This window comes from Cibotium barometz, chromosome 42, assembly GCF_041138505.1.
Source record: "Cibotium barometz isolate CiBa-2024 chromosome 42, ASM4113850v1, whole genome shotgun sequence".
Taxonomy (NCBI): domain Eukaryota; kingdom Viridiplantae; phylum Streptophyta; class Polypodiopsida; order Cyatheales; family Cibotiaceae; genus Cibotium; species Cibotium barometz.
Window position 1 is genome coordinate 34,039,286 of NC_141087.1, and position 72,089 is coordinate 34,111,374.

The window sequence follows — 72,089 nt, forward strand, 5'->3', positions numbered from 1 at the left end:
AAGTAGCACTCTATGTGTGTGTGTGTGTGTGTGTGCGTGAGAGAGAGAGAGAAAGAGAGAGAGAGAGAGAGAGAGAGAGAGAGAGAGAGATTTTGCTATAGATTTTTTGGCACTCCCATGTGTGTGTGTGTGTGTGTGTGTGAGAGAGAGAGAGAGAGAGAGAGAGAGAGATTTTGCTATAGATTTTTTGGCACTCCCATCTATGTGTGTGTGTGTGTGCGTGCACAGTAATTTCAAACCCATTAAATCACACCACAAAAACTAAGACATGGAATAGATTCATAATTTAGTGAGCTATAATTGTATCAATATATCAATTTAAAGTGAGGGTTGTACATGTGATAAATTGGTGAAGCAAAGAACATGATATAGTGGTTCATATAGTTGTTTACAAAGTGTAGATTCCGATCATCGTGTTGGGTACTTCAACTTGAGGGAGATCAAGCTATACTTGCATCAATCACACAAAAACACAAGTTAGTCTTTGCGTTATGGATGTGTAACCACCACCTCTAGATAATGTAAAGCTGGATTCTAAACACTCTCCCTCAAGCTCAAAAGGATCAATTCGATCTGTAAGGTTCCCCCCTCCCAAAAATAGGGAAAACACTTAAGATAGTCCACTAAGTCTTATCTTAGTAATATAAACTCTAATTGAAGCAGGATGCAGTACCACACCCTAACATGGTGCCCTACGCGCGGCGAGAGCACGCAAAGCATCGACGAGATGATGCTGGAGCTTCGGGATCTATTGTCAGAGATGAGTGGGAAAGGGATGACAATAGCCCTGCACCCCACGAAGTTGTGGAAGAGGAAGTGTTTGATGATATGGTGCGGAATCTTTTTAAGGATGATCCCAAAGGTATGGACGACGATGATATGGAACAAGAGCATCTTTACAAGGCTTCATCGACACCGATTTTTGAAGGGTGCACATTCTCTATTTTACGTGCTTCACTTGAACTACTCAATATACAAACAATTTGTGGATGGAGCAATTCAAGTCTTGACGCATTATTGAAGTAAGCATTCTAACTTGCAAATTTGAATTAGTGGTTTAAGGTTTAGGATTTAGGACTAATTAATGATATTGGATGCAGGCTATTATCAAGCATGCTTCCGAAGGGAAATAGACTACCCACCTCAAGAGACATAGCGAGGTGCTATGTGACATCGCTTGGAGGATTGGATTATGATCGCATACATGCATGCGTCAATGATTGCATTATCTTTCGTGGGACGCATTTAAGGAGGCTCGACATTGTCCCACTTGTGGTGAAGCAAGGTATAGAACAGATGTGAAGAGTTTTGATATACCTCATAAAGTCTTGCGACACTTTCCTATAATTCCTCGCATCAAACACATGTTCAAGTGCAAATCCATAGCAGAGCTCATGTCATGGCATTCCTCACATCGATTGGATGATGGCATGTGGAGAATTCCCACAGACACTCCTGCTTGGAAGCATATTGAAGATGAGTGGCCCAGCTTTAAAACAGAGCCCAGAAACTTGAGACTTGGCCTAGGTATGGATGGAGTGAATCCATTTGGTTTCAAAAGCACCGCATACAGCGTGTGGCCAGTTGTGTTGGTGAATTACAACCTTCCACCATCAATGGCGATCAAGAAGGGACATCTTATGTTATCCCTTCTAATTCCAGGGAAACATAAAGTCAAGCATATGGATGTTTATCTCGAACCGTTGATTGATGAGTTGGAGGAACTATGGAGAGGTGTTACGGTGGTGGACATTAGTAGGCCTCCCTCCTCTCGACACTTCGACTTAAAAGCAGTGTTGATGTGGACAATGCATGACTTTCCAGGATTTAGCGATTGTTCTGGTAAGAATTCTAATTACCTCCCTACTCTAATACTATTGGCTATATTAATTATAAATATTGACTTTATTATTCTAACTTTTATTTATATTTTAACAGGTTTGAAAACATCGGGTAAACATGCATGTCCTGTTTGTGGCCCTTCGTTAGTACATGAGTATGCTGACGATTTGTGTAAGACCATATTCGATAATCATCATCGATTTCTCCCCTCAGATCATCCTAAATATGTTGCTAGTAAGAGTAACATTCCTCCACAAACACTTCGTGCAAAAGATTGGAAGCGTATTTGGGAGTCTACAAATATTCTTCCTCCAGATGGCATAAACAGGTATAGTAATGTTTTTCAATCTTGTTTTGTGTAGTCTCTAATTGGATTAAAGGTCACATAGAGCAATCCCTTGTGTAGGTACTCCATTTTTTTTCGGCTACCATATTGGACCCATCTTAAGATCAACCATCTTCTTGATCCCATGCACATCGTCAAGAATGTGGGATCTGGTATTTGGGAACATGTTATTGGTAAACGAGACAATGTTAGCGTACGTGAGGACTTGCGGGTCGCAGGACGTATGCGTCAAGCTTGGCCACCACGAGAGAAGGATGGGCACGTTCATCTTCCGCCTGTACCATGGATTATATCAAAGAAAGAGGAGAAGCAGGTAAAGCAAGCCATCACCACTTTGCGTACTCCCACTGGATGCATGAGATCATTGAAGGGAGCCTTTACAACCACTAAGAAAAGAGGCATTGAGCAACTATATGGGTTGAAGTCCCACGATTGGCACAAGGTGCTCCAAGTAAGTGTTTTCCAAGTCTTGTACGTCGAAATTAAATTTTGTAATGCCATAAACCATACATACATGTGCTCTTATGTGCGCAGTTCATACTACCTACTAGCATCGACCATTGTGCAAATAAGAGTTTGAAAAAATATATTTATAAGATGGGTGAGCTTGTGAGGTATGTAAAACCCATGTCAGATCACCCTTCATTATACCTTGCAAAATGAACGTGCATGAGGTATAACGTACTATTTATTTATTTTTCCGATATGTTAGTTCCAAAGCAATTGATCCAGCCACGTTGGATGATGCACGTGTTATGGTGGAAGTGGAGGTGGTTTGTTTGGTAGAGGAGGAGACTTTTTCGCGAACCATTCTCACAAGTCAACTACATCTCATTGTGCATTTAGTGGATGAAATCGCTTCATGTGGCACTATGCATGCACGTTGGATGTTCTTCCTAGAGCGCTTCATGAAGACTTTAAAAGACGTTGTGAGGCAAAGTGCAAGGCCTGAAGGAAGCATGGCCGAGGGTTGGTTGATACAAGAGTCTCTTGTATATATTTTAGAATTTCTTGGTCAGGTGGACAGCTCTTTGCCACGGAGTATAATTGTAAACTATAAACATGCTTTAAGTTACTATAGTTAACCTACATATTTAAATATAGCTTTAATCCTATTTAAATAAGCGCTTCACGGCCCATCGCTTCATGTAGCCCATCGCTCGCCTCTCTCTCCCATCCGTCCAGTCAAGGGGCCATTCCCACACGTGCCACTTCTACAAACACTAGGGTCTTTTCACATTACAATTAAAAAAAGACCTAACGAGGCTTGAAAAAGGTAAGTTGAAGAAGTTATAAATATCTATGCCAAATAATGATCAAAACTAGGGCAATGTTCAGTCTCAATACCTGTTAACCTGAGGCTCTTGATCATCAATTAATACACACATAAGCATAAATTTGTTGGTGGTTCTAGATTTAGAAGGTGAGATGGGGCCACGTATCAACTTGACCCATGCCCAACACATGACCTCAAAAACATCATATTCGACACAAGCCTCACCTTATTGTTATAATTATTCCTATGCTTTACAAGGATTATCACAACCCTTTTTTGCAACCCGTGAGTTGGAATAAGTGTCTATAGGCATGGTGAGTTGGAATAAGTGCCTACGAGCATAAATCCCAAAAAAAAAATAACCCTCGCCTTCTTAAACTTATCTAGTTTCAATTGGAGCTCCAGGTTCACTAAATCAATTATAGAAATCACCTTTAATAAAAAATTACCATTACGATTTTTCCATAAGCCTATATGATGCATGCTTAACAAGGCTCAAATTGATAACTTGAGGTTCACCAAGTAGAAATCACTATAATATCTTGCTCTTTTTTCCAAGTTCTCTCAGTTCTCTCAATAACTGATAGAAATAGCTTTAATTTTTTGAAACTCATACAACATCTAGTCCCGCCGAGCTATGTCGGTCCGCTATGCGCGCACACGTGTGTATGGATGCATAAGGAGCATAGATGAGTCTAGTAGGATTAGGCGTCAAGAGCCGGGGACCTCAATATTGATTTTGCACAGCCATTGCATGTTCAGAAGATAAAACAAGGTGATTTGTCAAGATAAATTCATAATAATTGATCTTCATAATTTAAGTAAATCCAAGAGCAAAAAAAGAATTATATGAAATTATCTTTGCTCTTGATTTTTTATTTCAAAATTGTGTACATGATGGGATGGCCTAATCCCAAATGTATGGAGAAATGAAGAGATCTTTGGAAACTTTAAGATCTAGAAAATTACCAAAATTTTGTAACTTCAAATTTGGTATATGTTACCAAATTGAATGCTAATTTTATGTACCAATGCTAATTTTATGAAAATCTCGAATTTAGACTTATCCTCAACCTTATCGTGGCGAACGTATCTGGACGGCGCTCTCTCTCTGCGGACGGCTCTCTCTCTGCGGGTTCAGTTCTGGGCGGCTCTCTCTCTCTCTCTACGGGGCGCACGTTCGTGGGCGGCTCTCCCTCCATCAACACAAGCTACACGGCTATAGGGGCGCACGTTTGTCTGTTTACTGCTCTTACCTAGCGTGGCCTGCTTCTCTCTGGGCGGCTTTCTCTCTGCAGCATTTGCTGCGTGGCCTGCTTCTCTCTAGGCGGCTCTCTCTCTGCAGCCACTCGCCCCTTCAGCAGCTCCACCTTATTGTTGTGTCTGTTTGCTGCTCTTACCTAGCAGCTACTCGCAGATATTTACCTCCAAATCAAAGGATGCCTAGCATTATGTACACCTGCCAGTGGGGTTATAATTTATCTAAGCTTATCCGTCCCTCCACAGCCATGCAATCTGGATTCTAGCAGGTATATGGGCGTCTCTTAAACTCTAATTTTTTTATTTTCTCTTCTGAATCAGACGATAAAAAAGATAGAGCATGTTACAGTAGTAGTTTCATTAGCAAGAGCATTGTAGGTCATAAAGGGCAATAAACAGGCCCTGGCCATAAATCTCTCATGCTTGGTTTTCTTTAGGTGTCTCTTATTGCTGTGAGCAGGCCCACTCTCCTACGCAGCATATACAAGACATTGCATAGTTGCAGGCCACATCTTCTACAGCAATAAGAGAGAGCAGCCAGCATATACTTGGATTTTCTCTTCTGAATCAGGTTTTTTCTCTTCAACCATAATTTCCTGAGTTTTTGAATTCTTGCATGCTTTTATTTTCTACTCTATGTCAATGTGTATGATCTGATTTTTAATTGACATGTTTAAAACTTTAAATCTAATCATAGATAATGATTTAATATGCATTGAGACAAAAATATGTGTACCTTGTTGTATCTTTGAATTTGATAATAGATGCAATGATGTCCAAGTGCTAGTTGTCAATGACAAGATGGGAAAGTAGGTTTGTATTACATAAATGACATGGACATCAAGGAAAACTTGAAAAATAGCAAGACCATTTTAAAGTCTTTAAGGGCGGGATAATTTGAATTTAAAATTGGGTGGGATAATTTGAATTTAAAATTGGGCGGGATAATTTGAATGCTCTACCACATGCTAGAGCATTCTAGCTCTACCACATGGTAGAGCTGGAAAAATGCATTCTAGCTCTACCACATGGTAGAGCTGGAGTTGAAATGACTTAAACTAGTGCAAGATTACTTGAAATGAAAAACCATCCATCTAGTATCGTACCTCTATTCATAGCATAGCTTCTCCCCTCTCTCCTTGCTTGAAATTGTACTTTCCTGCTCTTACACTCTAAGCATGAGATCTATGCAAGAGAGCTCTCATAATAATGCAAGATGTAGCTCCTAATGCTCTTACTCTCTAAGCATGAGACTATGCATGAGAACTCTTTTACTTTTTACATGAGATCTATCCATGGGAGCTCTTATAATAATGCAAGATATAGCTCTATGTATGAGAGCTCTTATAATAATTAATGCAAGATCTAACTCTATGCATGGGATCTCTATGTATGAGAGCTCTTAATGCAAGACTTAGCTCTATGCATGAGAGCTCTTTCACTCTATACATGAGATCCATCCATGGGAGCTCTTATAATAATGCAAGATATTATAGCTCTATGCATGAGATGTATGTAAGAGAGCTCTCATAATAATGCAAGATCTAACTCTATGAGATGTATGTAAGAGAGCTCTCATAATAATGCAAGATCTAACTCTATGCATGTGAGATCAATGTATGAGAGCTTTGAATGCAAGACCTAGCTCTATGCATGAGAGCTCTTTCACTCTATACATGAGATCTATCCATGGGAACTCTTATAATAATGCAAGATATAGCTCTATGCATGCGAGCTCTATGTATGAGAGATCTTAATGTAATACCTATCTCTATGAATGAACGCTCTAATGCAAGACCAACCTCTATGCATGGGAGCTCTATGTATGAGAGCTCTTAATGTAAAACCTAGCTCTTTGCATGAGAGCTCTAGTGCAAGACCAAAATCTCTATATGCATGATATGAGAGATCTATGCATATGAGAGCTATTAATGCATGAGAGATCTTACAATGCAAGAGGGATCTCATGCATGAGACCTCTTAGAATACAAGAGATCTCGATGCATAAGATCTCATGTATGATAACTCTATATGCATGAGAGCTCATCGATATGCATAAGAGCTCTCATGCATGAGATATATATGCATGATAGCCCTCTATGCATGATAGCCCTCTATGCATGAGATATATATGCATGACAGCCCTCTATGCATAGGAGCTCTCACAATGACTCGCACTTGATAATAGCTGATCTATATGCATTAGAGCTCTCTTTGCATGGGATTTGCGATCTATATGCATGGGAGCTCTCACAATGAATCACACACAATGTTAGCTCTATATTTATGAGATCTATATGCATGGATCTCTCATGGAAGAGATCCACGCTTGAGAGCTTTATGTAAGATCTCTCACAATGCATGAAAACTCTCTATGCATGAGAGCTCTCACACCTTGCGTAGATATATCCTAGATCTATATGCATGAGAGCCCTCTATGTATAATCGATAACACATGCATCACAGTAAATAAAAGTATGTAAATAATTCTCTATTGTGTTATTCTCTTGACCTCACGTCCTGACTATGCTTTGGTGTTAGGTCCTCACCACCTACCGAGTTGTGGTAAGCTCTAAACCCAATGCTCTCTTTTTTATGTTGCAACCCATCAGGGTGCTATGGGAGTTTTTTATAAGAGCATTAGATATCTCATGGCTGCAAGAGATCTCTATGCATAAGATCTCTTATTTTCATTTATTTGCATTGAGTGTACGAGCTCTCTTGCGCTGCATGATATCTCTATATGCATGTGAGTTCCCTATCCATGAGAGCTCGCATTTATTAAGAGCTCTTTTTGCATGAGAGCTCTCATTTGCATCTTTTTTGAGAACCCGCATTCGGACAGTTAGAAGTTGAGGATCCGGGACCCCATCAGAGAACGGACCACACGGACTTGTGCTAGGGAAGTTGCTCTATGTCCACATTGGGCATAGCAATCACTTCTCCCAATGCGTCAAAGTTGGGTCCCAGCGCCATTCAACACACTTGTTTATCTCATTGGTTCTCGTCATGGTCTTTTCTTGGAGTAATTGGTTTTGTTGATTTGCATGGTACACAGCTATTCTAGCTCTACCACATGGTAGAGCTAGACCTCAAATGCAATTCTAGCTCCACCACATGGTAGAGCTAGACCTCAAAGCAATCTACGATGTGGTCTAGGTTGGATACAGCTCTACCACGTGGTAGAGCTAGATCAAATGCAATTCTAGCTTTTTGGTTCTTGTCATGTGAAGTAGAACTCATCTTGGAGTAATTGATTTTGTTGATTTGCATGGTACACAGCTAGATCGATGCATTCTAGCTCCACCACATGGTAGAGCTAGATCGGATGCAATTGTAGCTCCTTGGTTCTCGTCATGTGAAGTAGGTCTCTTCTTAGAGTAATTGGTTTTGTTGATCTGCATGGTACACAGCTAGTTCCGGGTTGCTTGCCACACATTTTTTCATGCATGATTCGAATTTCATGCCTCTTCGGTGCCGTTTATGCCACGATTGGAAATTTTTGCCATTTGGCACGCTCGTTCATCTTTTTCGAGAACCCGGATTCGAACAATAAGAAGTTGAGGATCGCGGACCCCATTAGAGAACGAACCACACGGACTTATGCTAGGGAAGTTGCTATATGTCCACATCACTCCGTGCATGGGTTTGGGCATCGCAATCACTTCTCCCATCGCGTCAAGGTCCCTGGCGAAGATAGTGCAAAATCGCCATAACAGAGTTTCGGATCCGAAATGAGTCCGAATCGCATCTGAACACAACAACAAAGATCCGGGTTGCTTGCCACACATTTGTCCATGCATGATTCGATTTTCATGCCTCTTCGGCACCGTTTGGTCTACGGTTGGAAATTTTTGCCATTTGGCACGCTCGTGCATCTTTTTCGAGAACCCGAATTGGGACAGTTGGAAGTTGAGGATCTGGGACCCCATCAGAGAACAGACGACACGGACTTGTACTAGGGAAGTAGCTCTATGTCCACATCACTCCGTGTACGGATTTGGGCATCGCAATCAGTTCTCCCAGCGCGTCAAAGTTGGGTCCCGACGAAGATAGTGCAAAATCGCCATAACAGAGTTTCGGGTCCGAAATGAGTATGAATCGCATCTAACACAACAAGAAAGATTCGGGTTGCTTGCCAAACGTTTGTCCATGCATGATTCGAATTTCATGTCTCTCGGCGTCGTTTGGGCCACGGTTGGAAATTTCCACCATTTGGCACCCTCGTGTATCTTTTTCAAGAACCCGGATTCGGACAGTTAGAAGTTGAGGATCCGGGACCCCATCAGAGAACGGACCACACGGACTTGTGCTAGGGAAGTTGCTCTATGTCCACATCACTCCGTGCTTGGATTTGGGCATCGCAATCAGTTCTCCCAGCGCGTCAAAGTTGGGTCCCGACGAAGATAGTGCAAAATCGCCATAACAGAGTTTCGGATCCGAAATGAGTCCCAATCGCATCTAAACACAACAAGAAAGATCCGGGTTTCTTGCCACACATTTGTCCATGCATGATTCCATTTTCATGCCTCTTTAGCGCCGTTTGGGCCACGGTTGGAAATTTCCGCCATTAGGCACGCTTGTGCATCTTTTTCGAGAACCCGGATTCGGACAGTTAGAAGTTGAGGATTCCGGACCCCATCAGAGAACGGACCACACGGACTTGTGCTAGGAAAGTTGCTCTCTATGTCCACATTACTCCGTGCATGCATTTGGAGATCGCCAATCACTTCTCGCAGCGCGTCAAAGTTGGGTCCCGGCGAAGATAGTGCAAAATTGCCATAACAGAGTTTCGGATCCGAAAAGAGCCCGAATCGCATCTGAACACATCAAGAATGATCCGAGTTGGTTAACACACATTTTTCCATGCATGATTCGATTTTCATTCCTCTTTGGCGCCGTTTGGGCCACATGGTAGAGCTAGATCTGATGCAATTGTAGCTCCTTAGTTCTCGTCATGTGCAGTAGGTCTCTTCTTAGAGTAATTGGTTTTGTTGATCTGCATGGTACACAGCTAGGTCCAGGTTTCTTGCCACACATTTTTCCATGCATGATTTCATTTTCATGCCTCTTCGGCGCCGTTTGGGCCACGGTTGGAAATTTTTGCCATTTGGCACGCTCATGCATCTTTTTCGAGAACCCGGATTCGGACAGTTAGAAGTTGAGGATCAGGGACCCCATCAGAGAACGGACCACACGGACTTGTGCTAGGGAATTTGCTCTATGTCCACATCACTCCGTGCATGGATTTGTGCATTGCAATCACTTCTCCTAGTGCGTCAAAGTTGGGTCCCGTGCAAAATCGCCATAACAGAGTTTCGGATCCGAAATGAGTCTGAATCGCATCTGAACACAACAAGAAAGATCCGGGTTGGTTGCCACACATTTTTCCATGCATGATTCGAATTTCATGCCTCTTCGGCGTCGTTCGGGCCAGGGTTAGAAATTTCTGCCATTTGGCATGCTCGTTCATCTTTTTCGAGAACCCAGATTCGAACAGTTAGAAGTTGAGGATCCGGGACCCCATCAGAGAACGGACCACACGAACTTGTGCAAGGAAAGTTGCTCTATGTCCACATCACTTCGTGCATGGATTTGTGCATCGCAATCACTTCTCCCAGCGCGTCAAAGTTGGGTCCCGGCAAAGATAGTGCAAAATCGCCATAATAGAGTTTCGGATCCGAAATGAGTCCGAATCGCATCTGAATACAACAAGAAAGATCCGGTTTGGTTGCCACACATTTTTCCATGCATGATTTGAATTTCATGCCTCTTTGACGTCGTTTGGGCCAGGGTTGGAAATTTTCACCATTTCGCACGCTCGTTCATCTTTTTCGAGAACCCGGATTCGAACAGTTAGAAGTTGAGGATCCGGGATCCCATCAGAGAACGGACCACACGGACTTGTGCTAGGGAAGTTGCTCTATGTCCACATCACTCCGTGCTTGGATTTGGGCATCACAATCAGTTCTCCCAGCGCGTCAAAGTTGGGTCCCGACGAAGATAGTGCAAAATCGCCATAACAGAGTTTCGGATCCGAAATGAGTCCCAATCGCATCTGAACACAACAAGAAAGATCCGGGTTGCTTGCCACACATTTGTCCATGCATGATTCCATTTTCATGCCTCTTTAGCGCCGTTTGGGCCACGGTTGGAAATTTCCGCCATTAGGCACGCTCGTGCATCTTTTTCGAGAACCCAGATTCAGACAGTTAGAAGTTGAGGATTCGGGACCCCATCAGAGAACGGACCACACGGACTTGTGCTAGGAAAGTTGCTCTCTATGTCCACATTACTCCGTGCATGCATTTGGAGATCGCCAATCACTTCTCGCAGCGCGTCAAAGTTGGGTCCCGGCGAAGATAGTGCAAAATTGCCATAACAGAGTTTCGGATCCGAAAAGAGTCCGAATCGCATCTGAACACATCAAGAATGATCCGAGTTGGTTGCCACACATTTGTCCATGCATGATTCGATTTTCATTCCTCTTCGGCGCCGTTTGGGCCCCTGTTGGAAATTTTTGCCATTTGGCACGCTCGTGCATCTTTTTCGAGAACCCGAATTCGGACAGTTAGAAGTTGAGGATCCGGGACTTCATCAGAGAACGGACCACACGGACTTCTGCTCGGGAAGTTGCTCTATGTCCACATCACTCCGTGCACGAATTTGGGCATCGCAATCACTTCTCCCAGCGCATCAAAGTTGGGTCCCAGCGCCATTCAACACACTTGTTTATCTCCTTGGTTCTCGTCATGGTCTCTTCTTGGAGTAATTGGTTTTGTTGATTTGCATGGTACATAGCTAGATCAATGCATTCTAGCTCTACCACATGGAAGAGCTAGACCTCAAAAGCAATTCTAGCTCCACCACATGGTAGAGCTAGACCTCAAAGCAATCTAGCTCTACGATGTAGTCTAGGTTGGATACAGCTCTACCACGTGGTAGAGCTAGATCAAATGCAATTCTAGCTTCTTGGTTCTTGTCATGTGAAGTAGATCTCATCTTGGAGTAATTGATTTTGTTGATCTCCATGATACACAGCTAGATCGATGCATTCTAGCTCCACCACATGGTAGAGCTAGATCTGATGCAATTGTAGCTCCTCATGTGAAGTAGGTCTCTTCTTGGAGTAATTGGTTTTGTTGATGTGTATGGAACACAGCTAGATCGATGCATTCTTGCTCTACCACATGGTAGATCTAGCCCTCAAAGCTTTCTACCACGTGGTAGAGCTAGATCAAATGCAATTCTAGCTCCTTGGTTCTTGTTGTGTGAAGTAGGTCTCTTCTTGGAGTAATTGGTTTTGTCTTTGCGTTATGGATGTGTAACCACCACCTCTAGATAATGTAAAGCTGGATTCTAAACACTCTCCCTCAAGCTCAAAAGGATCAATTCGATCTGTAAGGTTCCCCCCTTCCAAAAATAGGGAAAACACTTAAGATAGTCCACTAAGTCTTATCTTAGAGAAAATTTCCTACTCATCGACACCTTGACCATACAGAGATTCAAGGATACGATTCATAGGTAAGACCTAGTTCTATCCCGCAGGGGGAGCGTGGTCTTCTAAAAATAAAATCACCCATAGGGCAATTGATCATAATTTTGGCAACTACTAGTCTTGATTCCTAGAGACAACGCTTTTTTCCTAGAGACAACGCTTTTTTCCTCATCCATGCAAGGCTACTGGAGCTTCTTTTTCCTGAGAGCCTTCGTGAATATGTCGGCCACCTGCTCATTTGAAGAGTCACATACTCCAAATGAATCTCACCACTTAACACCTTCTCTTGTATGAAGTAATAGTGCACCTCTGTGCTTCGTCCTCATATGATAAACTGGGTTCTTGCACTACAAGAGAATGAGAACATAGACGTGCAAACTAGAGAGAGATGGAAGTGAGAGAGGGGCTATGGGCAAATTTGCAATTTGGCGAGGTTTACGCGACTATTTACGCGCGGCTATATGCACGTCTATACTTGCATTTATAGACGCATCTATAGGTGCGTCTATAAGCATGTATATTGATAGAGATGCACTTATAGATGCACATATAGATGCGCTCTGTAAAAATAAAAAAATGCATAATCCCACCCGTGCGTCAACGTCGCAACTATTTTCACTTCCCTCCCCTCTGCTCCCTGTGTGCTGTATCTCTTCCTCATGATGGCTGCACCTCACCCTTTGTCCTCTCCTCACAAAGAAGTGAGAGAGGGGCTATGGGCGAATTTGCAATTTGGCGAGGTTTACGCGACTATTTACGCGCGGTTATATGCACGTCTAACTTGCATTTATAGACACATATATAGGTGCGTCTATAAGCATGTATATTGATAGAGATGCACTTATAGATGCACATATAGATGCGCTCTGTAAAAATAAAAAAATGCATAATCCCACCCGCGCGTCAACGTCGCAACTATTTTCACTTCCCTCCCCTCTGCTCCCTGTGTGCTGTACCTCTTCCTCATGATGGCTGCACCTCACCCTTTGTCCTCTCCTCACAAAGTCTCCTCCCAAGGATGATTCCTCACAAGGTTATCTCTATCCCACTTGTCTCTCCCACCTCTTCATATATTCCTGGTTTTTGAATGGTATGTTTAGAATTAGGGTTTTTGATCGGTATTCTCTTCACTCTCTCTTTCTCTCTCTCCAATGCATAAGCTTCATATGAGTAAAATTTTTGAATGGTATTATCTTCTCTCTCTCTCTTTCTCTCTCTTTCTTATGTACATCCCAGTCTACACGAGATGATGAGCCCTCTGTTACTCCAGATGGTGGCCTTGACAGAGAATTATTGAAGATCCACTGACTCCTCAAGTGCTGCAAGACATCATAGTATGGTTGTTTGACATATAATGATTGGGTCTCTTCATTAGCTATAGCAGATATGGCCGTCGCAACTTGTGGCTCTGGATCTACAACAATTCGAGCCTTCCTTTTTTCATACACTTGTATCAGGTTTTGAGCACGACCATCTTTTTCCATTTCTTGATACCGTAAGAATTTTGCAGCATAGATGGAATGTTGGCCATCAATAATCCAATATGAATACTCAGTGAGTTTCTCCTCTGTTACCTCACTTAGTTTCATTGGAATTCCTTTCTTCTTGGCCAGCATTCTTTACAGGCATCAAGTATGCACACGCTCCTAGCCTGTTTGCACTTGCACCAAAAAATAACACGCATTCATCCACACGGTGAGGTTCTATTTGACGGGAGTTATAGTGATCAGGAGCTAGCCAGCATTGATCTACAGGGATCTCATACTCTTTGTACTTGAATGGAAAATACTTAGAGTATTTTTCCATACCCCCTGTATCACTCTTTTGGCCTTTTGCACCTCATTTTCCAAAACTTTGGGATCCACAAATCTTATTTTTGTTGAATTTTCCAAGCTTGTTTTCTCTACTGTAGATTTAAGAACTGCTGCATCTACATCCATAATACCTGTACTGCTTTTTGCCTTTTTTGAACTGAATTTTTAGAGGACGTTTTCTCTTTTTTTTGTTTGCCTTTCACACAATAAGCAATGGAAGCTTGCAACTCTTCAAGAGTTATTTCTTGACTTGCACAATCTAACTTCCACCCTCGAGAGAACATAGTATCTTGTTTATCTCTTACTATTCGTTCAATAATGAATGCCTTGGGATCTAGTTGATACTCATGGATCCCAGGTACCCCAATATTTATGCATTCAATATCGGGATGAGAATCAACTACAGAAATATAAGATAGAGTCATTGGTCCTAGATCCTCAAAAGTATCCACGCCCACATCACTAGCAACAAATAGATGAATTTTGTTAAATTGTGAACCCTGAAGACCCCAAATATCTAAGTACCACTGTCGTCGTTGATCAGCAGAGGCAAAGTTAATACTGTCCGAAACTTCCACCACTTTTCTTTTCTGAGACATCTTTCACCTACAACAAAAACCACAATTGTTAATTATAGTTATTGTATTCTTACACTTTAAAAAAAACTTACAATATCATATTCAAAAATCACAATATATATCCATGAAAACACTGTGGAGGAGATGAAGAGTATTTCCATCTTGGAGATCTCAATACATTTGTTAGTCTTACTCTACTACATGGTAGAGCTAGATAAATCCATTCTAGCTGGACTTCAAAGTATTCTAGTGCTGGTTTTTCAATGGATATTATCTCTACCGGCGGGTGGCAGAGCAAGATTAATAAATGTATTGACCAGAATGCTTTGAAATATAGCTCTACCATGTGGTGGAGCTAGAATGCATTCTTCTAGCTCTACCATGTGGTAGAGCTAGACTTCAATGAATGTAACCGACTGAGCTTGAATGTAACTGTGGTAGAGCTGCATTCTACCTAAACCTTACTGTAGAGATAGAATGCTTTGAGGTCTAGCTCTACCATGTGGTGGAGCTAGAATTGCATTTGAGGTCTAGCTCTACCATGTGGTGGAGCTAGAATCGTAGAGGTAGAAAGTTTTGAGGGCTAGATCTACCATGTGGTAGAGAAAGAATGCATCGATCTAGCTGTGTTCCATACACATCAACAAAACCAATTACTCCAAGAAGAGACCTACTTCTCATGACAAGAATCAAGCAGCTAGAATTGCATTTGATCTAGCTCTACCACGTGGTAGAGCTGTATTCTGCCTAGACCACATCGTAGAGCTAGAATGCTTGAAAGTCAATATTAGATAAAATGGAAAAAATCCCTCAAAATGGGAATGTATTTAAAAAAATTATTTTGGCCATGACTTGAACATGCAAACTCCAAATTTATCGGACAAAGTAGATCTAGATTCTACTTTTCAAGCTCTTTCCAATGATATGTCACATGAATATGTTTTGACAAACTTTTGGATGAGTTTACCATACCCCCACTTTTTTCATGGGAATGGGATTTTTTCCACTTTATCTAATATTGACTTTTGAGGTCTAGCTCCACCATGTGGTGGAGCTAGAATGCATTCTTCTAGCTCTACCATGTGGTAGAGCTAGACTTCAATGTAACTGTGGTAAACCACATTATAGAGATAGAATGCTTTGAGGTCTAGCTCTACCATGTGGTGGAGCTATTATTGCATTTGAGGTCTAGCTCTACCATGTGGTGGAGCTAGAATCGTAGATGTAGAAAGCTTTGAGGTCTAGCTCTACCATGTGGTGGAGCTAGAATCGTAGAGGTAGAAAGCTTTGAGGTCTAGCTCTACCTTGTCGTAGAGCAAGAATGCATCGATCTAGCTGTGTTCCATACACATCAACAAAACCAATTATTCCAAGAAGAGACCTACTTCACATGACAAGAACCAAGGAGCTATAATTGTATTTGAGGTCCAGCTCTACCACGTGGTAGAGCTGTATCCAACCTAGACCACATCGTAGAGCTAGACTGCAAGTTTGAGGTCTAGCTCTACCATGTGGTGGAGCTAGAATTGCATTTGAGGTCTAGCTCTACCATGTGGTAGAGCTGTATTCTATCTAGACTACATCGTAGAGCTAGAATGCTTTGAAGTCCAGCTCTACCATGTGGTGGAGCTAGAATGCATTCTTCTAGCTCTATCATGTGGTAGATCTAGACTTCAATGAATGTAACCGGATGAGGTTGAATGTAACTGTGGTAGAGCTAGACCTCAAAGCTTTCTACCTCTACGATTCTAGCTCCACCACATGGTAGAGCTAGACCTCAACTGAAATTCTAGCTCCACCACATGGTAGAGCTAGACCTCAAGGAATTCTAGCTCCACCACATGGTAGAGCTAGACCTCAAGGAATTCTATCTTAATTACTCCATCTTGGAGCTCTCAATTATACATTTATTAGTCTTGCTCTACCACATGGTAGAGCTAGATAAATGCATTCTAGCTGGACTTTAAAGTATTTTAGTGCTGGTTTTTCAATGGATATTATCTCTACCAGGTGGCAGAGCAAGATTAATAAATGTATTGACCAGAATGCTTTGAAATCTAGCTCTACCATGTGGTGGAGCTAGAATGCATTCTTATAGCTCTACCATGTGGTAGAGCTAGACTTCAATGAATGTAACCAGCTGAGGTTGAATGTAACTGTGGTAGAGCTGTATTCTACCTAAACCACATTGTAGAGATAGAATGCTTTGAGGTCTAGCTCTACCATGTGGTGGAGCTAGAATTGCATTTCAGGTCTAGCTCTACCATGTGGTGGAGCTAGAGTCGTAGAGGTAGAAAGCTTTGAGGTCTAGCTCTACCATGTGGTAGAGCAAGAATGCATCCATCTAACTGTGTTCCATACACATCAACAAAACCAATTACTCCAGGAAGAGACCTACTTCACATGACAATAACCAAGGAGCTAGAATTGCATTTGATCTAGCTCTACCATGTGGTAGAGCTGTATTCTACGTAGACCACATCGTAGGGCTAGAATGCTTTGAGGTCCAGCTCTACTATGTGGTGGAGCTAGAATTGCATTCTTCTAGCTCTACCATGTGGTAGAGCTAAGCTTCAACGAATGTAACCGACTGAGGTTGAATGTAACTGTGGTAGAGCTGTATTCTACCTAAACCACATTGTAGAGATAGAATGCTTTGAGCTCTAGCTATACCATGTGGTGGAGCTAGAATTGCATTTGAGGTCTAGCTCTACCATGTGGTGGAGCTAGAGTCGTAGAGGTAGAAAGCTTTGAGGTCTAGCTCTACCATGTGGTAGAGCAAGAATGCATCCATCTAACTGTGTTCCATACACATCAACAAAACCAATTACTCCAAGAAGAGACCTACTTCACATGACAAGATCCAAGGAGCTAGAATTGCATTTGATCTAGCTCTACCATGAGGTAGAGCTATATTCTACCTAGGCCACATCGTAGAGCTAGAATGCTTTAAGGTCCATCTCTACCATGTGGTGGAGCTAGAATTGCATTTGAGGTCTAGCTCTACCATGTGGTAGAGCTAGACTTCAACGAATGTAACCGGCTGAGGTTGAATGTAACTGTGGTAGAGCTGTATTCTACCTAAACCACATTGTAGAGATAGAATGCTTTGAGGTCTAGCTCTACAATGTGGTGGAGTTAGAATTGCATTTGAGGTCTAGCTCTACCATGTGGTGGAGCTAGAATCGTAGAGGTAGAAAGCTTTGAGGTCTAGCTCTACCATGTGGTAGAGCAAAAATGCATCGATCTAACTGTGTTCCATACACATCAACAAAACCAATTACTCCAAGAAGAGACCTACTTCACACAACAAGAACCAAGGAGCTAGAATTGCATTTGATCTAGCTCTACCACGTGGTAGAAAGCTTTGAGGGCTAGATCTACCATGTGGTAGAGCAAGAATGCATCGATCTAGCTGTGTTCCATACACATCAACAAAACCAATTACTCCAAGAAGAGACCTACTTCACATGAGGAGCTACAATTGCATCAGATCTAGCTCTACCATGTGGTGGAGCTAGAATGCATCGATCTAGCTATGTACCATGGAGATCAACAAAATCAATTACTCCAAGATGAGATCTACTTCACATGACAAGAACCAAGAAGCTAGAATTGCATTTGATCTAGCTCTACCACGTGGTAGAGCTGTATCCAACCTAGACCACATCGTAGAGCTAGATTGCTTTGAGGTCTAGCTCTACCATGTGGTGGAGCTAGAATTGCTTTTGAGGTCTAGCTCTTCCATGTGGTAGAGTTAGAATGCATTGATCTAGCTGTGTACCATGCAAATCAACAAAACCAATTACTCCAAGAAGAGACCATGACGAGAACCAAGGAGATAAACAAGTGTGTTGAATGGCGCTGGGACCCAACTTTGACGCGCTGGGAGAAGTGATTGCGATGCCCAAATTCGTGCACGGAGTGATGTGGACATAGAGCAACTTCCCGAGCACAAGTCCGTGTGGCCTGTTCTCTGATGAAGTCCCGGATCCTCAACTTCTAACTGTCCGAATCCGGGTTCTCGAAAAAGATGCACGAGCGTGCCAAATGGCAAAAATTTCCAACAGGGGCCCAAACGGCGCCGAAGAGGAATGAAAATCGAATCATGCATGGACAAATGTGTGGCAACCAACCCGGATCATTCTTGTTGTGTTCAGATGCGATTCGGACTCTTTTCGGATCCGAAACTCTATTTTGGCGATTTTGCACTATCTTCGCCGGGACCCAACTTTGACGCGTTGGGAGAAGTGATTGCGATCTGCAAATGCATGCACGGAGTAATGTGGACATAGAGCAACTTTCCTAGCACAAGTTCGTGTGGTCCATTCTCTGATGGGGTCCCGAATCCTCAACTTCTAACTGTCCGAATCTGGGTTCTCGAAAAAGATGCACGAGCGTGCCTAATGGCGGAAATTTCCAACCGTGGCCCAAACGGCGCTAAAGAGGCATGAAAATGGAATCATGCATGGACAAATGTGTGGCAAGCAACTCGGATCTTTCTTGTTGTGTTCAGATGCGATTGGGACTCATTTCGGATCCGAAACTCTGTTATGGCGATTTTGCACTATCTTCGTCGGGACCCAACTTTGACGCGCTGGGAGAACTGATTGCGATGCCCAAATCCAAGCACGGAGTGATGTGGACATAGAGCAACTTCCCTAGCACAAGTCCCTGTGGTCCGTTCTCTGATGGGGTCCCGGATCCTCAACTTCTAACTGTTCGAATCCGGGTTCTCGAAAAAGATGAACGAGCGTGCGAAATGGCGAAAATTTCCAACCTTGGCCCAAACGACGTCAAAGAGGCATGAAATTCAAATCATGCATGGAAAAATGTGTGGCAACCAACCCGGATCTTTCTTGTTGTGTTCAGATGCGATTCGGACTCATTTCGGATCCGAAACTCTATTATGGCGATTTTGCACTATCTTCGCCGGGACCCAACTTTGACGCGCTGGGAGAAGTGATTGCGATGCACAAATCCATGCACGAAGTGATGTGGACATAGAGCAACTTCCCTTGCACAAGTTCGTGTGGTCCGTTCTCTGATGGGGTCCCGGATCCTCAACTTCTAACTGTTCGAATCCGGGTTCTCGAAAAAGATGAACGAGCATGCCAAATGGCGAAAATTTCCAACCTTGGCCCGAACGACGCGGAAGAGGCATGAAATTTGAATCATGCATGGAAAAATGTGTGGCAACCAACCCGGATCTTTCTTGTTGTGTTCAGATGCGATTCAGACTCATTTCGGATCCGAAACTCTGTTATGGCGATTTTGCACTATCTTCGCCGGGACCCAACTTTGACGCGTTGGGAGAAGTGATTGCAATGCACAAATCCATGCACGGAGTGATGTGGACATAGAGCAAATTTCCTAGCACAAGTCCGTGTGGTCCGTTCTCTGATGGAGTCCCTGATCCTCAACTTCTAACTGTCCGAATCCGGGTTCTCGAAAAAGATGCATGAGCGTGCCAAATGGCAAAAATTTCCAACCGTGGCCCAAACGACGCCGAAGAGGCATGAACATGAAATCATGCATGGAAAAATGTGTGGCAAGAAACCCGGATCTAGCTGTGTACCACCATGCAGATCAACAAAACCAATTACTCTAAGAAGAGACCTACTTCACATGACGAGAACTAAGGAGCTACAATTGCATTAGATCTAGCTCTACCATGTGGCCCAAACAGCGCCAAAGAGGAATGAAAATCGAATCATGCATGGAAAAATGTGTGGCAACCAACTCGGATCATTCTTGATGTGTTCAGATGCGATTCGGACTCTTTTCGGATCCGAAACTCTGTTATGGCAATTTTGCACTATCTTCGCCGGGACCCAACTTTGACGTGCTGGGAGAAGTGATTTGCGATCTCCAAATGCATGCACGGAGTAATGTGGACATAGAGAGCAACTTTCCTAGCACAAGTCCGTGTGGTCCATTCTCTGATGGGGTCCGGAATCCTCAACTTCTAATTGTCCGAATCCGGGTTCTCGAAAAAGATGCATGAGCGTGCCTAATGGCGGAAATTTCCAACCGTGGCCCATACGGCGCTAAAGAGGCATGAAAATGGAATCATGCATGGACAAATGTGTAGCAAGAAACCTGGATCTTTCTTGTTGTGTTTAGATGGGATTGGGACTCATTTCGGATCCGAAACTCTGTTATGGCGATTTTGCACTATCTTCGTCGGGACCCAACTTTGACGCGCTGGGAGAACTGATTGCGATGCCCAAATCCAAGCACGGAGTGATGTGGACATAGAGCAACTTCCCTAGCACAAGTCCGTGTGGTCCGTTCTCTGATGGGGTCCTGGATCCTCAACTTCTAACTGTCCGAATCCGGGTTCTTGAAAAAGATACACGAGGGTGCCAAATGGTGGAAATTTCCAACTGTGGCCCAAACGACGCCGAGAGGCATGAAATTCGAATCATGCATGGACAAACGTTTGGCAAGCAACCCGAATCTTTCTTGTTGTGTTAGATGCGATTCATACTCATTTCGGACCCGAAACTCTGTTATGGCGATTTTGCACTATCTTCGTCGGGACCCAACTTTGACGCGCTGGGAGAACTGATTGCGATGCCCAAATCCATACACGGAGTGACGTGGACATAGAGCTACTTCCCTAGTACAAGTCCGTGTTGTCCGTTCTCTGATGGGGTCCCAGATCCTCAACTTCCAACTGTCCCAATCCGGGTTCTCGAAAAAGATGCACGAGCGTGCCAAATAGCAAAAATTTCCAACCGTAGACCAAACGGTGCCGAAGAGGCATGAAAATCGAATCATGCATGGACAAATGTGTGGCAAGCAACCCGGATCTTTGTTGTTGTGTACAGATGCGATTCGGACTCATTTCGGATCCGAAACTCTATTATGGCGATTTTGCAGGCGATTTTGCACTATCTTCGCCAGGGACCTTGACGCGATGGGAGAAGTGATTGCGATGCCCAAACCCATGCACGGAGTGATGTGGACATATAGCAACTTCCCTAGCATAAGTCCGTGTGGTTCGTTCTCTAATGGGGTCTGGGATCCTCAACTTCTAACTGTTTGAATCCGGGTTCTCGAAAAAGATGAACGAGCATGCCAAATGGCGAAAATTTCCAACCGTGGCACAAACGGCACCGAAGAGGCATGAAATTCGAATCATGCATGGAAAAATGTGTGGCAAGCAACCCGGAACTAGCTGTGTACCATGCAGATCAACAAAACCAATTACTCTAAGAAGAGACCTACTTCACATGACGAGAACCAAGGAGCTACAATTGCATCCGATCTAGCTCTACCATGTGGTGGAGCTAGAATGCATCGATCTAGCTGTGTACCATGCAGATCAACAAAATCAATTACTCCAAGATGAGTTCTACTTCACATGACAAGAACCAAAAAGCTAGAATTGCATTTGATCAAGCTCCACCACGTGGTAGAGCTGTATCCAACCTAGACCACATCGTAGATTGCTTTGAGGTCTAGCTCTACCATGTGGTGGAGCTAGAATTGCATTTGAGGTCTAGCTCTACCATGTGGTAGAGCTAGAATAGCTGTGTACCATGCAAATCAACAAAACCAATTACTCCAAGAAAAGACCATGATGAGAACCAAGGAGATAAACAAGTGTGTTGAATGGCGCTGGGACCCAACTTTGACGCATTGGGAGAAGTGATTGCTATGCCCAATGTGGACATAGAGCAACTTCCCTAGCACAAGTCCGTGTGGTCCGTTCTCTGATGGGGTCCCGGATCCTCAACTTCTAACTGTCTGAATTCGGGTTCTCGAAAAAGATGCAAATGAGAGCTCTCATGCAAAAAGAGCTCTTAATAAATGCGAGCTCTCATGGATAGGGAACTCACATGCATATAGAGATATCATGCAGCGCAAGAGAGCTCGTACACTCAATGCAACTAAATGAAAATAAGAGATCTTATGCATAGAGATCTCTTGCAGCCATGAGATATCTAATGCTCTTATAAAAAACTCCCATAGCACCCTGATGGGTTGCAACATAAAAAAGAGAGCATTGGGTTTAGAGCTTACCACAACTCGGTAGGTGGTGAGGACCTAACACCAAAGCATAGTCAGGACGTGAGGTCAAGAGAATAACACAATAGAGAATTATTTACATACTTTTATTTACTGTGATGCATGTGTTATCGATTATGCATAGAGGGCTCTCATGCATATAGATCTAGGATATATCTACGCAAGGTGTGAGAGCTCTCATGCATAGAGAGTTTTCATGCATTGTGAGAGATCTTACATAAAGCTCTCAAGCGTGGATCTCTTCCATGAGAGATCCATGCATATAGATCTCATAAATATAGAGCTAACATTGTGTGTGATTCATTGTGAGAGCTCCCATGCATATCGCAAATCCCATGCAAAGAGAGCTCTAATGCATATAGATCAGCTATTATCAAGTGCGAGTCATTGTGAGAGCTCCTATGCATAGAGGGCTGTCATGCATATATATCTCATGCATAGAGGGTTATCATGCATAGAGGGCTATCATGCATATATATCTCATGCATGAGAGCTTTCATGCATATATATCTCATGCATTCATGAGAGCTCTTATGCATATCGATGAGCTCTCATGCATATAGAGTTATCATACAAGAGATCTTATGCATCGAGCTCTCTTGTATTCTAAGAGGTCTCATGCATGAGATCCCTCTTGCATTGTAAGATCTCTCATGCATTAATAGCTCTCATATGCATAGATCTCTCATATCATGCATATAGAGATTTTGGTCTAGCACTAGAGCTCTCATGCAAAGAGCTAGGTTTTACATTAAGAGCTCTCATACATAGAGCTCCCATGCATAGAGGTTGGTCTTGCATTAGAGCGTTCATTCATAGAGATAGGTATTACATTAAGATCTCTCATACATAGAGCTCGCATGCATAGAGCTATATCTTGCATTATTATAAGAGTTCCCATGGATAGATCTCATGTATAGAGTGAAAGAGCTCTCATGCATAGAGCTAGGTCTTGCATTCAAAGCTCTCATACATTGATCTCACATGCATAGAGTTAGATCTTGCATTATTATGAGAGCTCTCTTACATACATCTCATGCATAGAGCTATAATATCTTGCATTATTATAAGAGCTCTCTTACATACATCTCATGCATAGAGCTATAATATCTTGCATTATTATAAGAGCTCCCATGGATAGATCTCATGTATAGAGTGAAAGAGCTCTCATGCATAGAGATAAGTCTTGCATTAAGAGCTCTCATACATAGAGATCGCATGCATAGAGTTAGATCTTGCATTAATTATTATAAGAGCTCTCATACATAGAGCTACATCTTGCATTATTATAAGAGCTCCCATGGATAGATCTCATGTAAAAAGTAAAAGAGTTCTCATGCATAGTCTCATGCTTAGAGAGTAAGAGCATTAGGAGCTACATCTTGCATTATTATGAGAGCTCTCTTGCATTATTATGAGAGCTCTCTTGCATAGATCTCATGCTTAGAGTGTAAGATCAGGAAAGTACAATTTCAAGCAAGGAGAGAGGGGAGAAGCTATGCTATGAATAGAGGTACGATACTAGATGGATGGTTTTTCATTTCAAGTAATCTTGCACTAGTTTAAGTCATTTCAACTCCAGCTCTACCATGTGGTAGAGCTAGAATGCATTTTTCCAGCTCTACCATGTGGTAGAGCTAGAATGCTCTAGCATGTGGTAGAGCATTCAAATTATCCCGCCCAATTTTAAATTCAAATTATCCCGCCCAATTTTAAATTCAAATTATCCCGCCCTTAAAGAATTTAAAATGGTCTTGCTATTTTTCAAGTTTTCCTTGATGTCCATGTCGTTTATGTAATACAAACCTACTTTTCCATCTTGTCATTGACAACTAGCACTTGGACATCACCGCATCTATTATCAAATTCAAAGATACAACAAGGTACACATATTTTTATCTCAATGCATATTAAATCATTATCTATGATTAGATTTAAAGTTTTAAACATGTCAATTAAAAATCAGATCATACACATTGACATAGAGTAGAAAATAAAAGCATGCAAAAATTCAAAAACTCAAGAAATTATGGTTGAAGAGAAAAAACCTGATTCAGAAGAGAAAATCCAAGTATATGTTGGCTGCTCTCTCTTATTGCTGTAGAAGATGTGGCCTGCAACTATGCAATGTCTTGTATATGCTGCGTAGGAGAGTGGGCCTGCTCACAGCAATAAGAGACGCCTAAAGAAAACCAAGCATGAGAGATTTATGGCCAGGGCCTGTTTATTGCCCTTTATGACCTACAATGCTCTTGCTAATGAAACTACTACTGTAACATGCTCTATCTTTTTTATCGTCTGATTCAGAAGAGAAAATAAAAAAATTAGAGTTTAAGAGACGCCCATATACCTGCTAGAATCCAGATTGCATGGCTGTGGAGGGACGGATAAGCTTAGATAAATTATAACCCCACTGGTAGGTGTACATAATGCTAGGCATCCTTTGATTTGGAGGTAAATATCTACGAGTAGCTGCTAGGTAAGAGCAGCAAACAGACACAACAATAAGGTAGAGCTGCTGAAGGGGCGAGTGGATGCTCAGAGAGAGAGCCGCCCAGAGAGAAGCAGGCCACGCTAGGTAAGAGCAGCAAATGCTGCAGAGAGAAAGCCGCCCAGAGAGAAGCAGGCCACGCTAGGTAAGAGCAGCAAACAGACAAACGTGCACCCCTATAGCCGTGTAGCTTGTGTTGATGGAGGGAGAGCCGCCCACGAACGTGCGCCCCGTAGAGAGAGAGAGAGAGCCGCCCAGAACTGAACCCGCAGAGAGAGAGCCGTCCCGCAGAGAGAGAGCACCGTCCGGATACGTTTGCCACGATAAGGTTGAGGATAAGTCTAAATTCGAGATTTTCATAAAATTAGCATTGGTACATAAAATTAGCATTCAATTTGGTAACATATACCAAATTTGAAGTTACAAAATTTTGGTAATTTTCTAGATCTTAAAGTTTCCAAAGATCTCTTCATTTCTCCATACATTTGGGATTAGGCCATCCCATCATGTACATAATTTTGAAATAAAAAATCAAGAGCAAAGATAATTTCATATAATTCTTTTTTTGCTCTTGGATTTACTTAAATTATGAAGATCAATTATTACGAATTTATCTTGACAAATCACCTTGTTTTATCTTCTGAACATGCAATGGTTGTGCAAAATCAATATTGAGGTCCCCGGCTCTTGACGCCTAATCCATAGTTTCCTACTAGACTCATCTATGCTCCTTATGCATCCATACACACGTGTGCGCGCATAGCGGACCGACATAGCTCGGGACTAGATGTTGTATGAGTTTCAAAAAATTAAAGCTATTTCTATCAGTTATTGAGAGAACTGAGAGAACTTGGAAAAAAGAGCAAGATATTATAGTGATTTCTACTTGGTGAACCTCAAGTTATCAATTTGAGCCTTGTTAAGCATGCATCATATAGGCTTATGGAAAAACCGTAATGGTAATTTTTTATTAAAGGTGATTTCTATAATTGATTTAGTGAACCTGGAGCTCCAATTGAAACTAGATAAGTTTAAGAAGGCGAGGGTTAATTTTTTTTTTGGGATTTATGCTCGTAGGCACTTATTCTAACTCACCATGCCTATAGACACTTATTCCAACTCACGGGTTGCAAAAAAGGGTTGTGATAATCCTTGTAAAGCATAGGAATAATTATAACAATAAGGTGAGGCTTGTGTCGAATATGATGTTTTTGAGGTCATGTGTTGGGCATGGGTCAAGTTGATACGTGGCCCCATCTCACCTTCTAAATCTAGAACCACCAACAAATTTATGCTTATGTGTGTATTAATTGATGATCAAGAGCCTCAGGTTAACAGGTATTGAGACTGAACATTGCCCTAGTTTTGATCATTATTTGGCATAGATATTTATAACTTCTTCAACTTACCTTTTTCAAGCCTCGTTAGGTCTTTTTTTAATTGTAATGTGAAAAGACCCTAGTGTTTGTAGAAGTGGCACGTGTGAGAATGGCCCCTTGACTGGACGGATGGGAGAGAGAGGCGAGCGATGGGCTGTGAAGCGATGGGCCGTGAAGCGCTTATTTAAATAGGATTAAAGCTATATTTAAATATGTAAGTTAACTATAGTAACTTAAAGCATGTTTATAGTTTACAATTATACTTTACTTATTTATAGACTTTATATAGCTATATAAATCAAACCTATTTATATATAAACACATATAAGTTAAGTTTATAAATAACCTATTTTTAGGAGTAATGGAGTCTGACCTTTTTTCTAGATCCTTGGTTCTCATTTTGTGAAGTAGGTCTCTTCTTGGAGTAATTAGTTTTATTGATCTGCATTAGCTCCACCACATGGTAGAGCTAGACCTCAAATAATTCCAGCTCTATGATGTGGTCTAGGTAGAATACAGCTCTACCACGTGGTAGAGCAAAATCAAATGCAATTCTTGCTCTACCACGTGGTAGAGCAAGATCAAATGCAATTCTAGCTCCTTGGTTCTTGTCATGTGAAGTAGGTCTCTCTTGGAGTAATTGGTTTTGTTAATCTGCATAGTACACAGTTAGATCAATGCATTCTAGCTCCACCACATGGTAGAGCTAGATCGATGCATTCTAGCTCCACCACATGGTAGAGCTAGACCTTAAATGCAATTCTAGCTCCACCACATGGTAGAGCTAGACCTCAAAGTATTTGATCTAGCTCTGCCACGTGGTAGAGCTGTATTCTACCTAGACCACATTGTAGAACTTTAAGGTCTAGCTCTACCATGTGGTGGAGTTAGAATGCATCAATCTAGCTATACCATAAACCACGTTGTAGACCTAGAATGCCTAGAGGTCTAGCTCTACCATGTGGTGGAGCTAGAATACATTGAACTAGCTATACTATCTGGTAACTATATCATGTGGTGGAGCTAGAATGCATCAATGTAACTATATCATGTAACAGAGCTAGAGTTCATTGATCTAGCTCTACCATGTGGTAGAGCTATATCAAAATAATCTATCTAGACACCATGGTATCGCTAGAATGCTTTGAAGTCTAACTCCACCACATAGTAGAGATAGTCTTTAATGGGTTCTATCTCTACCATATGATAGAGCTAGTTCTAGCTCTAGTTCTAGCTCGACCACATGGTAGAGCTATACTTCATGGTAGAGTCTGATGTAGGTTTCAATCTAAAAAAAATTACTTGCTAGATTTGATTACTAGTTTAACAAGTCCAACATGATTATGTGCAGGATGGATTTCCAATCTGGAGGGAGGGTCTACATGATGTTGAACAATGATTCTGTTGGTATTGGCTGCGTGTGTAGAATTGATCCAAATTCCACTTGTAGTGGAACAAAGATTGGTCAAGGAAATGTGTCATTACTTGTGGAGGAATGCTTGAAGGATGTGGAACTACCATTCCCTACAATGGATACCATTTATCTAAAAAATGCATTATGGAGTAATGTTCGTTGGCCAAAAATACTTTTAAGGCCTTTCACAAGGGAGCTAGAATTTGGAGAGTGGAGTGAAAGATGTAGTGATGCAAATCAAGAAGAGTCTGTGGAACCTCCAATTATAGATACAATACCGATAACATCTCCAGAACTTGACATGCAAATCCGATAATCTTGGAAGAATGAGATGGTTCTTCTAAAGGATGAGAGCATGATGCAAACTATCAATCAAGGGACTATCTTATATGTGTTTCCATTTGAATGTGTCAACTTTCAACAACTTGGTGATGATTGTGTGGGTGTGGCTATTGGCCTACTAAATAGCTAACAATGCTGGATGGGAGCCCATTGCAACGCTATGTTCCGCTTAATGGCATGCATGTTGAACATGCTGATGTATGTAATGAGGATAATGATGGAGATGTAACTAATGAGGTTATTGTTGTCCAAACCTCTGCAAAAAGACGCTACACTTTCATAAACAGGATTCCAAAGCAGAGACCACAACCAGCTTTTGCATTATATATGTCACGTGAATCAGTTCAAAGGATTTCATCCATTGATTGTTGTGCAAAAAAATGTTGTCAGCTAATCGATCGTGATGTACTAATGAGGATACGACAAGACTTTTGGGGACAATCTCAGGAGTCTCGTACAAATTATGTATATGATGTGCTTTCTACAGCTTGGCATCGTGATTCAGCTCAAAAAATTAAATATGAATTTAGGTTAAATGAGGTGATTGTTTGTTGCAGAGCATGATATGAGATGCATGGTATACCAAAGACATCCTTTTACCGTTACAGGGAAAAGTTTGAGTCCGGTGTGTGTCAATATCTGCATGGAAACACAGGGGTATTGAGGAGAGGCCTACAACATGCTAGTGAGGCAAGAGCACTACTTGATGAATTTGTGAACATGAACTCCGAGCCTGTGCCACACAAAAGTAGAACAATGCTAGATGGCTCAAGGGAAACCAGGTTGTCGATTCCATCAATATTCAAGCAAGTTGACATTTTAAATGAAATCAACGCAACACTTGAGCAGTTGGGACATGAGAAGAGGCTATCAAAGTCATCGTTTAGTAGAATTTGGAATAAAGAGTACCCACAAGTGTCCCTAACAAAGGCAAGTGAGTTCTCCAAGTGCACCTTGTGTAGTGGTCTCAAGGCAAAACTAGAAGCCAAACCTAGTCTAGAAGAAAGAGCAAGGCTCCTCAGTGAAAGAGATATTCACATGCGACAACAACAAAGTTGCAGGAGCTTATACTATGCATGGCGCATATTTTCAGAAACCCAACCACAAAAGTATGTATGCATCATCCATGACAAGATGGATCAAAAGAAAACAGCCATTCCCAGACTACGGGTCCTTCCCAAGGGTGTGGATTCGGGATATAATTTACCAATTGCATTGATTGGTATGATCACTCATGGCCATGCAGAAGGTCATTATTGACACTTTATTTTGAATGGTTTATGGCCATCTGATCCCAATCTAACAATTGGCTCAATTGCAAGTTGTTTACATAACTTAGAGAGGATGGATAAGCATCCTCTTGGTGATCTAGTAACAAATGGGCTTCCAAGGAGCAATGTTTTACTTTTACATGCTTTAAATTCAAGGACAGCTTTAGACAACCACAATATGAGTGATGGTAAAGATCCCATTGTTGAACCATGTATAAATCAAGGAGACACAATGAATTGGGTTTCCTCGTTTTGCAAGTTGCCAGAAAACTTGTTGCTACAACTAGATAATTGTGCTGGAGAAAATAAAAATCGGTACTTATTTGCCTATTTGTCATTGCTTGTTGCACGGGGTGCTTTCAAAACTGTATAGTTGGGATTTCTAATGGTCAGACATACACATGAGGATATAGATGCCATGTTTAGCAGGTTTTTAGAGAAATTAAGAGTGGGGCAAACCTTTACTTTACCACATTTGATGGATACTTTAAGAACCAGCTCAACTTCTTCTCCAGCTCCCTTCTTGCTTATAGAGGTCCCTGACTTCAAGGCATATTGTGATGGCTACATTTGTGATGGGCGAGAAGCACTTATAGGTCACTCCAAACCACTTCTATTCAGGTTCTTCATGGAAGGAGACACACCGGTAATGCAATTTAAGGCACATGTAGCTATTCATAATTGGAGTGGAAGTATCCGTCTTTGGAAGACAGACAGTGAAGGTAAACCAAGGTTACCAAAAGGAGATCCACCTCTACTACCAATGGCCGAGCATATAAAGATGCATGCAGAAGTAATATGAGGATTGAAGGGTTACATAAAATTTTGGCAGAATCTAAGTAATGGTTCATTTGTGCCAAGATATTATAGGCCCGTCATAGATTATTGGAGTAACATGTAATCGAAGAACTTGGAAAACCAATACAATCAGAGGCAAGAAAGTACACAAATTTTTGGCCAAAATCTGAAGGGTCCCATCAATTAGATGATATGAATGTTGAACAATTGCAGGCACAAAGATTCTTAGGTATTGAAGAACATTATGATCATTATTGTGGGCTTGCGCAGGATAAACCAAGGGAGGCATTTAACCCTATGCTACATGTTCAGCAAGGACACTTTGTTATGCTGCACCCAGATGACACAAACATCTATCCAGTTTGGCTTGCTATGGCTGAATCGGATATTGATGATGAGCCTACATCACCAAATTACAAGAAACTATTGATTCAATATTGGGGACCTTGTGCAAGGAAGAAAGGTTTGACAGATACTCAAGCTTATGCTGATTGTTGGAAGGGATATTGGCAAATTAATGAGGCAGAACAACAAGTATGGGAAAATGCTGATGCAATTCTTTGGTCGTGGAGACCAAGGAATCCACCACCATACAAAAGAATCAAGATACCAGAAAAGGAAGCCCGTAAAGCAAAAGCATGCTTAGGCTTGGCGTGTGAGGATGAAGCTCATATTGATGGTTCCTTCAATGAGGAGTAGCATTTGTATAGATGCAATATTGACAATGTGGATTTTTAGGTTATAACTCTAATATCGAAAAGAGATGTACTTTTGTACTATCTTCTTTTAAATTACTTTTTATTTTCACTTATTGAATGAAATTTTTCTTTGTGCCTCCTACATTTTTTTGATATAATAATGTTTCTATCTTATTTGTTCAATTGCTTCATAAATTTTGTGCAGTGTACAACTCAATTGGTGCAGGTCCTTGTTGCAAAGAAACAAATACCACTTTCTTATTAATGGTGTTTATCAACACCACCTTCCTACATGATTATCAAACTCCTTTCCAAATATGTTTATGCACAAATACTAATTATACCACTTTTTTGGTTCGAACAGTGATTATCTCAACACTACCTTCCTCCGTTCTATATTAAGAAATTCCACAATAACTATTCCCACATTAAGTGGAAAATTCCCATAATACATGAAACCTCTCAATTTCAAAATTCCCATAATGCGGGATTTTTCCCATAATACCTAATACGGTCTTATAAGCTTAAAACACTATGCATTATGTTTAAAGCACTATGCGTTATGTAAGCCTTATGCAAGCCATTACGCTAAGCATGAGGCCTTAAGCATAAAACTATGCATGAGGCCTTATGCATGAGAGCTTATGCACAAAACGATGAGCGGAAGATTAGTAAAGCTTATGCATAAAGCGATGCATAAGGCATTATGTTTAAAGTAGCATAAGCTTAAAGTACTATGCCTAAGACCTAAGCTTATGCATAAGGCCTTAAGCATAAAGCTTATGCATAAAGGAGATGCATGAGGCCTTCAGCATAAAACTATGCATAAGGCCTTATGCATGAGAGCTGATGCATGAGGCCTTATGCATAAGGCTTATGTGCAAACCTACAAAAAGAATCCCCAACACCCAAGGGTGCAATAATAATAAAGGAAAGAGAGGGAAGATATGAAAGCACTTACCTCTTTTTCATGATGTTGAAAGAGAGGATTAGAGGATCTACAAAACCAACAAAAGAGTGAGCAAAAGATTAATAAAACATAAGGCATAAAGCTTATGCGCATAAGGCTTTTGCATAAAGCATAAGGCCTTAAGCATAAAGCTTAAGCATAAGATCTTAAGCATAAAGCATAAAGCTTATGCATAAAGCGTTTGCATAACGCTATGCATGAGGTCTTATGTATAGAGCTTAGCATGAGACTTATGCATAAGGCATTAAGGTAATGCATAAGGCATAAAGCTATGCATGAGGCCTTATGCATAAAGCATTATGCATAAAGCTTATGCACAAACCTACAAAACAGATCCCTAGCACCCAAGGGTGCAATAATAATAGAGGAAAAAGAGGAGAGATAGAAAAGCACTTACCTCTTTTTCGTGATGTTGAAAGAGAGGATTAGAGGACCTACAAAACCAACAAAAGGGTGAGGAAAGGATTAGTAATGCATACATACAAAATCTTATGCAAGCTATGCCGCTATGCAAGCCTTATGCAAGCTATGCTAAAGCTGCATAAAGCATGCATGAGGCCTTATGCATAAAGCTTTAAGCATAATGCTTTATGCATGAGGCCTTATGCATAAAGCATTATGCATAAGGCTTATCACTACAAGGCAATGCTGCCATACACGCGTTTCATACACGCGATAAATTACGGGCGCGTGTATGGTCGCGCATGTATTTGAATAGAATCGAGTGCGTGTATTTTGGCATTTAAATTCGCATGTATATTGGCATCTATTAGTGCGTGTATAAGCACGTGTATATACACGCAATAATACACGCATCAATACACGCATTAATACACGCATCAATACATGCTTTATTAAGAAAAACTGAATTCCTTTACAAAATTAAAAACTATTTTCTTTAAACCATCTCATAGTACATTACAGTATATATCATTACACAATCCCACTACATGCATTTACAACAATAAAATATATTCAAAAATAAATCATGAGATGATAATTAAAAGACAACACATATAATAGAAATGTCATCAATTTAGAACGATACAGTGACGGATTGGTTAGGGTTCGATCTCATCTTCAATAAGATCCATCCTTGCCAAATGATCAACATCAATATCCATTTGATCAATTTGTAAGGCTACAATTAAATTTATTCCACTATCGATATTCTGTCCATTGATAATGGTATCGATGTCCTGATCATCCTCATCAACATCACCATCATCCTCAATGGTAGGGTCATTCTCATGATCATGAGAAATGGCACGCTCATCCTCATTATCATGATCATGTCTTATTTCATCGATCACAACATCTTCATTGGCATGTTCGACATCATCTTCATTGCGGCTTGTTACATCCTCCATATGCTCCATATCAGTGAATGTATTATACATCACTTTGGAACGTGGTGCAATAGGGATGACGTACCACCATTTAATGTCATGCACCATTGGTAGATAGATAACCTACTCAAATACACATACTGCAGTAATTAATTAGCATATCAAAAGTCAAGGGGTACGCGAGCTTAGATATATATGTACATGAAACACATTAGTAAAAAAATGCATACCTGCTCACATTGTTGTGGCAATATGAGCCTATCTTTCTTTGTTTGCCAAAACTTTGTAGAGTCAATAGTTACATAGCCACTTGCATGGCGTTTTATCGTTGCATTAGGCCCTTTTTCCACCACGTTCATTTGCCATTTGACATCCAAAACATATACAAAGAAGCGACGAAAATCAAGCCTAAATATGTCTTGGATTGTGCCACAATAATCATCCATTTTTCCATTAGCTCCCTCAAAGCTACTAATGACACCGCAATCTTGTGTATTCCTCTTTTCATCAATTCTTTGTGTTCGAAAATGCTTGCCTTCACACCATATAGCATTGAACATAGTGCACTGGACCAAAATAGAAGCAATATTTGTGTAAGTAATGTGAATAAATATTAAAAGCAAATCACTTACAACTAATGCAAAACATTAGTTCTATGTACCTTTAACATGCATCCTCGTGCATACTCCCATTCTTCCGCTTGTGATATGCAGCCCGTCGCTCTCTGCTCTCTCCATTTCCTCATGCAACCAATCAACATGGATATCATTCGGAAGTGTTGCTAGATGCTTAGGGTACGCCTTACGAGAGCCATGTTGCCTCCGAAAGAGAGCTCTTTCTGCTTGCCTTTTTGTCTTCGCATCCTCATATCTTGTAATCCATCTGCTCATCACATCACTATTAAGGATGCAAGTGAAATTGAGATCATCAATCAATGTTCTGTCAATTACTTTACTCTGTCCTTTTCCTTGAGGCACAATAGAGGTTATCCTCAAGTCCTCTTCATTGCTCCATAGTCGTGGCAAAGAGCTGTCCACCTGACCAAGAAATTCTAAAATATATACAAGAGACTCTTGTATCAATCAACCCTCGGCCATGCTTCCTTTAGGCCTTGCACTTTGCCTCACAAAGTCTTTTAAGGTCTTCATGAAGCGCTCTAGGAAGAACATCCAACGTGCATGCATAGTGCCACATAAAGCGATTTCATCCACTAAATGCACAATGAGATGTAGTTGACTTGTGAGAATGGTTCGCGAAAAAGTCTCCTCCTCTACCAAACAAACCACCTCCACTTCCACCATAACACGTGCATCATCCAACGTGGCCGGATCAATTGCTTTGGAACTAATATATGGGTGGTTGCAAGATGAGGGTACTCACTTTCGTTCACTCTCTCTAAAATTGGGACATCCATGCATCTCGGGCGGAGTACCTCGATCGTGATAGTGCCGCGAATTAAAAGACGACACGTGCCTCCCGAGCCTAAATCGACATATCTCGATCGAGATGCCAACTAATGCCACGCTAGCAGGTCCGGGTTTCCAGGCGTCATCCATGTCACCAATACATGTCATCGCCACCACAATATCTCGATCGAGATATCTATGCCACTCGGATCCACATCAGGGCCACGCTGTATCCCCGTAGGCATATTTGACTAGCACATCTCCATCGTCCACGTATCTCGAACGAGAAATTTACATCCAATCGCGACCATTCATTGTTCGAGGTAATGGGATACAATCTCCACCGTCCCCATATCTCGATCGAGATACTGAGTTCAAATCTCAGCCGTCCAAATATCTCGATCGAGATACAGAGATTCAATCTACACCGTCCAAATATCTCGATCGAGATACGTAGATGCAATATCCACCGTCCATTTATCTCGATCGAGATACGAAAACGCAATCTATACTGTCCATTCACGTACGTTGGAAGATGCGATCTCGGCCGTTTAAATATCTCGATCGAGGTATATAATGAATCTTGACCGTCAAGATACCTTGTCGTGGTAATGCCTTTAAATCGTGGCCGTCCATGTACCTCGAACGAGATAGTAATATCAAATCTCAGCCGTCGATCCTTTCCCAACCCTAAAATTAGGTGTGTATCTTGGCCGTATGTTACACTAACCCTAATATCCAGAGCGTTAATCTTGCAAACCCTAAATTGCATGATGTTACCGAACCTCGATCGAGGTTATAAAACCGGAAAACTTTTTTTTTAACCTCATTTTTACAAGTCGTTTTCACTCTCCTTGCTCTCTTGATTTGGATTAGTATTAGTGAGCCCATTAGCTTTGTTTTTAGCTTCATTAGTGCTACTTAGCACTAAGCATTAGACCCTTCACATTGGACCCTTCACATTTGGCTTAGGTTCTAGCATGGAGGGCCACGAGGAGGGCCGCTCATCTATTGCGGACCTCATCGCGGAGATAGACCGCGAGTTAGCGGCTATCCGTGGGAGTGCTAGAGACACTCCGTCTACATTACATATCGTGGCAGACTTGGAGGCGATGCTTGCGTCCCTTCGTAGCCTTCACGATATTGTTTATGTAGATGAGTGGATAGTCCACCATCGCGCTGCTCCTGTGTCACATGGCCTGACATATCGTCAGCTCTGTGATCTTGCTCCTATTAGGGATGGAGCTTACCTAGATCTTTTCCTCGATAGTCGTGGGATGAGGCCTGGGGCGGGCAAGCCCCTCACTATTTCGCGGTGTTCGCATCCTCGTATGGCGGCACATATCTATAGTCGATATGTTGCCGCATATGGGAGGATGCCGAACAACCGCCAGATTCCCATATACTTCGCAAAGCAGTTATATGCGGAGTTTGTCTTAGGGGAGGAGGTCGATTACACCAGCCATCGTCCGGGTGGTGGTGCTGGCCGAGGCCGTCTCCAGGACCAGGGTAGGCGGCCTCCACCAGCCCTTCATGTAGCACCTACCACAGATCCTTCATTTGTGCCATTGTCGACAGTAGAGGCTCTTGGCACGCAGGTCGGCATTGACATACGGAGTACCACGGAGAGCATCCAGCACGTGGTGCACCTATTCTCACGATCTATACCGACGACAGATGTGAAGGTATTTACATATATATTACGTCTTAAGTTTTTTTGGTCATTTATCTTCATGTTTATATGTACTTTTCTATATTTTTACATGAGCAGCATGGTTGATTGTGTCACGCAGGTTCCCACACCTACCACTGAGAGGCTCACTCAAGAGTTGGTAGAGGCGAGAGCGGAGATTGACCGCCTCCGAGCTGCATTACAGATGGCAGAGGCAGCTACTGCAGAGGCACAGCATCTGAGAGAGTCCGACATCCAGCAGGTAGGTTTCTCTTGCACGTAAAAGAGTTATAATTAAGGTCCTAAGTTATAAATTTCTTTAAGTAATACCTAATGAGAGACTAATCAATTATTTTAATGCTTTACTTTTTTGCGTAGGCTCGGACCGAGGTAGAGAGCTCCAGAGTTGAGGCACAGCATCATCAGATTATGGAGCAGATTGCCCAGCACAGGGCAGAGCAGCTGATGCTGCATGTTCGAGAGTATCGTAGATCCTCGGACGTGACAGTGCCTTACCTACCGTTATATCCACGGCCTGTCACAGAGGTTTTTCGACGACCTCTCCCGCAGGATGCACCACCCTTCCTACGTGATGCGTGCTGCTGTTTATGTATCGAGGACATTGATAGTACAGGAGGATATGCCCTGGGATGTGGACATATTTTCCACTTGTCTTGCATCACCCAGGAGCTAGTCCGGCTCTCAGCATGCCCATCCTGCCGTGCACGCGTCGACCTAGCGACGTACAGGGTATTGGAAATCGATGATCTTCACCCAAGCCTTGTTCGAGTAGATGCCAGGACTGGCAGGCCTGTCAACTTTACATCAGCTATGGACTTGGGACTCGACGCCTTCGACGATAGAGCCCAGGAGCCTGAGGTGCCTCCTGAGATAGAGTGGAGCTCACATGAGTTCGACGCTTACCAGAGAGTCCTACATGAGAGCCAGGTCACAGCATATGAGCGCGTGGGTGGTGCTGGCCCTAGTGACACATCGGGGGTGATGGTGCTAGCAGCAGTGCTGCTTCTCATGAGCAGCGTGTCCTTACAGCAGAGGAGCTTACACGAGCAGAGTGGCAGACACGCACCATTCCAGATTATAGATTTTGGGTTTACAGACAGAGGCGTCTTGCATTAGCACGACGTAGAAAGAGAGAGAGGGCCATAGCAGCTTTTGGGACTCGTGAGCTCCCGAGTACACCGGCACCAGCTCACGATCCTGCCTTTGAGGCAGACCTCCCCGCAGACATTCGACGACCCCCGCAGCCGGCACAGCCTCCTCGACGTGCACAGCAGCCTCGACGCGCACGTCGACCGGCAGTTAGAGATGACGATTTTGATTGGGTTGCTGTTGATAGTGACTAAACTCAGACTAGCTGGGTTAGCTCACTTACATTGTACTTAGATTTTTGGGCAGTGACTAACCTCAGACTAGCTGGGGTAGCTCATTTTCATTCTGATGTACTTATTTGATGTTTATATCATTATGAGTTTTCTCATTATTGAGTATCATTATATTTTAGTTGATGTTCTTGATTTTATTATATTTTTTAACACTTTGGCTATCATATTGTTTGTTGAAAATCTCCATGCCATCGTACCCAAACATGCTCTGATGGGGACCAAACTTTGCAAGCATGGGGAGGGGACCCACCCCCACATGCTTGCAAAGTTTGGTCACAATCAGAACATGTTTGGATTGGTAATTGGCGCCCAGTGCGGGTTTTTCAAGTCTCTTGGTGCTTAAGAGGCCATGGAAAATCTGGGCCTTCCCCATACCATCGTACCCAAACATGCTCCGATGGGGACCAAACTTTGCAAGCATGTGGGGGTGGGTCCCCCCCACATGCTTGCAAAGTTTGGTCACAATCAGAGCATGTTTGGATTGGCAATTAGCGCCCAGTGCGGGTTTTTCAAGTCTCTTGGTGCTTAAGAGGCCATGGAAAATCCGGGCCTTCCCCATACCATCGTACCCAAACATGCTCTAATGGGGACCAAACTTTGCAAGCATGGGGAGGGGACCCACCCCCACATGCTTGAAAAGTTTGGTCACAATCAGAACATGTTTGGATTGGTAATTAGCGCCCAGTGCGGGTTTTTGAAGTCTCTTGGTGCTTAAGAGGCCATGGAAAATCCGGGCCTTCCCCATACCATCGTACCCAAACATGCTCCGATGGGGACCAAACTTTGCAAGCATGTGGGGGTGGGTCCCCCCCACATGCTTGCAAAGTTTGGTCACAATCAGAGCATGTTTGGATTGGCAATTAGCGCCGAGTGCGGGTTTTTCAAGTCTCTTGGTGCTTAAGAGGCCATGGAAAATCCGGGCCTTCCCCATACCATCGTACCCAAACATGCTCCGATGGGGACCAAACTTTGCAAGCATGTGGGGGTGGGTCCCCCCCACATGCTTGCAAAGTTTGGTCACAATCAGAGCATGTTTGGATTGGCAATTAGCACCCAGTGCGGATTTTTCAAGTCTCTTGGTGCTTAAGAGGCCATGGAAAATCCGGGCCTTCCCCATACCATCGTACCCAAACATGCTCCGATGGGGACCAAACTTTGCAAGCATATGGGGGTGGGTCCTTCCCACATGCTTGCAAAGTTTGGTCACAATCAGAGCATGTTTGGATTGGCAATTAGCGCCCAGTGCGGGTTTTTCAAGCCTCTTGGTGCTTAAGAGGCCATGGAAAATCCGGGCCTTCCCCATACCATCGTACCCAAACATGCTCCGATGGGGAACAAACTTTGCTCCGATGTGGGGGTGGGTCCCCCCCACATGCTTGCAAAGTTTGGTCACAATCAGAGCATGTTTGGATTGGCAATTGGCGCCCAGTGCGGGTTTTTCAAGTCTCTTGGTGCTTAAGAGGCCATGGAAAATCCGGGCCTTCCCCATACCACCGTACCCAAACATGCTCCGATGGGGACCAAACTTTGCAAGCATGTGGGGGTGGGTCCCCCCCACATGCTTGCAAAGTTTGGTCACAATCAGAGCATGTTTGGATTGGCAATTAGCGCCCAGTGCGGGTTTTTCAAGTCTCTTGGTGCTTAAGAGGCCATGGAAAATCCGGGCCTTCCCCATACCATCGTACCCAAACATGCTCTGATGGGGACCAAACTTTGCAAGCATGGGGAGGGGACCCATCCCCACATGCTTGCAAAGTTTGGTCACAATCAGAACATGTTTGGATTGGTAATTAGCGCCCAGTGCGGGTTTTTCAAGTCTCTTGGTGCTTAAGAGGCCATGGAAAATCCGGGCCTTCCCCATACTATCATACCCAAACATGCTCCGATGGGGACCAAACTTTGCAAGCATGTGGGGGTGGGTCCCCCCCACATGCTTGCAAAGTTTGGTCACAATCAGAGCATGTTTGGGTACGATGGTATGGGGAAGGCCCGGATTTTCCATGGCCTCTTAAGCACCAAGAGACTTGAAAAACCCGCACTGGGCGCTAATTGCCAATCCAAACATGCTCTGATTGTGACCAAACTTTGCAAGCATGTGGGGGGGACCCACCTCCACATGCTTGCAAAGTTTGGTCCCCATCGGAGCATGTTTGGGTACGATGGTATGGGGAAGGCCCGGATTTTCCATGGCCTCTTAAGCACCAAGAGACTTCAAAAACCCGCACTGGGCGCTAATTACCAATCCAAACATGTTCTGATTGTGACCAAACTTTGCAAGCATGTGGGGGTGGGTCCCCTCCCCATGCTTGCAAAGTTTGGTCCCCATCAGAGCATGTTTGGGTATGATGGCAAGGAGATTTTCAACAAACAATATGATAGCCAAAGTGTTAAAAAATATAATAAAATCAAGAACATCAACTAAAATGTAATGATACTCAATAATGAGAAAACTCATAATGATATAAACATCAAATAAGTACATCAGAATGAAAATGAGCTACCCCAGCTAGTCTGAGGTTAGTCACTGCCCAAAAATCTAAGTACAATGTAAGTGAGCTAACCCAGCTAGTCTGAGTTTAGTCACTATCAAGATAGAGATCTAGTCAGCAGCACCCTCTCTAGATCTCAACTGCTCTAGAATGCTCTCATGGTCATCCACTCGAAGCCGAAAACGAGGGTGAGAACTGTGTTTTCGGCTCTGTACTCGAACAAGAGTGAGCCTGGTAGCAACCACTAGATGAGAGAACTGAAATGCCTCTAACTCCCACTTCCACTGCTCGAACTCAAGACGATGAAGTCGAATCTGCTAGTAGAACCGGCCTGCCACAATCATGCTATGGGCGTCATAAGAAAACCCATGATCATCCACTGTATCCTGGTCAAGCATGCACTTTGGCCTAGTGCAACTCATCAGATAGTAGTCTACTCCCTCGCTATTTCCCTCACTGGCAATAACAGCAAATACATCACCCTCCTGTAGCAAATCTGTCAGGTCATCATAACTGACCATGAACGCAGGACCTGTGTGCTCATCAGACACCACTGGATGTGAAGGATGCTCGGGGGAGAGGAATGTCTGTATCCATGCATCTGCCCATCCTCTCGAGGCACAATGTGACTAATCGCCATCCATACATGCTCCACAGAAGTATGCAAACCGTCGTGTGTAAATCATGGGGGCCGCCATGCACGTGCTCCTGATGGAATGTAAGCCCAAGGTGCCAGGTACTGTGTCACAATCATGGGAGGCTCTACGATCAATCGTGCCACCATCCACATGCCAAAAAAATCTCCTGACAATCCGAGCATCACGTTTGGGGTACGATGATGCTGCACTCCCACACAAATGTTGGGAGCACCACTCGACTACGTGGCCCGCATCTCTGAACCGCTGAGCATCCTGTCGCAGCTGATGACGCCTCAAGGCACGTTTCACACACGTGCCTGCACCATCATGCTCACCCTTCCCGTGACCAGTCTCAAAGAATGACCAAATCACTGGGATACTAGACTGCACATGCCACCTATAAATCCATAAAAGATAGTCTTAGTTATTGTTTTCTTTAAGATGTTCTAGTGAATTTAGTTTAATTGTAAATGTAAGAAAGCCATAAGTACAACCTGTAGAGCCAATAGAATTGACGTGATGACTTGAACTGTGCGCCACAACCATCCGACCAAACCCATCGCTGGACATGTCTGATCCCACAATCTCCTAAAAAATCGTCATGGAGACGAAAACAGTGTTGCACAAAATGTGCATCATGTGAACGATCATCACTGATATAGAAATGATACTCTCGAATAATGACACGGGTCTCGGGGGTACTTGCTATCCCATCTACATGAGCCTCTGCATGTCGATAGCTAATGTGGATCAAAATAGCAACCTGGTGAGGTAAGCAATACATACGTTTAGGACACAAAAAATCAATTAAGTAATGTAGCTCAAACATAAAACAAATATTACAAAATATAACCATTACCTGCTCTGAGAAGTAATACTCAGATTGTATCTCCTGAAAAGGTGTGAAAGTGTAGTTCTCTGCAAAATCAATCACAGAGACGACCACACCAATAGGAAACTCTGCTAGGCATGCTCGGAACTGACGATCCTGCCACTTGGCACAATGACTCTGCCGTATGTAGGGGTAGATCTGCTCCCTAAATGTGGCTGTGAAGTGACAACGTGGTGTATGTTTGTCCACGAGCTGCAACTTCCTGGACTGTCCACCACTCTGGAGCTGGTGTGTCACATACTCATAACGTTGCCATGCCACTATCTCTTGGTCACTTGCATCAAGATCTACCATCTGTAGATGTGCAAGTGAACCACATGATGTGCAATTGCTCTCTACACAAGGCATCCTATGGAACTGGGCATCCTCCGTGCGTGCACACAAAAGAGAGTGGATGAAATCATGTGGACTACGAGGCAACTCTCTATGCCCACTAAGAGAACGGAACACATCATAAAAAAGTTTGAACTCAACATGGTAGCGACAACAACATGTGTCACGCTGACGTGAGTACCTCACAAACCAAGGCTTACACCCCTCAAATGACCTTTGCCCAATTTTAAGCTCTGGATACGAAGCCACAAACTGAGAATACAACTCAGTTTGGGACATTTCAAGAAAGCAAGCACCGTGCTCAATGAACACTCCTCTTGTCACTCTCTTACGCAAAGCTTTCTTGAAAACTGGCGATGCACGACAATTCTCCTCCCAAAAACTTTCTATCAAGGTTCTAGTGGTTTCATCTAGTAGGCGATCATGCCTAGCTACACGACCACTACTCGCCCACATAGCACCAACCTCATTGGCATCTAAACTTTGACGCCTAATAGACCCAACTCTAAGTGCGTGTGGTGCTATGGAAAGGATGCGAGATGTGGCACTAACCTTACCCTTCATTTGGGAGCTACTTATGGCTGCCACAATAGCCCGTCGAGCAGCCAAAGCGTCCGCAGAGTTCCTCTTCTTGTTAACTATATAGGAATGACGAACACTTTGTAGCACCGCCATGCCAGCTCTCCTCTCTCTTCGATCTCCAATGTCGGAAAGCGCCCTGCAGTTGGCCATGTTGGGCAGATCAATCAAAGCATCAAGCACACATGCCTGTGATGAAGACGTGAGGTCTTTGAAATAGGAATGGAAGATTGCATGGGCACGACGATGTGCCCCTGACTTTGATAGTTCTTTCCTATCCACATGAAGGGCGCCCAAAGGAGGGGGGGTGGGTTCTTGTAGAAGAGAGGACTCAAGAAGGGCGGGTTCATGTGGATTATCTAAACTAAGGGGTAGTGGGGGGGAAGAGGGCGAAGGGAGAGGAAGTGGAAGAGGAGGAGCAAGGCTTGGATCATCGCCAAAACGGAAGGTGTTGCTCGTTGACGTGCTCTCCACTCTCTCTTTCTCTCACGAGCTACCCTTCTCCTCTCCTCCTCTTGAACTTGGTGGATGGGGGGGAGTCTAGTCCTATCACGTTTCCGACTCCTACGACTTTGAGAACCCATTCTCAAGGAAGCTAAGAGAGAAAATATTATAAAGGCTCAATGATGGGATAGTACTAGAGATAAGTGTGGGATAGTACTAGAGATGTGTGATTATATAGGAAAAATAGGTTATCCACTTCAAATCTCACTGGATTTCCTATCTAAGATTGATTGGATAACTAAGATAAACATAAAGATAATTAAAGATAAACTATTATCCACTTAAAAATTAATATTATTTATAATATTTATTAACAAGTCTAAATATTTATCATTACTAGATATATAAATATATCTTTAAAGAAATCTTTTATTTTATAATTATATAACTGCTTTTTTTAAATAAAGTATTTTTTTTAAATTTTATTCAAAGGTTTATTCTACATAAAAAATTTTCAAGAAATATAAAAATAAAAAATTTATTTTTTTTAAAATTAATAATATGATCTTTAATAATATTTTTATTGATCTAATCCTAAAATATAATCCTTTAAAATTAGTGATTTTAAATTCTTTTATTTAATAAGTTACATATATTTTATTATTTAAATTTCTATATTCTATTTCTCTAAATTACTAAATTAACTTTTCCAAAAATATGTTTTTGAAAAAAGAGGGGAGGTGGGAAGGAGATGCCACGTGTCACAAGCGTGCATGACACGTGGCATTCTCTTCACATGTGGCACTATTATGGTTGATGTGGCAATTCCATGATGTGGCATGCCATGTCACCATGTGCGAGGTGGCATGCAAAGGTGGCAAGATGATGTGGCATTAATGATGACTAGGATGATGAGGTGGGGAGTCAACTAGGTTGACCATGTTGACATGGAGGGTGGAGGTGGCAAGCTGAGGTGGCAAGCTGCTTATGTGGATCCTCTCGATGCTCACGTAAACATAAAGTGGCATGTATATATAAGGTTTGGGCCTACCCAAGCCTCACACATGGAATGAAACCTAAGCTGTGAAGTTTACCAAGCCTAGATTTCCAAATCTAACTAGGATTGGTTTTAGACTTGAAAAGGGGAGAGTGGACACAATATGGGAATTTTCACTTGGGAGGATTGAAAATGGACCTTCCCATACTCAAATCAAGCCAAATTTTTTTTAATAAATTCATGGCAACAAGAGTATTGATCCCTTGAGTTTTTAGATTGAAAGATTTAATATTTAATTTTCTAGAATTAAATTACTATTGATTTAATGGACCTCTGACAGTCATAATAAATTTTCCAAAGTAAATCTACAAAAATCAAACCGTTAGATTTGTAATTTTAACTTATACCCACATTATACTAATCTTTCCCAATCTAATCATCACTAGATCCATACAATTTGAGCATTTTAAATGGTAGATGTGGTGGGAGGATAAAATAGTATGTTTTTTAACAATTCTAATATATTTTAAATAATATAGAAAATAGTAGAACACATCAAAAATTACTCGATAAATAAAGTTAAGCTCTATGTTATTTGTATTTGTGATATGCAAAGTGGGAACATCATATGAGTAATAATGTAAAAGTTATAGGTAATTTACTCACATTCACTATACCTGTCTAAACCTAGGACAGGGCCTGTATACAAACTTGGTTCCCAAAGAAAAGGGGATTTGCAATTATTGGATATTCGATCAGATTATAGTTTTAGGTGCCCAACTTTGCATATGATGTTTCATTAGAAGACCTTGAAGTGAAACTCCTTGGCTAACTATGAGAGATTGGCTATTCTTCTTGAAAAAATGCCTGTTTTTCAGCTAAAGCCAAGGGCGCCCACGACATGAAACTAGATAACCTCATCTTGCAACCACCCATATCGGAAAAATAAATAAATAGTACGTTATACCTCATGCACGTTCATTTTGCAAGGTATAATGAAGGGTGATCTGACATGGGTTTTACATACCTCACCCATCTTATAAATACATTTTTTCAAACTCTTATTTGCACAATGGTCGATGCTAGTAGGTAGTATGAACTGTGCACATAAGAGCACATGTATGTATGGTTTATGGCATTACAAAATTTAATTTCGACGTACAAGACTTGGAAAACACTTACTTGGAGCACCTTGTGCCAATCGTGGGACTTCAACCCATATAGTTGCTCAATGCCTCTTTTCTTAGTGGTTGTAAAGGCTCCCTTCAATGATCTCATGCATCCAGTGGGAGTACGCAAAGTGGTGATGGCTTGCTTTACCTGCTTCTCCTCTTTCTTTGATATAATCCATGGTACAGGCGAAAGATGTACGTGCCCACCCTTCTCTCGTGGTGGCCAAGCTTGACGCATACGTCCTGCGACCCGCAAGTCCTCACGTATGCTAACATTGTCTCGTTTACCAATAACATATTCCCAAATACCAGATCCCACATTCTTGAAGATGTGCATGGGATCAAGAAGATGGTTGATCTTAAGATGGGTCCAATATGGTAGCCGAAAAAAAATGGAGTACCTACACAAGGGATTGCTCTATGTGACCTTTAATCCAATTAGAGACTACACAAAACAAGATTGAAAAACATTACTATACCTGTTTATGCCATCTGGAGGAAGAATATTTGTAGACTCCCAAATACACTTCCAATCTTTTGCACGAAGTGTTTGTGGAGGAATGTTACTCTTACTAGCAACATATTTAGGATGATCTGAGGGGAGAAATCGATGATGATTATCGAATATGGTCTTACACAAATCGTCAGCATACTCATGTACTAACGAAGGGCCACAAACAGGACATGCATGTTTACCCGATGTTTTCAAACCTGTTAAAATATAAATAAAAGTTAGAATAATAAAGTCAATATTTATAATTAATATAGCCAATAGTATTAGAGTAGGGAGGTAATTAGAATTCTTACCAGAACAATCGCTGTATCCTGGAAAGTCATGCATTGTCCACATCAACACTGCTTTTAAGTCGAAGTGTCGAGAGGAGGGAGGCCTACTAATGTCCACCACCGCAACACCTCTCCATAGTTCCTCCAACTCATCAATCAACGGTTCGAGATAAACATCCATATGCTTGACTTTATGTTTCCCTGGAATTAGAAGGGATAACATAAGATGTCCCTTCTTGATAGCCATTGATGGTGGAAGGTTGTAATTCACCAACACAACTGGCCACACGCTGTATGCGGTGCTTTTGAAACCAAATGGATTCACTCCATCCATACCTAGGCCAAGTCTCAAGTTTCTGGGCTCTGTTTTAAAGCTGGGCCACTCATCTTCAATATGCTTCCAAGCAGGAGTGTCTGCGGGAATTCTCCACATGCCATCATCCGATCGATGTGAGGAATGCCATGACATGAGCTCTGCTATGGATTTACACTTGAACATGTGTTTGATGCGAGGAATTATAGGAAAGTGTCGCAAGACTTTACGAGGTATATCAAAACTCTTCACATCTGTTCTATACCTTGCTTCACCACAAGTGGGACAATGTCGAGCCTCCTTATGCGTCCCACGAAAGATAATGCAATCATTGACGCATGCATGTATGCGATCATAATCCAATCCTCCAAGCGATGTCACATAGCACCTCGCTATGTCTCTTGAGGTGGGTAGTCTATTTCCCTTTGGAAGCATGTTTGATAATAGCCTGCATCCAATATCATTAATTAGTCCTAAATCCTAAACCTTAAACCACTAATTCAAATTTGCAAGTTAGAATGCTTACTTCAATAATGCGTCAAGACTTGCATTGCTCCATCCATAAATTGTTTGTATATTGAGTAGTTCAAGTGAAGCATGTAAAATAGAGAATGTGCACCCTTCAAAAATCGGTGTCGATGAAGCCTTGTAAAGATGCTCTTGTTCCATATCATCGTCGTCCATACCTTTGGGATCATCCTTAAAAAGATTCTGCACCATATCATCAAACACTTCTCTTCCACAACTTCGTGGGGTGCAGGGCTATTGTCATCCCTTTCCCACTCATCTCTGACAATAGATCCCGAAGCTCCAGCATCATCTCGTCGATGCTTTGCGTGCTCTCGCCACGCGTAGGGCACCATGTTAGGGTGTGGTACTGCATCCTGCTTCAATTAGAGTTTATATATTACAACTCCATTAATTTAATTTGGATACCATGAGTCATTTGAATACCATCAATTTACATCTACTCACCTCTAAACCTGTTTGATTCCATTCTCCATACATGGAGATGTGATTCAAGGTAATTCGACGTGCTCGTACAATGCATCCTTGACATCGATTACACATACACTTGATCCTTTGTCCCAACCACACATCGCGATTACGATGACGCATTGTCTCATCTTCACCAGAACTGCTTGAGGAGGTTGATGACATCCTATGTACAAACCAGAAAACACAAAATCATAATATGTTTTTAATGAAAGTATAAAAATCACGTGTATTAACGTGGCTATTTCCTAAAAATCGCATGTATTAACGAGGCTACTTCCTGAAAATTGCGTGTATAAACGTGGCTAGATCCTTAAAATCGCGTGTATAAACACGGCTAATTTATCATACACGCGAAAATACACGCGTTTCTACACGCGACGACCTGTTTAAACTAAAAATAACCCGCCTTCCCCAAATAAACATTTTGAACTAACATATCTGCTCTCTTTCATTTTCGCCTCTTCCAATAGACACTAAACCTAAGTGCAAGGAGCAGAGAAGGAGCACACACGGGTGAAAGAAATCGACCAAAAAAGAAGACTCACTTTTTCAGAGGTGAGTCAATTTGTCCTTTGCCTTGTCTCTTTCCTCAGATTTGTCCTCAGATTTGTTTATTCTATTTTCTCTTTGCTTTTTGGGTTTGTCTCTGTCCTTCTCCTTCACTGGTTGCCATCTGGTGAACAATTCTGACAGGGGCGACAGTGGGCCTTTTATAATAAGGACACATTGTCGGAGGTCGGTCGCTTTCAAATTTTTTTTTGCACAGGTCGCGCGTAAAAACGCGTGTATGTCTGCGTGTATCCTGTCTGCACAGACTGTTCACGCGCATATACACGCGTTTGTGGACGGGTGTATACACGCGTTTCTGGACGGGTGTATACATGAGACTGTGTTTCCTGTTTCTATGGTTTGCAGGCTGATAGGTGGCTTGGATGATGATATTTGTGTGAGTCAAGAGACAGCCCATGATGTACATGAGGATTATTTTTGCAGATTCTTTATGGATATTCCAGGTTCTTCATTTGATCCATTTGCGTACAGCAATTGGCTGATGGAGATGCTAAATCATTTTGGGCGCCATCCTGGTCCAGTTGAGCTTATAGAGTACATGTATGCCCATCCCCCTCCTTCCATGCCTGGTGTCTATAACCCTACCGCGAGTATCCAGGGCACTCCGCTGTCGTCTATGCCTACGAGTCCGACGAGACGGCATGCAGCTTCTCCTCTTCCACGCCCACCGACTGGGACGAGGAGACATACCTCGTCCCAGACACACTCACGCACACCCTCCCAAGCACCGTCACGTCAGGGCTCACAGCCACCATCACGTACTCCCTCAGAGCCACCGTCACATGTCAGGGCTCACAGCCACCGTCACGTAGACAATCCCCCAGTCGTGACTCCACCCGCAGAGCAGTAGGAAGAGTGGGAGTGGAGGATGCGGCGGGTGCTTTGGTGGGAGAGGTAGTAGGGCACGCGGTGAGAGAGGAGATAGAGGGAGAAGAGTTAGAGGAGATAGTTCGGAAGAGGAGGAGATGAGAGAGGTGGAGGGAGTGATCTGCTATGATGTGACGGATAGGGGCGGGATAGTGATGGATGCGAGGGGGAAAGAGGTAATGGAGTACATGCGTGGGGTAGTATCAAACTTGTATAGAAATTATTTTATTAAATTTAAAGATCAAAATAGCCGATTAGTTGGGGAGGTGATAGAGGCTGTACATAGTCGGTACCCCAATTCCCCACATGCTACATTCTCGGATGTATGGGGAAGGATGCGAATAAGGGAGATCTTAAGTAATAAAAGATCTCACCTTAAAAAACTCGCGTACGATAATGGGCTAAATGTAGCTGCGGGTGGCTATCCTACCGAGAAACCTGCCACTGCGCACAAACGCGAGTGGAAGGAGGCAAAGAAACGAGCAGAGGGTGGCGTGAAGAGCAGGCAGCATGTGGAGGCATGACGGATCTAGATGGAGACCATTGGATCTTCGCATTTCGGATCTGGCGACGTCGAGTCATGGGAGGCAGAGTTCGTATCTTGCCACTTTATTTGATTGTTTACTTAATTCATTGATTCTATGATTGTTTTAATCTTACAAATTGTGTTGATTATGATACAGCGACGGGTTACGGGGAGGAAGCCCACAGCCCACGATACTGGGTATGCTCATCGGCATAGCAGACGTGACACGTGGGCCATCTTCAGAGCCGAGGGACGTATTACGGACGCACAGTTTGAGATGGCCATGAGACCATACGGTCGACAGGTACTTGAAAACTCTAAACGAATGATTTTGGTTTATTGAATTACATATATATATACTTATATACTATATATTACTTGAACAGGCACAAGCTGCTGATGATCCACCCGCCGCCACTGCAGAGGGTGGACGTGAGCACTACTCATCGGACATTCCGACCGATGTGAGCTCATCTGAGCATGGAGGGAGCACCGAGTCATCATCTGGGTCTGAGTAGTACTCAGATTATAGTATCACATTCCATATTGAGGATGTGGTTGTATATATTTTTTTGTAAACTGAAGCCATGGGCTACTTTGACATATGGACTCCCTTGTATATATGTGTAAAATTTTGATAGTAATATTGAATCGTGAATCGATAGTATTGCATTCATGTCTGTCTTGAATCGTGTATTGACAATGTATGCATTCATGTCGTTCTTGTCTTAATCTTCCTCGTGGATATGTTCTTCGTGGATGGTCCAATGCACCAAAAAAAAAATCCAAAGAGTGTTATTGGGTGCTGGAATGCTGGAACAGCATTCAGGTACCAAATAGCACTCTCTGGATTTTTTTTTGCACTCTGTTCGCGTGTATAAACGCGTCAGAACTACATAAAGTCACGTGTATATACGCGGATAATCTATAAAATATGCGTGTATAAACGCGTCAAATTTGAGAAATACGTGTGTATAAGCGCATCTAAAGTCACAAAATACGTGTATAGACGCTTGTATCAGTGCGTCTAAATGCAGCTGAACTGACAGAATGCGTGTATACGCCCGTGTATATGCCCGTGAACAGACCTATACACGCGCTTTTACATGCATGTCTCTGGCCGCGATTATACACGCGCTGATATACGGGCCCGCTACTTTTTTTCACAAGTCATTTTTAGCGGCTAGGAGCGCGGGTATGAACCCGATCCCTTGTAGTGTATGCATAAAGCATGCATGAGGCCTTATGCATAAAGCCTATGCATAAAGCTATGCAAGAGGCTGTATTCATAAAGTTATGCATGAGACTCATGCATAAAGCACTATGCAAGCCATGCTAGCCTAAACTAAACCGTATCCCGGCACTATGCATTAAGCATGCATGCATAGATTAAGCTCTATGCATGTATAAAGGCCTATGCATAGAGCTTAATCTATGCATTAAGCTCTACGAATAGAGCTTAATGCATAGATTAAGCTCTATGATTAGAGCTCTATTCATAGATTAAGCTATGCATAGAGGACCTACATAACAAAACACCTCTTTTTGGTTAGATAAAAATAGAGGAAAGAGAGGATAAAAAGATACGAAAGAGAGAAAAGATAGGAAAGCACTTACCTCTTTTTGGTGATGTTGAAAGAGAAGATTAGAAGACCTACAAAAGTAACAAAAGGGTGAGGAAAGGATTAGTAATGCATATATACAAAAGCCCTAAGAACCTAATGCATACATACAAAATCGAAAAGATTAAGCTCTATGCATATAGCTTAATCTATGCATAGATCTCTATGCATTATGAATGCATGCATAGAGCTTAATCTATGCATTAAGCTCTACGAATAGAGCTTAATGCATAGATTAAGCTCTATGATTAGAGCTCTATTCATAGAGCTTACATAGATTAAGCTCTATGTATAGAGGATGTACAAAACAAAACCCCTCTTTTTGGTAGATAAAATTAGAGAAAAGAGAGGATAAAAAGATAGGAAAGAGAGAAAAGCACTTACCTCTTTTTGGTGGTGTTGAAAGAGAAGATTAGAAGACGTACAAAACCGACAAAAGGGTGAGGAAAGGATTAGTAATGCATACATACAAAAGCCCTAAGAACCGAAAGCATACATACAAAATCGAAAAGAAAGGAAAGAGAGAAAAGCATTTACCTCTTTTTGCTGAAGTTGAAAGAGAGGATTATAAGACCTACAAAACAAAACAAAAAGCTGAGAAAAGAATTAGTGATACAAAATCCTAAAAGTGTGAATATCATGGATACACAAGGAGGTTTAAGCCTTATGCATATGGAGGTTTAAGTATAAGCCTCTTATGCATAAGGCCTCTTAGGCTTATGCATAAGAGGCCTCTTAGCCTCTTATGCATAAGAGGCCTCTTAGGCTTATGCATAGGCTTATGCATAGGAGGCCTCTTAGGCTTATGCATAGGCTTATGCATAGGCTTATGAGGCCTCTTAGGCTTATGCATAGGCCTATGCATAGGCTTATGCATAAGCCTAAGAGGCCTCCTATGCATAGGCTTAAGAGGCCTCTTAGGCTTATGCATAGGCTTAAGAGGCCTCTTAGGCTTATGAGGCCTCTTAGGCTTATGCATAGCCTTATGCATAGGCTTAAGAGGCCTCTTAGGCTTATGAGGCCTCTTAGGCTTATGCATAGGCTTATGCATAGGCTTATGAGGCCTCTTAGGCTTATGCATAGCCTTATGCATAGGCTTAAGAGGCCTCTTAGGCTTATGCATAGGCTTATGCATAAGAGGCCTCTTAGGCTTATGCATAGGCTTATGCATAAGAGGCCTCTTATGCATAGGCTTATGCATAAGAGGCCTCTTAGGCTTATGCATAAGAGGCCTCTTATGCATAAGAGGCCTCTTAGGCTTATGCATAAGAGGCCTATGCATAAGAGGCCTCTTAGGCTTCCATATCCCTTGCTCTCTTATAATTATATGTTTTGAAAAAAATACTTGATTTTTATCTTTTTTCCTTTTATTTCTTTGCAGAAATTTTTACGAATGGCTAGAATTACGATGGAAGCATCCTTCATTTCAAAGTAGTCTCACATGATCATTTACTCTGATGAAGTTTTCAAAGGCTGGCTTGAAATCATGGTGAAGCAAAACAAGAAACCAACTACCACAGTTTTCAGATGTCTTGCTGGGCTAGATGAACAAGAAGTCAAACAAATACAATCAGAAATCAGATCTGGAAAAATTGTTCTTTCAAAGGGTACTAAGGATGTAGATGTGATTGACATGCCAGAGCGTATCAAGCAGCTCAAGCAAGATAAAATTATTCAAGATGCATTGCTTGTAGAGTTCAACACTCTGAACAAGGACAAACAATGTCAAGATTGGTCAGAATTGACTATCACCTATAGCATCAATGAGGTTGTATACTCAGTTCTTTTGAAGTTATGTGATGTGTATATAAAGTCAAAGCTACAGGTTGGATCAAAGAAGATTGATTTTCCAGTAGAAGCAAGGCAATATGTGGAGTGGAATATCACCCTTAGCAAAGAAAGTTCAACCTTGTCCTTGGATCTTCCTTGGTGTATTTATGCTGTGAGTCTTCCATTCGACGGGAGTTACTACTTGAAGCGCCACCTCAACAATCCAATTTCCATTGGGTTATGTGTTCTGGATAACACTGAAGATTTGGGAAGAAATATGCATTAGGATGTGGAATCATTTTGTAATCTTTTGAACGGCATTATGATCATTACAGCAGTTGGTAGATCTTTGCCATCCCAATATGTGTTGCTTACCTTTCTAAATATTACAGATTTTATTCACTTGCAAAATGCTTTAAAACATTTGAGTGGCATAGCAAAGGAACAATATAATGGGGCATTGCATTTTCGACGTGACAACCGATGCATTGGTGCAATAGAGTTCTTCACATCCTTAGTGTTTTTCAGCAAGGGAGATGCCTTTCAAGGACTAGCAGATGTTCCTGATCCAGGTACACAAGCGACAATATTGGATACTGGACTTCTTGATATAGATAATGAAGATGTTAAAACTATCCCAGACATTGAGTTTCTAAGAATCAAGAAGAATCTTTTGATCAAGCAATGTATTCGAAAGTATTGCAGAGAAGGCTGCAAGCTTGTTGATCTTTTCAGTAATGGCTACATCATCGAGCTAGGGCTAGCACTAAATAAGGAAGTGATTTGCCTAGTGGAGAGTATTGAAGATCAAAGAAAGATGGGAACAAGGCTTCTTGACTTTGCAAAGTCAAGAAATGAGCAACCAGTACCGCCTATTTCTAACAATCCAAGGAATACCACGGAAAGGTCGAGCCATGGTGAAGTTCGTTCAGCTCGAGATTTTTTGGATTTTGAAGACAGTATGTAACTTCTTAATGGGCTTTCCTTGTATCTTCAATACTTTGATTTGGTGATGTTTTGACTTGTTATATCCTTGGTTCATTTTTTAGTAGTATTTTTGTAGCTCTCTCCAAATTGGGCTTTGGAATCCAGAATCACCAAGTTATGGATCCTAACATGTTCATTGACAAATTCACTTTTTACATAACCAATTGGTGAATTTGGAAAGCCTACTTAGTGGTCGCACAATGGCCAGTTGGTGAATCTGAAAATCTTGCTTATAAATCTAAGATGATAGAGCTAGAGATCCTCTCATTACTTCAATCCTATCCTGTGGTAGATCTAGATTTCAATAGGTCTACAATTTGGTGGAGCTGGCTACCTCTTCAAAGTGGTGGACCAAGAATCCATTAAAGTCTAGCTACCTCTTCAAAGTGGTGGAGCTAGGCCAATGCACCCCACCCCAAAGAGTTTTTGCAGAGCATCCATTTAAGTCTAGCTCTACCATATGGTTGAGCTAGGCCAATGCATTTCTAGCTCCACCACATGGTAGAGCTAGTTCAAATGCAATTCTAGCTCCTTGGTTCTTGTCACGTGCGATGAGCTAGAACCCATTGAAGTCTAGACCTAGAACCTATGGAAGTCTACTGGCTCCACCCATAAAGAAGCTATCTTGATTCCCAACTCAACCACGTGGTAAAGCAAGACTTATAAATTTCAGCTCTACCATATGGAAAATCAAAAACATCTAAAATTTTAGCTTTACCATATAGTTGAGTGGTTTTGTGTTTCTTACCTCCACCTACTCTTGGAGCTCAAGAGTGGATCTCAAGGCCTACTTCCAACAAGAGCTCCCTTGCAAACTGGCTCTACCAAACGGTAGAGCTAGAATAATGGGTGTATTTGGAAATCCATTTTAAACCCTCCAATTCTAGAGTGAGCAACTAGAATTGATAATTGGTATCCAAACATGATTTCCTTTTAGATTACACCAATAAACATGTGTTAAGAGTGAGTGTTACAATTGTAAATTCTTTTAGTTTGAAAGATTGTTGAGTCAATGTTACTTTTTTTTCTTTTAGATCCCGAAATTGAGATAGTAGCACTAAGTGAAGTAGCTACGACGGAATGCCACAATCAAACTGTGGATGAGAGCTTCTCCCACACATTCAGTGATGTCCATCCAGAAGGTTTAAAGACAAATGCTGACAATGAGATTGGGGTACCTAAATCTCCAACAAATGAAGCAATGGGTGAGAGTTTCCAGCCTGAAGAAGAAGTACCAAGAAGTACCGACACTGCTATCTCCAAGAAATCAGTGTTGACAATTGTGTTGGACCTGAATGGTCTACTACTGAAACGTTGTCAACAACAACCATCTTCAATACATGAAACTATTCAAATGGATTCAAAACGATATATTGTACTAAGGCCAGGATGTATCCAATTCTTGAAGATTTTATTAAAAAATATTAATGTTGGGATCTGGTCAACAGCGACAGAGAGTAATGTTCTTCAAATATTAAGAATATTACAAGACAGATCAGGAGAGATATTGCCTTTTTTGTAGTTTGGGCTCAAGAGGCTTGCAAGAAGGATAAAAGTGGTAAAATAGCTAGACCTGATAATCCAACAGTTCAGGTAATGTTCAAGCCATTGTCAAAAATTACTTCATGTTTTGATTGTGATGCTCGTAGAACGGTTCTTATTGATGACTCTCCATATAAGGGATGTGCTTCTCCTGATAATAATTATATATATCCTGTAAAGTTTGATGAAGAAAGGATGGTCGACAATATTCTCATTGATGAGCTGCTCCCTTACTTATTGCAGCTTGATGAGAGTGAAGATGTGCGTGAGATCATTGGCTCTAATCGCTACGGACAACCTCCAGTATCCAATGAAAATGAATACAGAGGTGTGGTAGATTTTTGGAGAAAGCGCGATTTAAATTGGTCACAGAAGACAATCTACACTGATAGGCTACCACTATCAGAGATTATACAAAAGTATGTCAACAATCAAGAGGTATTAGCGAGACAATATGAAAACAAAAGAGAAGAGATAATAGAAATTATGGCAAAAGAACGAGTCAGTATTGCTAGCATGAGGGGACCACAAGTGATTTCTCTAGCTAGAAAATTGGGTTCTACCACAACGCACTTGAAGGCAGCCAATGCAAGGGCTTTCATAAACAAGGTATTAAATGAGTACAATCTTCTCCAACGGGATAGACATAACTAAGGTACTACCCAACATAAATGATAATTATAACTAAATACATGATTTAATACAACAATTGTGTATTCACAATGAAGAAACTTAATTTATGATGGTTTCTTGCATATTTATTTCAAGGATATTGTTCCAAGGAGTATTCACTTAAAGAAGCCATTTGTCACCAAGGATTGTATTTTTTTTGGAGGAATTTTATCTTTTTGTAATCATGAATTGACAAGAAATTTTGTGTTGTTTTTAAAGTAGTGGCAAATGTATTACTCTTCAAATAATTTTATAAATGTTGGAGTGCACTCTACTATAAGGGGCCTCCTAATTTGAAAATGTATGGAAGCTTGATCTTTGCATTCTACCTCCACGACATGGTAGAGCTAGACTTGAAAGCGTTCTAGCTCTACCATATGGTAGAGCTAGATCAATGCATTCTAGCTCTTCCACGTCACCACACATGGTTGAGTTGGACTTCAAACCATTCTAGTTCTACCATGGGGTCTATCTAAAATATTTTGATACAGATCTACCACGTGCTAGAGCTGGACTTCAAATATTATTTCTAATTTTGCCATGGGATCGAGCTAGAATACTTTGATATAGCTCTATCACATGGTAGAACTAGATTTAAAAATATTCTAGCCCTACCACATGGTTGAGCTAGAACAGTGCATTCTAGCTCTACCACGTGGTTGATCTAGATCAATGCATTCTAATTTCACCACATTCTGATACCTGCTAGCACATTTTGTCGTGTCTTTTTAGAATCAAATGGAAAGAGTCTTTGCATCTTGGGTCATTTTGTAATGCAACTAAAGTCAACATTTTAAAATAGTATATAGTTTAATGTTAGTGTGCATAGTCACATTTGTTTTATAATTGTTTAAAATCTATCTTTGCATAAAAGTAGTTGTAACATGCCTTCCCCCACATGCCCACCTTTATCATTAAGCATGCTCATTTTTTTCTAGGTCATGTGATTGATTCTAATTGGCAGAGGCGACTTCTTCGTCACAGAGCATTAGTACGTCACATGTCCAAGAAAATCCAGAGTGTACGAAGACAGTTGGTTCAGCGCCGTCTTGACCGTCTATGGGAAATTGATGCAAGGTTGCGCTTTGTGCATCCCTCCGAGGGGGTTATCATACTGACATGGTATTCGTCAGACCCAATATGCGTACCCCTACGCAAAGAGGATGATAGGAGGGCTATTATTCTAAACCTTAATGGTTTGTTGTGCCATGTTGTCGAAACCCAATATGATGAGAAGAATCCTCCTTATAGCAACGAGTTGGTAAAATATCCAATTAACCAATATCGTTATGTCCTATGTTACAAGGATGCACATGAGTTCTTAGATTGGTGTATTCAATTCTTTTATGTTTTTATTTGGAGCGCATGTAGGAGAACTAAGCTCTCTGGAATAATTGACACAGTATTTCCACAACAAAAGCCCAAGTTTGCAGGTGTTCTCTCACAAGAGCATTGTTCAAAATCCACATGGGTTGTGCAGAATAGACAAGTTTTCTTTAAAAAGCTTGAGACCTTTTGGGGTCTCCATCCTTTGTACAACAAGAAAAATACATTGATAATTGATGATAGCTACTATAAGGTGTTTAAGAATGAACGAGGAACCTGGTTAATAGTCTGAGAATTATACCATCAACCTTCCAAGGAAAGGTATAGTTTTTTGACAGAAGATTTAAGAAATTGGTTGTTTTTATGGCTACAGAATGAAGATCGACAAGAGTATACATGGGATAATGCCTTTGAAGAAAAACCTAACCAATTCTCAGATGATGTGATGAAGAAATGGCTTGAAGAAGAGAAATTGGAAGTAGAGAATAGGAAAAAGGCAGAGGTGTGGAAGCAACAGCAGGAGGCTGATGCTGAGGCAGAGAGGCAAGAACAACTTGAAATTCAAAGAAAGCAAAGAGAGGAGGCTAAAGCTGAGGCAGAGAGGCAAGCAGAGAGTGAAAATCAAGCAAAGCAACAAGAGGAGGCATCATGAAAGTAATACACCACCATGAAGCTCATTTTGTTTGTCCCTAATATAATCAAATGTAGAGGATGCAAGTATTTTGGCCTTTTTTTAATGTAATAAAAAGCCATATATTGAAATATGATATTGTAATCAGGCCTCTTATGGAGCATACTGTTCAAATGTTTGCCTTTGCAAAGCATTGAACAAATTCTAGCACAAGCAATAAATTCATGTTCATTTACAATGTCTTATTATAATTGAATCATAAATGGAGTGCATCCTTCTCTAAGGGGACTCCTTTTATCCTTTTATCTTTTGGTCAAAGTTTGCAAATTATTATTTTTTTAGTAAGAGTAGGTGAAGACTTTTAACTATCATTTTGACAAAGGTCATCCTACTGCAAGGAGACTCTTTCTATCTTTAGTAATGTTAATTTGTAGTAGTTGTGTATATAAGGAAACTTTCACCATGTCAAATTATAAATTCTTGTTTCAAATTATTTAGTCTTTGTTCATTACAATGCAGTCTTAAAATTGTAGAGTGCATCCTACTCTAAGGGGACTCTCAATATACAATCTCTTGTATCAATGTTTTTACTTGGGGGTCTAGATTGAACAAATGGTAGATCTTGGTTCTTTCAATGCGTTCTTGCTCCACGTGGTAGAGCTAGCATTCTATGTCTATATCTACCATGTGGTGGAGCTACCATCCATTGAAGTCTAGCTGTATAATTTCATGGAGCTAGCTAGCTCCACCATGTGGTATCTTATTGAGCTCTAGCTTCACCATGTGGTGGAGGTAGCAGCCATGGTCTCTTCATGGAATTTTGGCCTTACCACATGGTGGAGCTAGTATCCATGTGTGGTAGACCTAAACCTTTGGAAGTCATAAAATACGACTAGAATTTTGAGTCTAGATCTACCGTTTGGTGGAGCTTGCATCCACTGAAGTCTAGCTCTATAATGTCCAAGTGGTGGAACAGGATCTAGAATGGATGTCATGGATCAAGAAATTCTTTTCAGCTCTATAACAGACAAGTGCTAGATCTAAAGTGAAGAGATAAAGTGATTGACGTTGGACTGCTAGCCCATGCTAGCTAGACACCTCAATATGAGCAACAAGTCAAATATCTCGCTACATTGTCCATTTCAGATAAATAACTACACGAGTTTTCTTCAAAAAAGTTCATTTCTTTTGGGGTCTCCATGTTTTGTACAACAACAAGAATACATTGAAACTCGATGATAGCTACTACAATGTGTTCAACAATCAAGATGATAATCAAGATAATAATTGAGAGAATAATCTAAGTGTGTAATCTTGTGAGTACACAAAATGAATATGCTTAAAAAGAAGCTCAATACCTCATTCAACCAATACACCCCCATGACACTAGTACATTTTGTTACTCCCTTTTGTAATTGAATGTAAATGGTCTTTGTAAATGGTCTCTATTATAATAAAATATAAAGGGTCTTTGTAATATGGCCATCTTCGCGAAGCGTGCTATTCAATTGTGTGCCTTTTGCAAGGCATTGAACATATTTTAACACAAAAAAATAAATTCAGTTTCATTTACAATGTTTAATTATACTGGAGTCGTAGATGGAGTGCATCCTACTCTAAGGAGACTCCTTTTATCTATTGACAAAGTGCATCATACTTTAAGGGGACTCTTTAGTAGAATAAGCTTCATCAAAATGAAATCTTTTAACCATAATTTTGACAAAGTGCATCCTACTCAAGGAGACTCTTTCTATCTTTAATAATGTTAATCTGTAGCGATTGTATATATAAGTATAATACCTTCACCACCTCAATTTATAAAATCTTGTTCATTTTGTCTTGTTCATTACAATGAAGCTTTAAAATTGGAGAGTGCATCCTACTCTAAGGGGACTCTCAAAATACAATCTCTTGTATCAATGTTTGTAATTGGGGGTCTAGATCAATCAAATGTTATATCTTGGTTTCTTATGGACTGTAGAATTGCCAAGTGGTGGATCTAAAAATCTTTAAATCCTCCTCAATGTGTTGTAGCTCCACATGGTAGAGCTAGCTCAAAATTCTAGCTCTACCATGTGGTGGAGCTAGAACCCCTTAAAATCAAAATTACACCCCCATGATACTAGCACATTTTGTTACTTCATTTTATAATTGAATGTAAATGGTCTTTGAATATGGTCTCTAGTATAACAAAATATAGAGGATCTTTGTAATTTGGCCAACTTTGGGAGCAGACTGTTCAATTGTGTATCTTTGCAATGCATTGAACAATTTTTAACACAATAAATAAATTCATAGATGGAGTGCATCCTAGTCTAAGGAGACTCCTCTTATGCATCCACAATATGCATCCTACTTTAAGGGGACTCCTTTTATCCAGCTATCTTTTGGTTGTTAATGCAAAAGTTTTATTATTTCTTTAGTAGAATTAGCTTCATCAAAATGAAAATTTACAATCGTAATTTTCACAAAGTGCATCCTACTCCAAGGAGACTCTTTCTATCCTTAATAATGTTAATTTGTAGTGGTTGTGTATATAAGGATACCTTCAAGTGGTGGATCTGAAAAATCTTGAAACCTTTCTATTTCTAAGATCAAGCTAGGTTCGATCTAGCATCACTTCATAAAGCAAACCATTTTTAAATTTTTTATACTAGGTTGAAGAAGGTAGATTCTAGATTAAATGCATACAATTTTTCAATGTGGGAATGGGATTTTTTCCACTTTACCTAATACGGTCTTTTATGCATAGTACTTTAAACATAACGCATCATGCATAGCTTTATGTATAAGCTTTACTAATCTTTTGCTCACCCTTTTGTTGGTTTTGTAGGTCCTGTAATCCTCTCTTTCAACATCACGAAAAAGAGATAAGTGCTTTCATATCTTTTCTCTGTTTCCTCTATTATTATTGCACCCTTGGGTGCTGGGGATTTGTTTTGTAGGTTTGTGGATAAGCTTTATGCATAATACTTTATGCATAATGGTCATGCATACGTAAGGTCTTATGCATAGTGCTTTATGCATAAGGCCTCATGCATAAAACTATGCATAAGGCCTTATGCATAGTGCTTTATGCATAAGGCCTTATGCATAGTGCTTTATGCATAAGCCTCATGCATAAGGCCTCATTCTTAGTTTTATGCTTAAAGCCTTATGCGCTTAAGGCCTCATGCTTAGTTTTATGCTTAAAGCCTTATGCGCTTAAGGCCTCATGCATATATTTATACATAAGGCCTCATGCATAGCTTTATGCATAAGGCCTCATGCATAGTTTTATACTTAAGGCCTCATGCTTAAGGCCTTATGCATAGTGCTTTATGCATAAGCCCTCATGCATAGCTTTATGCTTAAGGCCTCATGCATAGCTTTAAGGCCTCATGCGTAGCTTTATGTGCATAAGGCCTCATGCATAGCTTTATGCTTAAGGCCTTATGCATAGTGCTTTATGCATAAGGCCTAATGCATAATGCTTTATGCAAGGCTTGCGTAACAGCTTGCATAAGGCTTGCAAAACGCATAAAGCCGGGAATGAGATGATTCTCGGCTTGCATAACGGCTTACATGCTTTCTTAATATTTGTTTATTTTTTGTGTTTTGAAGAATGAGATGATTCCCAGGGTCAATTGACTTAAAGAGCTCGGAAGTCTTCATTTCATAATATTTTTTAATATTTTCTTTATTTGTATAGATGTGACATGGGTCCTCATCCTCTTGTCCATTTTAGGAATTTTTTGGACCCAAAGAGGGCCTCTTGGATTAACTTAATTAGGAATGGACCAATAGGAAGAGAGCTGGGTGCACATTTTTGACTTCTTTGACCCTCTAGGGGGCCTAAGCTTTGGTTTGCTAATGGGACCTAATTACTACTCTTGTCCCTCTACCTCTTGGGCCCAAACTTAGAGGTTCCCCCACCTAGAATCGTGCATATGAAAAACCCTAAAAATTAAAAAAAATTAATTTTTTTTAAAACTGTGTTTTTCCTCTCAAACTTCCCCCCAATATACTCTAGGTTTGGAAAGCTCATTTTGAACCTCTTTCTTCCTCTTCTAAGCTCTCCATTGTTGCAGAAACTCCATACCTCTCAAGCTCTCCCTTCTTGTCAAGCTCCCTCTCCCTCTTTCTTCCTTTTCTAAGCTCTCCATTGCTGTAGAAACTCCATCCCTCTCAAGCTCTCCCTCCTTCTCAAGCTCCCTCCCTCTTAATCTCCCTCTCTCTCTCTCTCTCTCAAGCTCCCTCCCTCTCCATTGCTGTAAAAACTCTATCCCTCTTTAATCTACCCTAGGTTCAGGAAGCTTATTCTCAAACTCTAACCCTCTTTTAAGCTTTCCATTGCTGCACTGAAAACCCTGAACTTTCTCTCCTCTCCACTCTTCTGTTGTAAAACAAGCTTTTCTTTTCTCTTCTTCTCTTTTCTTACCACCATGGCCTCTTCCAGTAATGTGAGAAGACCTAGGGAGAAGGTGGAAGAGCTTGTGCTGCATAACACAAGAGATGAGAATGGAGTTTGGGCTCCAACAAGATTCAGGGTTGGGGCTTGGGTCTACATGCAGCCAAGCTCTAAGGGACCACATCGAGTGCGTCAACTAGGGAATATACTACATCATTGGAAGGGGCGGCTACAAGGCTTCAAGCATACTAAGAAGGAAGGACTAGTTGCCATAGTGCAACATGTGTATACCCTTGGAGATCTGTACATTCAAGGCCAACGACCAAGGTTTCCTTCAAATTGTCAGTGTAACATAAACAGAGCTTTAACAACATGCTAATATTGGATTTTTTGTTCCAAATTTTTATGATTCTCCATTTTCTTATGTCTCTGCAGATATTTTTCCCTCTAATTATGTTGAGGAACAACCACTACAAAGCCTCATTGGAGTTTTCTATGCTATGCATGCATCCATTGGAGGCAATGTTTGTATCTCAAAGCCCAAGTGATCTTGTACAGAACAATATCTTTTTCTTTTCTCACTCATATTTTGTAGATAAAAAACCAGGTTTATTTGAAAATATTTGTAATTATGTATAGGAAAATATTTTGATTTTTCCTTTGATTGAAGAGGGTGGTTGAAATTGACGCATTTGCTGGGAGAGGCGGCGGCAGCAGAGACCAGGCCAAGGTCCATGAACGTGATGCTGCGTTGGCGCATTATCTTGGTCGACTTCTTGTGGATAACATCGCCATTACCCATAGAGACTACACCCCTCAATCTGCCTTCACTCTCTTCTTTTTGAAAGCCCTCTCTAAGGTGCTCTGTGTAACCTCTATGGCACAGAGCACCAAATGTATAGTTCTAATTAAAAAATCCCTTGCCTTCGATGTTTTTGGTTCTGGATTTAGGGGTAAGCTTCTTGCTCGTATAGGTATAGCCAAAAGCATAGACATAGAGGATCCTCAAAAAATAGCCCAATCACTAACAAGAGAAGGAAGCTCAATATTGTAAGAAAGCTTTTGTAAAGATGATGTATCATTTCTTATTATGAATACAATATAATTTTTGCAAACTTGTTTTCATCAAGTATATCATTGTTTTTTTTAGTTTGTACCATCAATGTTTTTGTGAATGCATCAAAAATGACCCTGGGAGCCTGGGGGAGTAGTGCTAGAACAGCTTTCCCAGCCCTTCAGGAGCAATTCTGATGCATTGGATGATAAATAATGTATGTTTACGCATGATTAAAGGTATCTTTATCTTGTAAATTACTGTTTCTCATAATCAATGTACTCAACTTGATTATGAATGCATCAAAAATGATTCTGAGTGGCTGGGAAAGCAGTGCCAGAACAGTGCGAATTTTGAGCTTGCACCACTGCTATAGAGCCCAAATTCGCACTGTTCTGGCATACCTTCCCCAGCCCTCCAGGAGCAATTCTGATGCATTGGATGACAAATAATGTATTTTTATACATGATTAAAGGTATTTTTATTTTGTAAATTACTGTTTTTATAATTAATGTACTCAACTTCATTATAAATGCATCAGAAATAATCTTGAGTGGATGGGGAAGCAGTGCCAGAACAGTGCGAATTTTGAGCCTGCACCGCCGCTGCATAGCCTAAATTCGCATTGTTTTGGCATAGCTTCCTCAATCCTCGAGGAGCAATTCTGATGCATTGGATGACAAACAATGTAATTTTACACATGATTAAAGCTGTTTTTATCTTATAAACTATTGTTTCTCACAATTACTATACTCATCTTTATTATAAATGTATCAGAAATGATCATGAGTGGCTGGGAGAGTAGTGCCAGAACAGTGCGAATTTTGAGCCTGCACCGCCGCTGCAGAGCCTAAATTCGCACTGTTCTTGCATAGCTTCCCTAGTCCTCCAAGAGCAATTCTGATGCATTGGATGACAAACAATATAATTTTACATATGATTAAAGCTGTTTTTATCTTATAAACTATTATTTCTCAGTGGCTGGGGGAGCAGTGCCAGAACAGTGCGAATTTTGAGCCTGCACTGTCGATGTAGAGCCTAAATTCGCACTGTTCTGGCACACAGCTTCCTCAGTCCTCCAGGAGCAATTCTGATGCATTGGATGATAAACACTATATTTTTACACATGATTAAAGGTGTTTTTATCTTATAAACTAATATTTCTCACAATTGGTGTGCTCAACTTCATTATAAATGCATCAGAAATGATCCTGAGTGGCTGGAGGAGTAGTGCTAGAACAGTGCGAATTTTGAGCCTGCACCGCCGCTGCAGAGCCTAAATTTGCACTGTTCTGGCAAAGCTTCCCAGTCCTCCAGGAGCAATTCTGATGCATTCGATGGCAAACAATATAATTTTACACATGATTAAAGCTGTTTTTATCTTATAAACTATTATTTCTCACAATTAATGTACTCAAAATGCATCAGAAATGATCCTGAGTGGGTGGGGAAGTAGTGCCAGAACAGTGCGAATTTTGAGCCTGCACTGCCGATGCAGAGCCTAAATTCGCACTGTTCTGGCACAGCTTCCTCAGTCCTCCAGGAGCAATTCTGATGCATTAGATGATACACTATATTTTTACACATAATTAAAGGTGTTTTTAACTTATAAACTAATATTTCTCACAATTAGTGTGCTCAACTTTATTATAAATACATCAGAAATGATCCTAAGTGGCTGGGCGAGCATGTGCCAGAACAGTGCGAATTTTCAGCCTGCATCGCTGCTACAGAGCTTAAATTCGCACTGTTCTGGCATAGCGTCCCCAGTCCTCCACCAGGAGCAATTCTGATGCATTAGATGATAAATACTATATTTTTACACATGATTTAAGATGTTTTTATCATATAAACTGCTATTTCTCACAATTAGTGTGCTCAACTTTATTATAAATGCATCAGAAATGATCTTGAGAGTGGCTGGGAGAGCAGTGCCAGAACAGTGCGAATTTTGAGCCTGCACCGCCATTGCAGAGCCTAAATTCGCACTGTTCTGGCATAGCTTCTCCAGTCCTCCAAGAACAATTCTGATGCATTAGATGATAAATACTATATTTTAACACATGATTTAAGATGTTTTTATCTTATAAACTGCTATTTTTCACAATTAGTGTGCTCAACTTCATTATAAATGCATTAGAAATGATCCTGAGTGACTGGGAGAGCAGTGCCAGAACAGTGCGAATTTTGAGCCTGCACCACCGTTGCAGAGCCTAAATTCGCACTGTTCTGGCATAGCTTCCGCAGTCCTCCAGGAGTAATTCTGATGCATTAGATGATAAATACTATATTTTTACACATGATTTAAGATGTTTTTATCTTATAAACTGCTATTTCTCACAATTAGTGTGCTCAACTTCTTTATAAATGCATCAGAAATGATCCTGATGCATTTATCTTATAAACTGCTATTTCTCACAATTAGTATGCATCAGAAATGATCCTGAGTGGCTAGGGGTGAAGTGTCGAAACAGTGCGAATTTTGAGCCTACATCACCGTTGTTGCAGAGGCCAAATTCGCATTGTTCTGGCACAGCTTCCTCAACCCTCCAAGAGTATTTCTGATGCCTTGGGTGACAAACTGGCACATGATAGACACTCCATGTTAAACAAACATGATGACACCGAGACATTGTAAGAGACTTAAAATTTTAATATCAAAAGGATACAAATGAAAGCCAAATAGGCTTATTACAAAGGGGGGTTTGAAACAAAAGAGTTGCTGTTGCATATTTTGACATGGTATCAGAGCTCTAGGCTCTTGGAAGATCTTGGGAACTGTGTGAGCAAGAGGGGGGCTATTTGTGTTGCTAATCGGAGGATTGTTTTGGGCCGTACGGGAAGAGGAGAAGCAAGCAAAAGGCGGGCCTTGTTGCTAGATAGCCACTTGCAGGTTTAGTTCTTTATTTTTTTCCCACACACCCTCCCTTTTCAGTTACACCCCCGCAATGGTAGATTTACTTGAGATGGCTGAGAAGCACGTGAAGATCCCGACACTCCCCACATTCCAGGAGACCGTCAGTTGGACGGGAATAACTACGCCATATGGAAGGTAATGATGGAATCTGTTTTGGAGTCTTACGACCTTGCTGATTTCATTGTTGTTGGGGTTCCACGGCCGGAGTTAGAGGAAGGGGAGTTACCTTCTATTCGGAAGGAACGTGAGGCACAGACACAGTTATGGGATCGTGTCAATGCCAGAGTCCGTTCTTCCATCTCCCTCAATTGCACACCACAGGTGATCAACCACATAAAGCATATGACCCTGGCCAGAGGTATTTGATAGCATTTGGCTTCTCTCTACAATAGGGTATCGCCCATGAAGAGGATGTCCTTGGAAGTTAAGATGCGGGTGATGAATCCTGCAAAGTCATCGACGATGTGGGAGCACATAGGCTCTTTAGCAAAAAGTTCTCCAGGTAGGGAAAGAGACATCATCCGAGAATATGGCCATAACATTGCTGTCACATTTTCCCTCTCAGTACTCAGCTTTTTTCACTTCATTGATTACCAGTGGAAGGCTCAGCACCATCACATGGGAGGAGCTTGTGCCCATGGTCTTGGACCAGGAGGAAAGATTCACGAACCCTCCACAAGGCGGAGATTCTGAGGCCTTAACTAGCCAACGGTCAAAAGGCCGTAATAACAACAAGGGCAAAGGGAAGGCTTCATCGAAGAAGTCTTCTGAGAAGAAACCCAACTCTAACCGAGAGAAACTTCATCTTCTTCGAGCGAGGAGGTAGTTGGCTTCACCGCAAAAAGGATACTCGGGAATGGATTCTTGACAGTGTGCTTCCAGGCACATGGCTCCTTCTCGTGACTTCTTTCTGGATTTGCCCACGGCTGTCAAGGTTGGGAGGTGAGTCAGGCCTGCACTTCCTTTCACGTTTGCTTGGTTTGTTTGCAAGTTTCGAGTCTTGTACCAGGAGTGTTCTACGAGGTGATATTGCAGGGATTTGACAGTGGTATCAGATCAAGCCTCGACGAGAACGAGCAAGTTGGTAGGTAGAGAAGATGAGGTCTAAGAAAAGGTACGAGTTCATGAAGATTGTACCAGGAGTGTTGTACGAGGTGATCCTGCATGGATTTGACAGTGGTATCAGATCAAGCCTCGAGAACGAGCAAGTTGGTAGGTAGAGAAGATGAGGTCTGAGAAAAGGTACGAGTTCATGAAGATTGCTGTTTTTTCTGTGTATACTATTGTTTTTTCAAGTTTAGCATGTTGCTTTTGCATCGTAGGAACCCGTGATGAAGATTGTGGTCTAGTATGGGTTGTTTGCTTTGCAAAGAAGAAGGCTGGATATGTTTCTAACTGTATAAACAGTTTAAGAGATAGAGGAAGAAGAAAAAGCCAGCCGCTGTTGTTTGTAAAAGAGGGAGAGAGAGAGAGAGAGAGAGAGAGAAGTGACGCCTGGGTGGTGGTAGCGCAGCTCGTATATGCCAAGAAGCTTGTATGCGCAGCCAAGGCAGGTGGACAATTGCAATCGCTGGCAGCTGGTATACACAAGCAGGCAGTCGGGCTGCTTTGCGCAGCCAGGCGTAGGAGCCAGCCGAGTGTGCAGGCGGCCCAGTCTCATGCGCAGGCGTACGGGCGCTGTCATGCAAGTGAACGGGTGGCAGACAAGCGGGCGCAACAAAAAACGCGAAAAGCAGGCACAAGTTTTTTTTAGATTTTGTTTTTTTTTAAGAAAAAAAAACCTACACTACCTTCCTTTTGTTTTTTTGATGAACCTTAGTGGAAGGGTTTTAAAAAACCCATGCTTTGCTTTATAAGTGTTTTTTTTTAAGAAAAGCGAAATATATATATATATATATATATATATATTTAAAAAAAACACACAAAAGCAAAAGCTAAGTCAGCTTTTGGGGAAGCCTATAAACTCCCCTTAAGCGGGCTTCTTGCCACACATCTCTCAAGCTCTCTAGCACTCTTCCTTGTGCAAGATAAAACTTTTCTCTCGCCTTGCTCTCTTCAAGATGTCGACCCCAGAATCGGAGGTGGAACCTGTTTCCGATCGTGAAGACCTGCAGGCTACGGAAGCCACCGAACGTGATCTTTTCGACGATTTTGTTTCAAAATCAGATTTCCAAGAGTTTAAAGTTGCTCTCGAAGCTTCTTTTGCGGAACGTCAAGCACAAGTCGCCACTCAGATGCAGGCTTTACAGAACTGCATCTCTTTGTTGACCACTACCCTATCTACTCTTTCGGGTATGGATACTTCGGCATCTGCTTTAGGCCCTAATATTACTCCGGAGTAGTTTGGGAGCGAGCAAAAGCACTACCAAAGAGATAGTGGACACTTGGCTACATAAGTGGCAAGTCCATTTTCAGTTTCATCTATATGACGATGGTAAAAGATCCAGTTAGCAGCAGGTTTCCTCTAGGCAAAGTTTTGCTTTGGTGGAAAGAATTCAACCCTAAACCAACGACTTGGGCGTAGTTTGAAGAAGTCTTCAAGAAAGAATTTCTCAAGGAGGAGGATGACTATGATATAGTTGCTCAGTTTGCCAATTTGACCACCATGACCTCACAGAACCTCACTTATGAGGTCTACCTCCAGAAATTTCGAGACTTACAGATGAAAGCTATGAAGATGGATTCTACTACTCTTTCGGGTTTCTTCGTAGCCGGTTTACCCGACTCGCACCATTTATACGTTAAAAACAACAAATGCAAAACTTTGGACGAGGCCATTCATTCTGCTCGTATTTATGACGATACAATGGTCTCTTTCAAATCTAAACCCATGACCGAGCAAGGGAACAAGCACAAAAGAAAGTTCTCCGCACTGATGGTGGCTGACACAACTGAAGGAAAGTCTTCGGACCAATCTTCGAAGAATTCTACTTCGACACCAGCAAAGAAAAACCGTCTCCTCAAGGCTTTGAAGCTCAAGAAAGAAGGTCGGTGCTTCATCTACGAAGAAAAAGGACATGTGTAACGAGTGCCCGAAGAAGAAGGGTGCAAAGACCAACGCAGGACCCAAGCCAAAGGCAGCCAACCAGTCGTCTTTAACACGTACTTCAATCACTGTACTTTCTCGCTCTAGTTCATGTTCTAATTGTATGTTCAACTCTAAAGTTTTTGGCGTGCATGATCTTCTCCGAGTTTATGGAGAGGTGAATGGCCATAGAATACACATTCTTCTGAACTTGGAAACTCACACAACTTTGTTAATTACAAACTTGTGCAGAAATTGGGTCTTGACACAACACCTAGCGATCATACCTGTGAGGTACGCCTACCTACGGGTTGGCCAGGTTGGGATCGAAAGGTGGAGAAGCTACCAATCCGGATTCAGGACTATGAAGATACTCTGGAGTGGACTGAGTGGTTCAAGACTCTTCAGGTCCAGATAGATTGGTCTAGTCATACTTTTTCTCTTGAACATAGGAACACCCAGTATTGTATCTTAGGTGATTGTATACATCCCTCTCAAGGATCTCTTGTAAATAACGTTGATTTTGAAAATATAATGGATTCTTCTTTGTATAATGCTTTCCATTGTGTCTTGATTCCACTTTCTTCATTTCTCATACCTACTACGGATGTTAATGAATTAAGTGTGTTTGAAAGCAACAAATTAAAGAAGATACTTGATTTGTTTCAAGATGTATTTCCTAAGGAACTGCCGTCCAGATAGATTGGTCTAGTTATACTTTTTCTTTTGAACATAGGAACACCCAGTATTGTATCTTAGATGATTGTATACATCCCTCTCAAGGACCTCTTGTAAATAACGTTGATTTTGGAAATATAATGGATTCTTATTTGTATAATACTTTCCATTGTGTCTTGATTCCACTTTCTTCATTTCTCATACCTACAATGGATGTTAATGAATTAAGTGTGTTTGAAAGCAACGAATTAAAGAAGATACTTGATTTGTTTCAAGATGTATTTCCTAAGGAACTGCCATCAGGCTTACCACTTGAAAGGGCAGTAGATCATCGTATTGACCTGGTCCTTGGTACTCAACCTGTTAGTATTCCATCTTACAGAATGAGCCAAGCTGGTCCTTGGTACTCAACCTGTTAGTATTGACTTGGTCCTTGGTACTCAACCTGTTAGTATTCCACCTTACAAGATGAGCCAAGCTGAGGAAGATGAGTTGACAAACAACTCGAAGATTATTTGAGGATGGGCCAAATCCGTCCAAGTAATTCACCTTGGGGTGCACCTGTGTTACTCAGGAGAAAGAAGGACAACACCTGGAGAATGTGTATAGATTACAAGAGATTGAACAACCTAACAATGAAGAATCGTTATCCTCTCCCTAGATCAGATGACGTGATTGACCATTTAGCCGGAGCGAAGTACTTCACAAAGATAGATTTACATACTGGCTATTACCAGATACGTATTCATGAAAAGCACGTCGAAGAACCGTCTTTCGGACTAGGTATGGCCATTATGAGTTTCTCGTATTACCTTTTGGGTTAACCAATGCTCCAACCACTTTTCAGCAAATGATGAACGATCATTTGGAAAAATTCGTGGTTGTGTTCCTGGATGATATTTTAATATATAGTCGTACTCTTGAGGATCATGTTAGACACCTCACGATTGTCTTAACTATTTTAAGACAGAATCAATTGTATGCTAAATTAAGTAAATGTGAGTTTTTTATGACAGAAATCATTTACTTGGGACACAAGACCACAACAGACGGGTTGAGCATTGACTATGACCAAGTTTAGAAGGTTTTGGCCTGGCCTATACCACAGACTGTGAAAAAACTTCGTTCTATTCTCGGTTTTGTTGTTTTTCTTCGCAAATTTGTGCGGGAGTACTCTCAGCTCACACTACCGATGATCGACTTGTTGAAAGGTCATGGACATAAGTCGAATCAGCCTATCACTTGTTGGAATAACGATGTGGATATGGCCTTCAGACTTTTGAAAGATAAAGTCAAGGAAACATATCTTAGCATTACCCGATCCTAGTCGGCCTTATGTTCTTGAAACTGATGCCAGTGACTATGCAATCGGGACTGCTCTATTCCAAGATGGTAGACCTGTTGCTTTCGAGAGGCTTGGGGAAGCTTGGAGCTAGGCAGGCTGACTGGCGAGCTGGGATAGACTAACGGGCGGGCACCCAAGTATGGACGGGTAGGCGTCCAAGTGTGGACGCCCGATGACCGGCCAAGAGCCTATAAAAGGGTGGCCAAGGTTAGTCATTAGTTCATAGAGTCTCGCGTGTCTCTGTGAGAGCTCTATGGTCAGGAGCCTGGATCTAGTGCAGATGTGCACCTGCTTTATGAAGCCAAGGCCGGCAGTAGTCTCGAGACCTGCGAGGGTAGCATCGTGGCGGTATGGGACGTCACGAGGTAGAGATTGGTCGGTATGTCCATCTAGTTAGCTCAACTCATGGCTCGGTGGGGACAGCCAAGACTTGTGGGCTTGCCCACGGCTGTCAAAGTTGGGAGGTGAGTCAAGCCTACACCCCCTTCACGTTTGCTTGGTTTGTTTGCAGGTTTCGAGTCTTGTACCAGGAGCGTTCTACGAGGTGATCCTGCGGGGATTTGACACGAGACCAGATGGTGGTTGGCTTGCCAGATGTTGGCAACAGGAAAGGACGCTGCAGTTCTTGCATATGTGGTAAGCAGCATAGGGAATCCTTTCCGAAGCACGCTTCCAAGC

The 72,089-nt window shown here is 41.6% G+C and overlaps 1 long non-coding RNA gene across 1 annotated transcript; it reads left to right on the forward strand.

Moving 5' to 3' along the window:
* Positions 1-4,926: 4,926 nt before the first annotated feature.
* Positions 4,927-57,254, forward strand: LOC147614413 (uncharacterized). The gene is made up of 3 exons (XR_015263041.1): positions 4,927-4,993; positions 5,185-5,295; positions 56,984-57,254. It is a non-coding gene; the product is annotated as an uncharacterized LOC147614413 (long non-coding RNA).
* The last annotated feature ends 14,835 nt before the right edge of the window (positions 57,255-72,089 follow it).